Here is a 72089-nt window from a genome sequence, read left to right on the forward strand (position 1 = left end):
TTGTGCTTAATTCGACATTTTTTTTTTGGCAATATAATGAAATGATCATATGTAAGAAATAAATGCTCATTTTATTAAAGGAAAATAAATAAAGAATCTATAAATAGGTCACGAAATCTTGTCGTTGAAGCTCGCCTTTGTTGTTTGCTTTATCATCAGTTGCTCTTCTTGTTAACTGGAGGTATGGGAAGCTTGTTATTATCAATCAAATGTTGGATAGCCTCCTTTAGCTTCCAAAAGTCCTCAGTAGCATGACCCCTACCTTGATGGTACTTGCAGCGCACATTTAGATTCCAAATAGGCACTCTCTTCTCAAGCGGGGGATCTTGAAGTGGTCCAATGGGAGTAATGAGCCCCTTGGCATGGAGTCGATCGAAAGCATCATCGTATCTAATTCAAATAGGGGTAAAATCCCTTTTTGTTTCTTTCAAAATCCTAAGATCTCATTAAGGTCAAAAGTACCAACACTGTTGCTAGAGTAGGTATTTTCGGAAGGAGAAGGATAATCGTTCTTCTTCCCTTTATAGCCACTGTTGTTATTATTGTTAGTAGCTTTTTGTTTTGCGAGGTCATCTTCGATTTCAATTCCGATGTCATAGACGGCCTTGAAAGTATTCAGATTGTGTTGATATTTTAAATGCTTTGAATACTTCTCTTAGAGATTCTTGATAAACATCCTCACAGATTCTTTTTCAGTGGGCACCTCAATCATCTTAGCGGAAGTTTCCCTCCATTTATTAAAGAAAGAAGTAAAGCCTTCATTCTCTTTTTGTCTTAGCATCTCAAGTATTCTATGGTCGGTTTCAACTTGAATATTGCACTTGTACCTATCAATGAAAGCGTTTACTATCGATTCCCAGGTAGAGGTTTTCTCTTTGTCAAGGGAGAAGAACCATTGTTGGCAAACGGTTTCAAGAGATAGTGAGAACAGAGATGGGAAAACCTTCTTATCGATACCCTTAATGTTAATTATAGTTTCGAAAGCTCTTAGATGGAAGTAAGGGTTATCTGTTGCCTTGAATTAAGGGATGTTAGTGGCGTTGAACTTATGCGGAAGAAGTTCCTTGTCCAGCGAGACCCCTTGTGAACTCATGCCCTGAAATTTATAGTCACTAGATAGCTTCCTCAAACTTTCTTGCATGAGGTTCATTCGTTGTTGCTTCACAGGGTCATCAATTTTGAGGGTTAAAGCCTTTAAGACCTCAGTCACGTCATTCAATTAATTCCTAAGTTCATTGACCTCTTCTTGACTTGCCATTATCTTTTTAGCCTTCTTCTTTTGACGAATTGGTTTATCGAAAAGTGAAACTTGAATAAAGAGGTTGTCCTTGATTAATCTCCCTTCTCTCCTCGACCAAGAACTGTGGAAAAGGAATTTGGGGATATTTATTGTTAATTATTTGACTCAAACTTTATTCAACATGCAATGGATGGAGAAAGTGAAGAAAGATTGGAATAGAATGTGAAGAAAAAAATGATGTAGATGGAGGGATATGAAGAATTAGGAATAGAATGTACCCCCAACTCAAATGACGGAAAAGACCGACTCATGCATGAACCTAAGACATGGTCATGGTGATGTGTACTGAAAATGTGTGCTAAGACTAGTGAGCGTAGGTGATATGTTAAGACTCGTGTCATGACCATGTGGCTAGACTATGTGACTAGACTCAATTAATGACTTAACAAAGTGTTATTGACAGCGAAATTTAACCGACTTAATTTGCAAACTGGTTAATTAGACACTAGGTGACAACTTGATCAATAATAAGAACTGTCAGCAAAATGACAGGACTGGCATCGCGCTGTGTAGTGTAGCGCCAGACGACAGAGCTGTCGCAGGCGCCACACTCCACGGAGTGGCGCTATAGTCCAGACTTTGGCGCCAATGCTGGAGCTTCAATCCGAGACTATTTTCGGTGTTATTAATCAACAAGGGTATGCCTAAAGTTGTACTAGGTCAATTCTGATTAACAATATTAGACTTTATTTACTCAAATTAATTAATTAGGCAAAGTTCTTTAAGTCATTAATTTATTTAATCTCAACACAAGTCAAACAAACGGTTAAGAGAAACATAAAATATATGCACAACAATTAATGCACAATTAGTCAAGTAGGCACAATATGATGCAATGAGTTTGCAACCTAACCATGGCTCTAGTTCTCTAAAGTTCGGGATATGGTTTAGTCAATAGAGGGTCCATGGTTAATTGTCCGGATGCACCGCGCAGAAGCCTAACCGTGAAGGGTTGGCGCTAGTGGATGGGACACCGTGAGTTTTAGAAAAAAACTCGCTTCCATGGTTTGGTGAATTCAACATTCTCGGATGTACCCTTTGTTTCTCAGAGCGTTCAATCAGGTAGATGGAGCATGAATTCCCAGAGGGTTATGTCCATATGTAGAACACATATGGGTTTCAGAAAAGTGAGAAAAAATTCAATCAGGAAGTAGGATCGAGAAAACAATGCGAAAAAACTGGTCGAAATTAGAACGCATATTTCTGGCTCGGTATTAGAAGAATTTGGCGCCAACAAACAGAGCTTGGCGCCAGGTTTTAGCTGTAGCGCCTGGCGACAAGCCTGTCGTCTGGCGCTACAGTTAAATGTCTGGCGCCAATGCTCTGGTCGCTGATGTTATTTCCTACATGCCTCAGCAGCTTTCTGTGCTCGATAAAATTTTCCAGTTTTGCGCAGTGTTATTTCGGTCCTAGTTGTGAAAGATATTTCTCAAATTTCCTACGTGTAAAATCCTATGTTTTAACTCATTACGGATGGTCTTTCCAATGAGATCTTTTTTATGCATATGACAATAATGTTAATCAAAATTACGCACATGAAATACTTAGTACGTTTCGAGTCTCATCCACTCATTCTAAATCATTGCCGAAACAAATTCAGGAATTAAAATAGAAATCCTCCCCAGTGGAGTCGCCAAAAAACTGTAGGGAATATTTCAAGCGTTAATCCCCTAGCTTGAACCCCACTATGATCATACACTAAAGTACGGTGGCGTCCAAAAGGGAAGAAGATAGAGCAAAAGAGTCGCCAACAAGTTTTTTAGGAACTTGTAAACCGTTCACGAGGTGAAGGTTACACCCCTTAACGATCCAAGAGATCGTCAACTCCATAAGGTCTTGAACCAAATAGGGTTCGGGGATGAAGGTACGAATCCAACCTAAAAGATATTGAACCTGCCTTAATAATAGGCATGTACTTTATTCTGATCGTATTCATGTGCGCTTTCTAACTAACATGCAATCAATAGATTTACCCTAAACCTGTTTATCTATGTTGGTTGAATATAATGCACAAATAAATCTATTATTGGCGATCACTTGAATTATAATCAAATTAACCCTAAACAAGATTATTAATTATCTTATTAAGCGTGATTACAAGTACCAATTTCCTTTAAACATGCATAAAAGGTGTGATCAAGCAATAAAAATATATATCAAGCAACATAATAATCATAATAATAATAATAATAATCATAAAAATAATTATAATCATGTTAAAGCATAATAATAGCAAGATACTAGGCATGATACTAACAAGATTAATAACAAACCCTAGCATGTCACTAAGCATCAAAAATCAAATCTTTAACCCTAACATGATACTTGGAATCATAAATATTAGGAAGAACATAAAAGGCATCATACTTTTAATCATACTTGATATTAAAATTACCCTAGACATGATACTAGGAATCAAAATAACAATCTAAGCATGATTTCTATATCTTAACATCAATAAAAACATTAAAGTACGTACTTTGATGCCTCGTACCTCTTTCTAATAACAAAATACACACATTAGTAACTTCAAGGAAAATAATAAGCAAAACAATTAAATCAAATAATGGAAAGAGAGATTTGGGACCAAACCCTCGGAAATTAAACCTTTCACGTCTAGGGCGAAGGCAATTTCGAATACGGCTAGGTGTATCTAGATCTAATGAATGCGGAATTTTGTATTTTAAAGAAGCTAGTTTAGAAAAAAAGAGAGAGAGAAATCAAGAAAATCTTAATGAGAGTTGGTGAGAAAGTGTGAGAATTGATGAATGAAAATTGGTTATTGTTGATGAAAACTGGTTATCGAAAACGGAGTTTTTACAACGTTATTTATAAAGAAAATCAGCCAAAAAGATAAAATATCAAAACAGAGTTCTAGCGCAGATAAAACCGAATTAGCGCCAACGCTGGCTACTGGCGCCAGGCGCCAATGCTAGCGCCAGGCGCCAAGCGCTACAGCTGGCGTTTGGCGCTGATTCAGAAATTCACGCGTTTTCTCAAAATTAGATAGAAATTGTCGTACAGGAGAATAAAATCGTATCTTCCTCAAAAAACGTTCTTTGATTTTAATTAAAACTCTGAAAAGTCAACAAAAGTCAATTTATCAATGCTAATTGAATTTGGAATGAAAAGAACCTTCTAGAAGAATCTATAAGACTAAAACCATTCCTAATTGCATTAGGAATGATAAATCTATATTAGGCCCTCCCCTACATCATTGGGCCGCATATAAGGCTCAAACCGGGCTCAGTTCAGTAAATTGGCCATAACTTCCTCAATATTCATCAGAATTGGATTTATAATATATCGTTGGAAAGCTCTTGTCAAGCCCCATCTAACTACACTACTATTGGACCCATATCATGGACCAACCAAACTGGATTGGCTGTTTTCTTAAAATAGGTTTTCAAAAACAGAGAGAAGAGAAAAGAAATTAAAACTATCCGCAACACTAAACTTTCCACACTTTCACTTCATTCGATTATGATTCAACGCGAAAGGTACTCATCACTGGGTTTGTTTTTGGGGAGACACAAATGGGTGTCTACACCGTGTATCCGCATGAACGAGAGAAGTGCATGATTCGCTGTATTATCTACCAAAATATTGATGTGTGGTAAAAGGAAGTCGTCCTTTGGACTTGCCTTTTTTATATCTCAAAACTGGGACGACGTTGGCCACCCATTCGGGATATTTGGATACCCTGATAAAACGTGCAGTTATTTGTTTTTGAACTTCTTCTCTTATTTTAAGAGCTACGTCGGGTTTAATTCGACGCAACTTTTGTTTTACATAGTTCATTCCTGGAATTAGTGGTATGGTGTGTTGAGCTATTTCTCTATTAATGCCTGGCATATCTTTATATGACCAAGCAAATACATCGATAAATTCTTTAAGTAGATTGATTAAATCAGTTCTTTCTTGTTCATCAAGTGTTAATCTGATTTTAACTTTTCTTTTAATGGTTAAATCATTAAAGATATTAATCGTCTCAGTTTCCTCAATTATCGGTGTTTTCTTTTCAAGTGTTTCCATTGCTTTAATAATTTCTTTATCATTTTTATTGTTAGTTAAGCAATTCTTGTCATCTTGGGTTAAAAAAAACACGATGAATAAGAGGAAGAAGACATATTACTAAACTCATAAATCATTACATCGAAAAGAGATATGTCCTTGGGGACTTGATTGCTAACTATTTTAGGGGAAGAGATAGAAAAAGGGGGTGCTACAACTAAGGATTTAGATGACTTTACAGGAAAGGACTCTGACTCTAACCCAGACGACTCTTCAAACATCGGTCCTTGCCATGTCGTAATGGAGATTCTCCTTCCCCTTAGAGTAGTCACCTTGACTGTCTTGTGCCACCCTTGTAGTGATCCTTCCGCTAGAGTGATGAGCTTCGAGGGGTCAAAGTTTTTGCTTTGTTGGACCGTTTGGATGAGAGAGGAGTTATCCTCTATGTACGTCGGCTCATCTTTTTCTCGCCCAAATAGTAATCCCATGACATTAAAGTCAAAGCATGGGGGTGCTTTCTCCTTGAGGATAGGAGTTGGGATTTCATCTAGAAAATAGCAATCTAAGAAAATTTCGAATCCCAGTTTCCTTATGCCATTTACAACAAAGGGTTCGGGAAATTCATAGCATGGATAGTCCTCTCCTTCTTTTATGAATTGTCCATTGAGAGTAAGAGGATATTGATCCATTGAGATTGCTTTCTTTTGGATGCGAGCGTTCCTACGCGCCTTAGACTTTTTCCTGGGCTCGCTTGAGATCTTCCCGATTCGGTTCGAAACCAAGTCCGAAAGTGTTTAACTTAGGGAGGCCAGGTAATTCCATCGATTTTGCTATTCCTTTCTTCTTTCCTAGAGTCATTCCAGGAAAATGCCCTTGTTTCTTCAGAATAGTGTTCAATGTCATATTGGAGTGGGGGTCGTGGCAAAGAGGGGTCCTTTCATCCTCTTTGATTAAGGAGACCTCTTCATTAAAGCCCCACAAGTCTTCATCGTGCTCCACATCAATGATTGGATTTTCTATAGCTTTAATCCTCATGGGTGAAGCATCAATTGTAATAGGAATTCCTCTAACTATGGCTTTTACCTGTTGGTGGAGAGATGAAGGGACGGCCTTTAGGTCATGAAGCCAAGGGCGTCCCAATAGTAAATTGAATGAGGCTTTTATATCCACCACTTGAAACGTAGTAGCGTGTTCTATTGCTCCTGCCGTTATATTCATGGTAATCTTGCCAAGAGCTTGACGAGGAGTGTTGTCATAAGCTCTTATTCCTTGTGTTGACGGGGTTAAGTCTTCATCCCTTATGCCTAGAATCCTCGCAGTTCTGAGTGGACAGACATTAATTGCCGATCCATTATCTATAAGAGTCATAGAAACGTTCATTCTCTTGCAAACTACTATGAGGTTTAGTGCTTTATAATGCTTGCCACCTTCTGGTGGTAAATCCTCGTCAGAAAAGGTGATCAAGTTGATAGGACTAGGGAGATCACTCGTAAGGAAGTTAGTCAACCCCTCATGAGTGGTGTCAGAATCTATCCCTATATTATCCAAGGCATTCATCACTGCCAACCTATGTTCTCGAGATGTTGCTAGAATCTTCCAAACATTCATTTCAACCTTGGGTTTTCTTGAACTGCTTGACAATATCATTGTCTTCTATGATAGGTATGGAAACTTGTTGCGTAGTCGGTATAGGTTGTGTTGAGATGGGAGGTTGCGTTCTCCCAGATCTTGTGAGGACGTCTATAGATGAATCTTCTTTATCCCAAAAATCGCTTATTGGGTATATGACTGAAAGTGGAGGTTCTTCCATATCTTTAAGATAGATGTCTTCATCATCGCTGTCCCAAACCCCATTGATGTTAATATCTTCTTCTTATTGAATTTGGACTAGCTTTTTATCATCAATCATTTTTTGAATTAAATCTTTAAATTTAAAACAATTTTCAATAGTGTGACCTCGTGATTGATGGTATTGACAGTAGAACCTATCCGTCCTTTTTAGCGATTCAAATGGTCTCGGTTCGAGAGGTTTGATCTTGCCACTCTCGGAGAGCATTTTGAACATTTTAGCATAGGAAATCCCAATTAGAGTATAGAGTTTATTACTCTTCTTGGGTTTATCGATTACTTGTAAAGAAAAGGGTTTCTTCTTCGTGGGTGGAACCTTGTCACACTTTATCTGAAGCTCCTCTAATTGTTTCTTTGAGACTTTGAGAGCTTCACGTAGCAAGATTGATCCCTCCCATATGGACAATGTAAGCAACCATACATCCTCTTTGCTTGTTGGTTCAGGAAAATCATCCATGGCATCGAAAAAGATCTCCTCCTCTTCTTCGATAGCATGAATTTCTTCAATAGGTTTGATGAGAGATGAGGGATCTACCTCGTTGTCATCATCAAAGATGGCCAAGGAATGAGCGAGAGGTGCATTGTCAATGCTCGGCTTCTTACTGGCAGGAGGAAATGGCATTTGTTGTTATCGATTAAATCTTGGATAGCTTCCTTAAGCTTCAAACAATTTTCGGTAAGATGGCCCCTACATTGGTGATATTTGCAATGTGCATTGGGGTTCCAGTTAGCTGTGCTCTTCTCAACTGGTGGGTCCCCAAATGGTCCAATAGGAGTTATAAGACCTTTTGCATTTAGTTAGTGAAATTCAGTGTCATAACTCATACCTATAAGAGTAAAGTTCCTCCTAAATGGTTTCTTTTGCCCTTGGTTATTCATAGCAAGGACTTCACTTAAATTAAAGGTGCTAACATTGTTTGAGTGGGTGGTTTTGGAAGAAGAAGGATTGTCGTTCTTCTTGCCTTTCCAGCCACTGTTGGAGATACTGTTAGCGGCTTTCAGCTTAGCCAGGTCGTCTTCAATATTAATTCCAATGTCATAGACGGCCTTGAAGGTATGGAGATTATTTTGGTACTTGAGATGCTTGGAGTACTTCTCTTGAAGGTTCTTGATGAACAACCTCACAGATTCTTTCTCGCTTGGTACTTCAATAATCTTAGCAGAGGTTTCTCTCCATTTGTTGAAGAAAGAAGTGAAACCTTCATTCTCCTTCTGCTTGAGAATTTCAAGTTCCCTATAGTCAGTTTCAACTTGAATGTTGCACTTGTACCTATCACTGAAAGCGTTTACTATGGACTCTCAAGTAGAGGTTCTTTCTTTCTCAAGAGAGAAGAACCATTGTTGGCAAACGGTTTCAAGATATAGAGAAAACAAAGAGGGAAACACCTTCTTGTAAATACCCTTGATGTTCAGTATTGTTTCGAAAGCTCTTAAGTGAAAGTAAGGGTTGTCAGTCGCTTTGAATTTCGGGATGTCGTTGGAATTGAACTTCTGCGAAAGAAGATTCTTGTCCACTGAGACCCCTTGTGAGCTAATGCCTTGAAACTTGTAGTCACTAGACAACTTGCTCAAACTTTCTAGCATGAGGTCCATCTGTTGTTGCTTCACAAAATCATCGATTTTGAGGGTAAAAACCTTCAACGCCTCAGTCACAGTAATCAATTGGTTCTTGAGTTCATTAACTTCCTCTTGAGTTGCCATTATCTTCTTAGCTTTCCTTTTTCGAGCGATTGGTTTTTTGAAAAGTTGAACTTCAATAAAAAGGTTGTCTTTGATCAAACGCCCTTCCTTTCTTGACCACGCGCTATAAATTAAACCATTTTTGTTTTAATGACTTGACTCAAATTGACTTTGACTTTACGAGTTTTGAAAAAAAAAAAAAGCAAAAATAGGGTGCATATTTTTGGCAAAAATAAGGTGTATATTTTTAAGAATTAAGTATAGGGTTAAATCAAGTGGTTTAAATTGGAGGATTAATATCCGACTTACCCCCCTAGAAAAATGACGGAAAAAAACGCGCATACAAGACTCTCTTAGACATGGTCAAAGTGTGCATTAGTGTGTGCATTATATGGCGAGTGCAAGTGACATGCTTTTAACTCTTGTGTAAGACCATGGGACTTAGTGCCTAGATTTGATTAATGACTTGACACGGTATTATCATCAGTAAAAATTAACCGAATTGATTAATATCCGACTTACCCCCCTAAAAAAATGACGGAAAAAAACGCGCATACAAGACTCTCTTAGACATGGTCAAAGTGTGCATTAGTGTGTGCATTATATGGCGAGTGCAAGTGACATGCTTTTAACTCTTGTGAAAGACCATGGGACTTAGTGCCTAGATTTGATTAATGACTTGACACGGTATTATCATCAGTAAAAATTAACCGAATTGGTTAGCAAACTGTTCAATTAGACACAAAGTGATGACTTGAGCAATAAACCGAACTGTCCCAAAACGACAGGATTGGCGCCTCTCTTTGCAGTGTAGCGCCAGACGACAGGACTGTCGCCAGGCGCTACGCTCCACAGAGTGGCGCTGCAGTTTAAATCTCGGCACCATTGCTGGAATGTCGATCTGGAACTGCTTTCGGTATTATTACTCTACAGGGTATGCCTAAAGTCGTACTAAGTCAACTCTGATTAAATTATTAGACTTTAATTACTCAAATTAATTAATTAATTAATTAATTAGGCAAAGTTCTTTTAGTCATTAATCAGTTTATGTAGTCTTAACACAAGTCAAACAAACGGTTAAGCATTACCCCAAACATGAACCCCACTGTGATCATACACTTAAGTACGGTGGCGTCCAAAGGGAAGGAAGATAGAGCAAAAGAGTCGCCAACAAGTTTTAGGAACTTGTAAACCGTTCACAGGGTGAAGGTTACACCCCTTAACGATCCAAGAGATCGTTAAATACAATAGGTCTGGAACCATGAATGGAAGTTCGGGGATGAAGGTACAAATCCAACCTAAAAGAGATTGAACCTACCCTAATAATAGGCCTCTACTTTATTCTGATCGTATCCATATGCGCTTTCTGACTAACATGCAATCAATTGGTTAACCCTAAACCTGTTTAATCTATGTTGGTTGAAAATTAATGCACAAACAAATCAATTATTGGCGATCACTTGAATTATAATCAAATTAACCCTAAACAAGATTATTAATTATCTTATTAAGCGTGATTACAAGTACTAATTCCCTTTAAACGTGCATAAAAGGCGTGATCAAGCAATTAATAATATATCAAGCAACAATAAATAATCATAACAATTATAATAATAATGATCATAATCATGTTCATGTAAATAATAAAGCATAATAATAGCAAGATCCTAGGCATGATACTAACAAGATTAATAACAAACTTTAGCATGTCACTAAGCAATAAAAATAAAAGCTTTAGCACTAACGTGATACTAACATGAATATTAGGAAGAAAAAAGGAAGCATCAAAGAAATCATAATTGTCATATTTGATATTATAACTTTTACCCTAAACATGATACTAGGAATCATTGTTGTCATTCAAAACATCAAATTAAGGAAAGCATCTTTACATGATACTAGGAATCATAATAACAGCCTAGACATGATTTCTATATCATAATATCAATAAAATCAAGTAAAGCACTTACTTGGATGCCTCGTACCTCTTTCTAATAACAAAATACACGCGTTAGTAACTTCAAGGAAAATAATAAACAACAATTAAATTAAATAATTGAAGAGAGATTTGGGACCAAACCCTCAGAAATTAAAACCTTTCACGTCTAGGGGGCGAAGGCAACTTCGAACTTGGCTAGGTGTTTCTTGGTCTTGTGAATGCAGAATTTTGTATGCAAAAGGGTTGGTTTAGAAAAAGAGTTAGAGACCGTAAGCTTTATCTTAGAGAGAGAAGAGAATTAGAAAACTAGAGAGTTGATGATTCTTGATGATATTTGATGATTGAAAACGGAGATTTTAGGAGGCTATTTATAGAGAAAATCAGCCGGACGGGTAGAAAAACAAATCAGAGTTTCGACGAGAATAAAACAGGTTAGCGCCAGACGCTGGACATTAGCGTCAAACGCTAAGGCTAGCGCCAGGCGCCAAGCATTAGCAAAAGGGGCTAATCCCTGTCGTCAGGCGCTAATCATTAATTTCACGCGTTTTCTTAATTTTGATAAAATTTGGATGTACAGAAGGGCAAAATCGTATTTTACCTCAAAACACTCTTTTATTCTGATTAAAACCCCAAAAAGTCAACCAAAGTCAATTTATCAATGCTAATTGAATTAGGAATGAAAAGAACCTTCTAGAAGAATCTAGAAGACTAAAATCAATTCTAATTGCATTAGGAATGATAAATCCATATTAGGCCCTCCTCTTGAACATTGGGCCGCATATAAAGATCAAACCGGGCCCAGTTTAGTAATTTGGCCATAACTTCCTCATTATTCATTGGGAATTGGGCTTATAATATATCGTTGGAAAGCTCTTTTCAAGCCCCATCCATCTATAACATTATTGAACCCTTGCCATGGACCAAACCAAACTGGATTGGCTGTTTTCTTAAAATAGGTTTTCAAAAACAAAGAGAAAGAAAAGAATTAAAAACTATCCGCAACACTAGACTTTCCACACTTTCACTTCATTCGATTATGATTCAACGCGAGAGGTACTCATCACCGGGTTTGGTTTTAGGGAGACACAAATGGGTGTCTACAACGTTTTCAATGTGTCTAACCCAAACCGACGAATACAACACTTTCATAGTATTAATAAGGCACGTAATGTAGGGTTTTTTTCTCTCCAAAAAATAGAAACAATTCCATTCTATTTACAATAAAGTACACCGGGCCTACCTTTCCACACAAACACACACCTTCTTTACAAATCATCTCATCATAGCTCAACCATGTCTTTAACCTCGACAAGAAGTGAACTTAATGTTAGAGTACCATAAAACCACTATATTTCAAACATTAAACAATATTATTATTTTAAATACAAATAAGATAATAAAACAATTTCCCCTTAACAAACACTATTCGAAAATAGAAGATAAATATAACACGGATGGATTATATTTGTACGGGAAACATGCATTTGGAAGCCTTTTCTGAACTCAGATCATTCTCTGTTGTATAAACGCGAAAGTAAAATAACCCCGCTGATGTATAATAGACCTTCAAAATCTTACCGGTAACAATGGCATTATCTGTAACAAATGTATCTCATCCTTCATGAAGAATCATTGGTCGACTAGATAGATCATCAGTCTTTAAAATAGTTACATTCCACGCACGATTGTAATTACCACGCATAACTCTGACGGATCAGAAGTTTGCTTGAGTAACGATCTCCATTTTGCAGGAAGTGCCTATATAATGACAACCATAACATAAGTACATGCAAGTAATCTTTTTATTTGACTCTTAAACGACATGTTAGTGTAGGAATGATTGATATTATAACTTACCAGACTAGGGGTGAGCATAACAAGGTACCTTGTAAAAATTCCAAGAACCGGAACTGGAACCGGAACCTTTTGCAACAGGTTCCTCAAAATGGGAACCGGAACCAGAACCCGTGTTGAACAGGTTCTTGGAAAATTGGGGACCGAAACTAGAATCTACAGGTTCCGGTTTCGATTCAGGGTACCCTTTGTTATAATATACGGCTATTTCACCAAATGCCACTAAGTAATTTAAAAATTCACCAAATGTTATCGGGTTTTCAAAATTCACCAAATGCCACTAACAAACATTATATTGTCATGGCGTGCCATTAATGAGGTATGGCCGTTAACTATCCGTTACTATAATCCTTTGTTCACCAAATGCACTGACTATTTTTTGATTTTTTATGAAATGCCATAATTTTTATACATTATTACACAATATACCTATGATTTAATGAGTTATAACGACTAGTTAGTTTCACCTTTTTTGAATTTTTTTGGGGGTAAAATAGTCGTTACACCCAATTTATTGTATAAATTTGAATGTACAGCTAAATTGTTCTGCCATTCTAGTTTTTGAACATTAGAAGTCAACGGAGTTGAATAATTTAGAGCGATCGAACGACGGAGCAGATTTTCTCAACCTCGCATACGCGCCCAATCAAGTGGTGATGACCTGATCGGGCAGCAGTTCAGTGAGTTTTACCCTCACTCTCGCGTTCGATTGGGTTGCGTTAATGGAGTTTAGTACTCCTTGATTTGCTCATATTACTAGTTTAATTAATTACAACACCATTTTCTAAGCAAATAATTAAACACCATCCAATTTGTCTCAAATACTCTAAATCATTCAACACTGTTGACTTCTAATATTCAAAAACTATGGCATAACAATTTATCCGTGCATTCAAATTTATACAACAAATTGAGTGTAACGGCTATTTTACCCCAAAAAAAATTCAAAAACGGTGAAACTAACTAGGCGTTATAATTCATTAGGCCATAGGTATATTGTGTAATAATTTATATAAATAATGGCATTTCATGAAAAATCAAAAGTAGTCAATGGCATTTAGTGAATTAAGAATTATAGTAACGGATAGCTAACGGCCATACCTCATTAATGACATGTCATGACATTATAATGTTTGTCAGTGGCATTTGGTGAATTTTGAAAAACCCGATGGAATTTGGTGAATTTTTAAAGTACTCAGTGGCATTTGGTGAAATAGTCGTATAATATACTCACTAACTTTTTCGCGGATTTTTTAATAAAAAACTGTTTGGTCACTAATTTATAATGTTTGCAACTTTGATATTCAACCACCACACAGAAACAGTCATAACATCTCCATAGATACCAATGAACTCGAGAAGTAATAAAAAACAAACACACAACACATAGTGTTTTCCTCCAAAGTTAACACAAGCACCTGAAGGTTTAGTTTACAATTACATCGTTAATTGAGAATTATTCCTCCTCCCACCCCTACGATCTTTTAGGACAATGTCCTCTATCTGCTCATGGAGATCATTGTGGGGACTTTACACATAGTGTAGGAACAAACTAACCCTGAGTTGACACACATTATCCTGAGATTGCAAAACACAAGGAACATTGTCATTATTTACTATTGACACCTAAAAATGTCTCCCTAAAACCAAACCTGATGATAAACGACCTTTCACCTCCATCATTGGTCAGGTCTAGTATTTAATCTTGGGAGTGCTTAAATCCATATTCAATCCCATACGTCTCATAAATCAAGCCAATTCTTAGCCTATTTTCCCAAACCATAACTTATTTTCCTCTTTTCGTGTCCACATCACAAAACTGAGCTAAACAGATTTTGTGGCCCTATAATTTTGATACAAATATTTTTTTTAGATAGACCTTGAAATAAACTTTCCAACGGTATATCATAAGCCCAAAACACTAAACTCTGCCCAAAACCAACATCCTTTCACTACAAAGGCCATATCTTAAAATCTATAAAAGATTTTGACCTGATTCTAATTGGGTTGAAAATTAGACTTGATAAGATTTCCAACGATATATTATATTCCTTATACCAAGTTATAAATCAAAAGTTATCATAGTTTTAAAAACATCTAAAAATTGGAATTTACTGCGTCACGTTAGAATTGCCGTGCAACGGCATTTTCTGCAGTGTCACGACAATTTCCAACGTGGCACGACATATTTACCATGACATTGCATTTTTTCTAGGCTTTTCTTTGAAACGCCTTCACTTCTAGGGTTTCGTGCTTCACCCCACGTATTTTCTTTATAAATACGAGACCGATTCTCTCAGTTTTGGGGCACCAAATAATTTTCTCTTCCTCTCTTACACTAGTGGAAAAAAGGCCATCCGTAACAGGCAAAAACTGCTCATCCGTAACGGGCAGCCGTTACGTATGCGGCCGTTACGGATGGCCTTTATTATTTGAAACGGGCACCTGAAAAGCCCGTTACGAATAACGGGTTATTCGTAACGGGCTTTTCAGGTGCCCGTTACGAATAACTCCGTTATTTGTAACGGGCTTTTCAAGTGCCCGTTACGAATAACTCCGTTATCCGTAACGGGACATGGTTTGCCCGTTACAAATACTATATAATCATATTTTTAAAAAAATCCAGCAAAATGCTGGATTTTGCACACCATTTTATCATTTAATGAGAGATGTATATATTTTTATACAAATATAGTATACAACTAATATTTCTTTCAAAAAAAATATACAATTAATATTAATAAACTAATAACTAAAACTTTAAAAGAACAACTAAATTAAACCAAATCTCAAGTACACTTTTACAGGTTGAACCAGAGAAGACCTCGTCTCCAGGATTCTTAGTGACAAGAAGAGATTCTCTAGTGAGAGCAGATTGATCAATCTTCAAAGGATCACCCTCAAGAAGACGAACATCTGCAGGGACTATGTCTCCTAACTTGATGCTAATTTTTCTCCTGGGACTAGAATTGATGCCTCCATTTCACCCCATCGTCCATCTTGAAGAACCTGTATTGAAGAGTTAGTATTATTTTTATAAATCTTATATCTGCAACTGTGAAACACTTGAGCCTTTTTTTGTTAGTGACTTACTTTGGTTTTAGGAGCAAGGTTAGCCATAAGCGCTGCTGCTGCATTACCAGCATTATTTTCTTCTATGAAACTAATAGTAGAGTTGATCACCAAAAGCAACATGATACCCACAAAATCCTGCCAATCTGGATGCTTATTGTCACCATTTGCCAATACAATAGCCATTAAAGCATCTTCTTCCATAACCCATGACAATGGATTCCACATAAAGCCAAGAAACTTCAAGAGTTTGCTCTCCTGTTAATTCTAGATCAACGGTATCAGATGTGAAAAAAGCTTGATTAGATCGACTGGAAGTTAATGAACACGGTTAATACTTAATTTTCATCAAGAGTGAAAGAACAATGGATAAACCTTTTTTCTTCTAGCTTGTTATGTCCAAAAATGTGAAGACGGTTGGTTGCATCGTCTAAAGTCAGACCTTCTCTTGAGCATCTCAAACTCTCAAACACCTCCTCAATAGGAATTTTCTCCTGCAAAGCACACATGTTTAATCATTGAAAACATGAGCCCATCATAAATCATTGTTAGATAGTATCAAAACCATTTTTTTACAGAACGAATTAGCATAAGTTTAAAAAGCAAAGAGGGGATAAATCAATAAAGTATCCAAAAGATCAATTCTCTATTTTGCACCAGGCTAGTGCTCCACAATGGACTCTCTCTACCTCATACTTAATGATATAAACTGACAGTTTTAAGGCATATAGAATTTTATCTTTCATTGGAACCCACACCATCTTATCCCATAACACGAGCCAGGCAACTTTTATAAATAGGTTTTGAACTTAAAATTAAAAACTCATCACAACATTGCAGAACCTACATCACAATAAGCAAGAAATGGAATCCATAGTCCATATTCATGAGACAAGACCCTCTAATTAGTAACTATTGCAGTAATGCTTATGTATTTATATTATTAAGGTACTTAATTCTGCCTGTCTTCAAAGCCTTGACTGAAGTACTATCATAACGGTGTTCTTCCTAAAGGCTATTTAGCAGCAAAATTTGACCGCGAATTATATCCTTCCTTTGACCTTCAAGCACCCCAAAGCAGGAACTAGCTATTACTCTATTAGCCTTCATCAATGAAGGCATCTCAATAGCTTGTTTTATTCCCAAAATCACGTAATTCATGCAATATCAACCTCACATAGTAGGAGGGGGATTGCTGCTGGCCATTATGACCTGTAAAGCCAGAACAAATCGATTGGTGAAATTGATTCCTATTATTTTTCACCAATTCATCGAATAAGGGTGAGTAACAAAAGCAAACACTCATTATCTTAGAGAAAAAAGGCATTGACTAATGTCACCCAAAAAATATGCAACCAAAGACTTCCTGATTTCATAGCTCTGTATATATACTAGTTGCTTGAAATGACTAATGATACTAGGCTCTAAAAGCAAACAAGTCCCTTACTATAATTTCACAAATTTCAACTGTTTAAACAATTAGTTTACCAAACAATCTCTACACAACCAAGTTCACTTATATATTTTTCCGTGCTTTTCGATCATATTGCCTACCACAAAACATTTAGGTTTCAAAATTGAGAAATCTACAGTGGCATGTCCAACAAGTACCACTAATGTTTACTGTAAAAATTAACTTTTAAATACAAATACGACGAAAGTATAGTACGGAAGTCATATAAGATGGAGGAATCGAGAATTCTAGAAACAACAAAACAAGTGCAGATACCCCTAAATACATCATTCTCTCTAGACTCCAATAAAAATAACAAAACAATTACAAGCTCAAGATCTCTTGACAGAATTTTCATCATAAAACAATCACAATCACAACAATGTCCCTTCTACTGTTGAGGAGCAATACCCTAAATCGATTATACTGACAACGAAATCAACGATATTGTCAAACTAAACCCTAGATTGTGAAATTGATATTCTTTTTTTTTTTTTTTTGGTAAGTAATCAAGTATATTACTATAAAAAAAACTGTATAAATGTACAAATTTTACAAGCCTAACATAGGCAACTCCAAAACTACACAAGACCTAAAACAAAGGCCACCCCCACCTCAAGCTTTAAACTCCTTAGTTGCCACCTTCTAGGAAGGGTTCAACTAAGAGAGAGTAAAGCAAAACCTGATCATAAGCAGTCTGCTGCCTTCTAGGAAGGACACAGACCACACCTGAAAAGGACTAAAACATAAAACAACAAAACACAGCAACACTCAAAGCAGAAACTAGTTTGGGATGCTGTTGCACAACTCCTGAATCCACTTGCACTGCAATCTACTCCATTTCTTGTTTTAAGCTGCTTGACTCTATCCATGCTCACCCTACCAATACCCTTACACAGGTTTGAAGGGTGAATAACAGCTTTCTGCCAGAAAGCAGTATTCCTAGCAAACCAGATATGATAGACAACACAAGCTAGAACTTCTAGAATAACCTTCTGCTGCACCTTATCTTTCACTGCTTTGAGCCAATTCTTCCATACCTCATCAATGCAGAAGTTTTGAATTGGAATATGGAGCCAATGAGAAATTCTCAGCATACACTCTTGACTGTATCTACAATTAAAGAACAGATGTTGTCTATCCTCAATAGCAGCACCACACAGCAGACAACTATCTTCAGCACAGACGTCATATTTCCAGAGCTTCTCTCTTGTTCTGAGTCTATCATGCATAGCAAGCCATAGTATAAACGAATGCTTGGGAATATTGAACTTATTCCATACCCATTTACACCAATCCACCTTTGTTCCAGCTCCCTGCAGCCACTTATAGCACTCAGATATTCTATAAGTACCATTCAACCAACTGTTTTGCTCAAAACCTTCTTTTAGCTGGTCCTTGACTGCACATAATCTCCTCCAAGCCGATCTTGCAGATCTCTTAGGACTATAAGTCCACCAGTCTTGTTCTTTAATGCACACAGCATGAACCCATTTCACCCAAAGAGAATCCTCTTTCTTAGTTATTTTCCACACATACTTCCCCAAAGCTGCCCTGTTCCACATCCCACAGTCTCTAATTCCTAAGCCACCCTCAGCTTTGCTTTTGCAAACCCAATCCCAAGCAATTGGGGGAGCCTTAGACAAAACAGAATCTCCACACCAAAGAAAAGCTCTGCACAGCTGAGTAATCCTCAAGATGACTGACTTAGGTAACAGCACACACTGAGCCCAATAAGTGTGCAAACTAATCAATACAGAGTTCACCAGCACAACTCTTGCAATATAAGACAAGTTTCTGCTAGACCAACAGGTTATTCTAGTCAGCATCTTATCAACTATAGCATCAAAGTCTGAGACTCTCAAATATTTAGCATTCAAAGGGATGCCAAGATATTTGAAAGGAGTTTCTCCTATTACAAAACCAGACTCAGTCACAATTTCCTGCTTCATTTCAGGCTGCACACTCCCAAAATAGATAGCAGATTTATCAGCATTAGCCTGTAGACCAGAGCAACCCTCAAAAGCTTTCAAAGCCCTTACTAGAAGGGAGACAGACCTCTTATCAGCATAGGAAAATAACATCAAATCATCAGCAAAAATTAGGTGATTTAACCTCAAAGACTTGCATCTTTGATGGAATCTAAAGCCTATCTTTGCACCCACTTTTTTAAGCAGTCTTGATAGGTACTCCATCACAATGACAAACACCAATGGTGACATAGGATCACCTTGCCTGATCCCTTTCTTGCCCTTAAAAAAGCCATTCAGACCACCATTAATCATAATAGAGAAAGAAGGGGAAGTAACACACTCCATGACCCAAGATATGAATTTACTTGGGAAGTTCAAAACCTACAACATATCATGAATAAAAGACCAGTGCACAGAATCATAAGCTTTCCTCAAATCCACCTTAATAGTACATCTAGGAGACTTTCTCTTATTATTGTACTCTTTTAACATATCCTGGCACACTAGGATGTTGTCCAAAATAGATCTTCCAGCAATAAAAGCACTTTGATTCTCACTAATCAAACCAGGCAGCACCTCTTTGAACCTTTCACACAACATCTTAGAAATGATCTTGTACAGCACATTACAGCATGCAATTGGCCTAAACTGAGTAACTCTAGTAGCATTGTCTAATTTAGGTACCAGAGTCAAAGTAGTTGCACTCACCTGTTTTAGTAGCTGACCATGCTCAAAGAATCCCAAAACTGCCTTACACACCTCATTCTTCACCACTCCCCAAGCATTCTTGAAAAATTTGCTGGAGAAACCATCAGGACCAGGTGCCTTGTCATCCTCAATACTCAAAACAGCATTTCTCACATCTTCCTCAGTTAAATCTCTGCAAATACTCAGATGTTGCTCATCATTCACAATAGGGCCAGCAGCTATAACAGCTTGATGGACTTGTCTAGAAGGGGTCCCACCAGTGCCTAATAGCTCTTTATAGAAACTAATAAAAGCTTCTGCAATTTTATCAAGGTCCTGAATGATATCACCATTCTCAAGCTGGATGCAGTACACATTATTATGAATTCTTCTCTTCCTAATACAGGCATGAAAGTAGGAAGAGTTAACATCACCTTCTTTCATCCAATGCAACTTGTCTTTCTGCTTCAAAAACTTCAATTTTGCAGTATGAGCAGCTAAGAACCTTTCCCTGACATCACTTTCCAATTGAATCAACTCCAAATTCTGAGGATCATTGTTCAGTTGACACTGCACCCTTGCTAACTCAGCATCAGCACTGGCATCTGCACTCTCCACTGAGGAGAAATTAGTCAGGTTTAACACCTTGATAGCTTCTTTCACCTTTTGCAGCTTTTTCACCACAATAAACATATCAGTTCCTCTCACATCACTATTCCAAGCCTGTTGTACAGCTTCCTGGTAGCCTGGAGCATCAATCCACATATTTAAAAACCTGAAAGGTTTCTTAACATTCCCATTACACCCAAACAGTCTCATAATACAAGGGCAATGATCCATTAATCCCTCAGGCAATAAATCAGCTCTAAACTCCCTGCAGTTTTCAGTCCACAGCTCATTAACCAAGATCCTATCAATCTTTGTGCACACTCTATCACTCCCTTGCTGCTTATTATTCCAAGTATAGAACAACCCCCCAGCTTTAAAATCAATTAGTACATTTTGCCTAACACATTGTCTGAACTTTTCAATCTCAGCAAAGGTAACTGGGGAACCAATTCTGTCCTCAGTATTCAGGACATTATTGAAATCACCCCCCAAGACCCATGGACCAAGAATGTCCTTTTTTATCTCCCCAATCTGATGCCACAGCACCTCCCTTTCATCTGCAGTATTCAGCCCATAAACAATAGTATACCAGAACACAAACTTAGAAGCCTTGTGAACAACTTTCACATTGATTAACTGAGCTTCTACTCTATCAATCTCTACCTAAAAGATATCAGGTAGCCAAAAAATCCAAATTCTCCCTCCATGATGCTTACTGTAGTTTGCAGTCACAGACCACTTGCCACCAAAACCAGTGAAGACCTTACCAAAATTACCAGCCTTCACTTTAGTCTCCAGGAGCCCAAACAAACCAATTCCTTGGTTTTTCATAAACCAAAGAACATCACAAATTTTATTCAGTTTGTTAAGGCCCCTGACATTCCAAAAGCCCCAATTATCCACCAAATACGACTATATAATTAACAGACAGCATGCTATAATATATCAAACACATAAAATAGAAGCTATCCTATAATATCATGTATCAATAAAACACATAAAAGCTATCCTATAATATTCTATAATATCATGTATCAATCAAACACATAAAATCTGGATTACCACAACTACTACTTTGAGCCATAAAATCCTCTTCAAGGTCATCTACTCCATTACCTAATAATTAAAATTAACCCACATAACAAAGTTCTAATTAACACCAATCTGTTTTAAAAACTAAATAAATCATCTCAGTAGAACCCTAGTTTCACCATTAAAACAAACAAACAAACAAACAAACAAAGACACAGAACTATTCAAAGAAATAAAAAAAAAATTACTTGGGGAAAAGTAGGCCAAAGATTGAATATGGGAATGACCGAATGAAGGTGAAGAAGATGAGAATGATTCAATTTATAAATCTCATTGCAGTGACCCAGAAGCTCTTCAAATGACACAGCTCCCAATGACATTGATTCCAGCAAATTGAAATCCCCTGTTAAATCCGAAACCCTACAATTTAGGGATTGCATAAAAGTGGTGGACGCCGAATCTGATCAACACCCACAAAAATTAAACATCAAAAACTAAGAATTACACCATAATTAAGCAATTTGAGCATAAAATCAACACTTAATCTTAAGAAATTAGGGGTAAAAGTAAAACCAGTAGAAAGAGGAGAGAGAAAGTGGGTATCATACCGAGAGGAATTGGACGACGATCAAGGTATTGTTTGAAAGCACTAGAAGTAGATTGAAGATTATTGCAGAATTTCGCTAAATTTTTGTTGAAATTGTTGATGCTTTCCTCCATTTTACCGAATCTTCGAGAGCAGTTCACAATTTGGACGGCAACCACCACCGAAGCTCAAACACCTTCAATCGGGAGGAGATTGAGTGGATAAAAATGGAGAAGATTGAGTGAAATGAGATCGAGAGGAGAGAGGAGAGAGAGGGGTGGCGGCTTGAGGGCTGAGGTGAGTGAAACCCTAGTTATAAGAATGAGCTTTTTTATCAGCTGGGCCAAATGCAAACATATGTAACGGGCACTATCTTGTCAGTTACAAATAAATAATATTCGTAACGGGCACTATCTTGCCCGTTACAAATAAATAATATTCGTAACGAGCACTATCTTGTCTGTTACAAATAAATAATATTCGTAACGGGCATTATCTTGCCCGTTACAAAAAACATAATTTCTGTAACGGGCACCATGTTTCCCGTTACGAATAATATGTATTTGTAACGGACTATTATTTTGACCATTACAAATATGTTTACTATAACGGGCACAGCTTTGCCCGTTACAAATAACCCGTTACGAATGACAATTTTTCCACTAGTGTTAGCCACAAAAAATCATTCTCTCTTCCTCTCTTATACACCAAAAAATCATTTTCTCTTCTCTCTCATATTCTAAGTGTTAAATCTATTTTTCTAATTACAATATTCCTTCCCTTAAACACTCTAAGGAGTCCATACAACACCCGAAGTTCTATACTTAAACCAAGGCGTGAAAAGTAAAACCGACTAAGAGTTTGACCCCAAATAAATTCTACTTTTATTTAACTTAATTTCTATTTGATTAACATATTTATTGAAGTTACTAACAAATTTTTCATAAGGTAGAGATTTAAAGAAACGTAGAACGTGAGTAATTTATTCACTTTATTATTCTTATTTTTATTCTTTATTGCTAGTATCATAACTAGGTTTATTATTATAATTTGATTTTACTAACGATATTATTGTTAAATTGCTTCCAATGTTGATGTTTATTATTGATCACTATATTGCATGTTTAAAGGAAATATGTAATTAAAAATCATGCCTAATAAGATAATTTGGACAATCGGTTTAGGTTCCTCTTTAATCTTGTTATTAATTAAAGTGATCACTAATATTTTAGAATTATGTGTTGCCTTAATATTCAACCAATTTAGCCTAATATTAGTTTACAACAAATTGAATCTTTGTTTGCATGCCATTGAGGTCGCAGGGAATACTTTTCTCTATAAGAATTGAGTAGAGGTCAATACGGGCGAGACTCCATGACTCACTTTGTACCATCATCCTCGATTCTGCTTTCGTGGTTCCGAACCAGTAATCTCATGGATTATGAATGGGGTGTAACCTTCACGGGTCAATCGTTGTTGCCTATCGTTGTCTCTTATCGTGGTTGCCTTATAATGATCCGTGAATGGTTTACAAGTTCCTTAAAAACTTGTTGTCTCTTATCGTGGTTGCCTTATAATGATTCGTGAATGGTTTACAAGTTCCCTAATTTCCTTGTCCCTAATCTTATATGTCAACGCCACTAGTAAGAACGACGTCATAAATTCCTCATGGTCCTCCTCTGACTAAAGCTTCATCAGATTGCATGAACTATCAACTGGACAAAGGGCTTTTGAAGCTTCAACCAAAGATATAGTCCCCTTGTTTGACCCAATTCCGTACCTATTAATAATCATATTCACCTTCTTTGACTCTTTAACACAATCCATGTCCACCCCTCTAGGAACCGTCATTTTCTCCATTGGTATTCCAAGGATTGAATACACTTGGTTCGGACCCAACGGAAAAACTCCACCATCACCAAACGTTAGGGTCCCATCACTCCTCACTCTAGTCATCAGCCAGTAACAAAACTGGCGAGGAGTGTTCTTCATATCCAAACTCAACAAACTTTCAAACCCCATCCTTTTCACCAAGTTCATCCAACGAGTGTTCTTATGATTTTGGCACCTTCCTCCTTTTGGATTCTCTTGCCTGACCTGCACCCATCTTCCCACTAGTAGGAAAATAGTTATTCGTAAAGGGAAAAAAAAGGCTTATCCGTAACGGGCAGCGGGCGTTACGTATGCCACCGTTACGAATAGCTAGTGTTATTTGTAACGAGAAGTGTCCATTACGAATAACAGGTTATCCATAACGGGCATTTCAAGTTGGGTTGGTAATTCGTGAGATCCTTCCAGCAACGAAGGATGAGGAGGGGATACCGTTTGTTCCAGAGACAGTTGAGTCGGTATGTTCCCTATGCATAAGTATTTATATATATTTTTTCATATACATTTTTGCTAACTGTCCTTGTCTTTTGGAACAGGTTCCGCGAGAAACCGTGAACGGTATGGTGAGGACTTTGCGCGCTTTGTGAGCTGCTTATCAGAGAGTTCTCCTTACTTTGTCATGTCGTGATCATCGGATGGTCGCGGTAAGTTTTTTTTTTCTTTTAACGAAGTTATCACACGTTTTATGTATTAATCTTCGTTTGGATTTTGCAGGATGTACAACAGCCGTCTGGGAGTCGCCGACCATCCTAACTTCCTTTGTACACACATTTTTTATATTAGGAAACAAATGTATATATTTTTTTGTTGTACATATGACACGTTTTTTGTATATATGTCATTTTCTTTGGTTTCCATGTGTACATTTTCTATTTTATTTTTTTTATTTTCTACCTTTATATCTTTTTTTTATTATATAAAAAAAATTTGCAAAAATTTTCCGAGGGAGGGAAAGGTTCCTGACTTAACCCCCCTTGAAAAAAAAAGTAAACAAGGGAATAGAAAAGAGAAAGGAAAAAAGGAAAAAAGAAAAAGAAAGTAAAGGAAAATAAAAAAGAAAATATGAAAAATAAGAAAATAGTAAGGAAAAGGACACAAAGGTCAGTAAAAGGTAAGCGTATGATTTGTGTTAAGATCTCGTGGGATTATGTCATTATGTAGTCTAAAATACGGAAATAATCCTAACTCACATGTTGAGACACAGCAGACGCGCGCAACTGTAGGAGTTGTACGCGGCTGTCGCGCGCATGTGAATTGGTTGCGCGCGACACTTGCTGGTGAACTTTCCTTCGAGCGAAAATTGCCAAAATTTTGCCCCTTTTGGGTCTATTTAAACGCGATTTCGTATAGGCTTTTAAGTATCTCGCATTCATTTGCTTAGTAATAAGAATCTAAAAAATTAATCTCTCTAAATTCTCTCTCTCTTTTTTTTTTTATTTGAACAATGGTGAAAACCTTTGAACAACGCTTGAAGCAATGGGTCACCTCCCTCTCAACCGAGGATAAACTAGCTTTCAAGATTTACCACCTAGACCCTTTATTGAACTATATGCAACTAGTGATTAATTTTGATTTTCTTCATGCAGCAGTCAACCATTAGGACTCTAACCATCATCTTTTCTTGTTTAAAGGGGACGAGATTGTCCCACTTCCCGGCAAGTTTGAGGCCTTGCTAGGCTTCCCTACAAACACTCTCCTTATGACCTATGCGCCTACCTTGTCGGATTCCAAACCTATATTCCAAAGATTTTTTGGTTTGTCTAACAATGATATGACTAACATTGGAAGTGAAGAAGGCGGGAATTTGATCCAATTTATTAAACACTTCGTCGCCCCTCGTGACAACATGACTAACAACACTTTAAAATTGGTTCTTTATGTTATTGTCTTGTTGTTAATTGTTTACTTAGGACAGGAAAAGAGTATGGAGATTATTCCATGGTGTCCATAGTAGAGCAAATAGAGGGATGTCATTCACCCGCTCCTTTGGCTTTAGCGGAAACCGTTCTATGCTTAAATCGCCTTAGAGGAGACCCTAACAAAAACGGTTTCACGGGAAGTCCACTCCTATTACACGTACGGTTTTTTTTTTTTACGTCGTATTCCAGCGCAAGTCATGAAGTGGCGCTGGTAATACCAGCGCAATCTTCTACGATGCGCGCGGTTGGCACGCGCAACTGATTTTGATGCGCGCGCAACCTGCTTATGTAAATCGCAAACTAATTTTTTTCTTTTTTTTTTTTAGATTTGGCTCATGCAGCGTTTGCGAATTGTTGATCAGCCACAAAATCTTGAACCTAATGGAGTAAGGACATTCCCTGGACGTCAAATTCTTTACAAGCATAAGAATGAAGAAGAATGGACGTCATTTTTCTGTCAAGGGGTTCCCAACATACGCTTTGTGATTCCTTGGTGGAACATAAGTAGTATGGTAGGAAATAGTTTTAATTACCCTTATATTAGACTTCTAAGCCTATCTAGTACCACTTATATTTTTACTTGTAGGGTAATGAGACAATACGGGATGAAACAAATCATTCCCCCACATGATTGTGATGCCCTAAAGATGTGATTTTTAAACCCAAAAGAATTCCTCGTTGGATGGAGTATTGGTCAAGTCTTCCAGGTGGGTAGTACAAAATCCTACAGCGAGTATTGTATTATCTTTCTTTTACAAAGCTTGGATGAATGCGGCGGATAAGGGTGAATTAAACAAGGCTCGATCTCAACTTAAAGCCACCACCGCTCGTAATCCACCTAAGCCTTTGATGAACACTACTACTCCTCCTAGTGGCCAAAACAAAGGAGTGAGACCAATTGTTTTTGTACTTCTTCTTTTATTTTTAATACAACATCAGGTTTCAATCGCCGAAGTTTCTGTTTTACTGGTTTTAAGGTAGGGTTTAAGGGAATGGTATGTTCCGCAATTTCCCTATTATTCCAGGCATATCCTGTATGACCAAGTGAACACGGCTTCGAATTCTTTGAGCGTCGATATGAGGGTCGATCGCTCTTCCGGATTTAGAGTTAAGCCAATTTTGACTTCTCTTTTGCTTTCATTGGTTCCTATATTAAATATTTCAGTTTCTTCAATGATAGGGTCCTTTTGTTCTCGTTCATTCATTAGTTCAACCAATTTATTAATGTCATCATCTTTATTAGATTGATTGTTATAGCATTCAAAAGATTCAAGAGAAGGCATATACTCGGAAATAGAGCTCATATTATCAAATTCAAAAGAGAGTACATCAAGAGAAGAATCCTTTTTGGGATCCTTATCCTTAGAACTAGAAAATAAAGATTCAGTAATGGCCACTAGACCTAAATTTTCAGCTTCCCTAGAGTCTATACTAGATTCATCGTCTGATTCTTCAAACATCTTCCTTACGCCTGTGATGATCTCCAATAGCCTTTGTGATTGGTCCATTTAAAGGATTTCCTCCATCCATGCTCAAAGGTTTCATTAGAAGGGGTAATCAACGAGGTTGGGTCAAAAGCTTCATCTTAGATGACATTCTGATTGGTCAATGTAGTGACATGATTTTGCTCTAGTCCAAATAGCAAGTTAAATGCTTGCCAATCATAGCACCTTGGAATTGGGTGTTTTGATTCAATGATTTTAAGATCAGTCAAGAAGTAGCAATCGTGGAATATTTCGAATCCAGGCTTCTTGATTCCTTCCAAGACTAATGGTTTTGGAAAGTCGTAGCATGGGTAATCTTCTCCCTCCCTGATGAATTGTCCATTAAGGGAGTAAAGTGACTATCCCTTTCTTGTTGTTGTCCCTACGTGTTTTGTTTTTTGCATCGTGAGACTCTAATTCTTCTTTGGTTGGTTTATATCCCAATCCAAAGGACAAGCTTTTCTTTGGGATAGGAAGTAAGAGGGATTTCTTCATTCCCATTCCCAAATGCATCCTAAGAAAGTAACTACTCTTAAATAAGATGTTGTTTACTATCTTGGTAGAATATGGATCAAGCATGAATGATTCTTCAAGGCTTTCTTCCATTTCGATTGTGTAGATTGGCTCTACGCCAAATCCCCACATGTCCTCTTCATCATTATCATGGTTTATTTCCAAAAGTGATTGGTCATTTATGGCTATTTTGAGTGGAGAAGCATGTATAGTCATAGGAAGCCCTTGATAGTTCAACCTAATCATTTGATGAAGTGAGGATGGTATTGCACCAAGCTCATGTATCCAAGGACGTTTAAGTAGAAGGTTAAATGTAGGTTTAATGTCCATAACATGGAATTCAACCATATTTTGAATTGGGCCTATGGTAATTGGTAGCTTAACAGTTCCACACACCGATCTTCTCGAGTTGTCGTAGGCCCTAATACTTTGTGTTGTTGATTGAAAGTCTTTTTCAGGATTAAGGCCTAAATATTTCGCAGTTTGCAATAGGCATACGTTTACAGCTGACCCATTATCTACCAAAGTAAGAGGGATGTTGTATCCCTTGCACCCCACAGTTAAGTATAATGCATTGTTGTGGGTAGTGTCTTTTGAAGGCAAATCATCAATAGTAAAAATGATTGATTTGTCGGATTTTTCGCTAGTAAGCAAGCTAACGAGATCCTGAGGGGCCGTGTCTGTGCTTACAGACAAGGCCTTTAGAGCATTCATAAGAGAATTCCTATGTTCTTTAGAAGTACTTAAGAGTTCCCAAATGCTAACATTCGCCTTGGAATGGCGAAGTTATTTAACCAATGGATCTTCTACCTCAAGTGGAGGTGGTATTGTGTTTTGCATTTGACCTTGAGTTTGATTTTGTGTGGTCGAAGATCCATTTGGTGGTGGTGGTTCTTGATAAACTCGCCCAGAACGAGTTAGATGATCTACCTCATTTGGATTAGTCGTAGGACTCACAAACCAACTTTCTTTTAGAGGCTTTGGATGTGCCTCCATTTCAAGATGTTCCATGAGTTGTGCTTGATGCCATTGTTCATCCAAGGAGAGATTTGATAGGTTTTGTGACTTCCCCAAGAAATGATCCCAATCAAACGCTCCATTTGTCTCATTTTGTAAACAAGATGGAGGTGGGACAGCGGCATACTTAGAGACATATAAGTCTTGAAAGTCGTCGCCCCATAATCCACATACTTTGTTAGTTGCCCCTATGAGTATTGTGGCTAGAGGTTTTTCTATAGGTGTGATATAGTCCAAAGGATTGAACGTACCACTTCCCATATAATCCTCATCAATATGAAACACCCCTAATGGGGATGCATTATTGTTAGGTTTAGGCGTGGGAATTCTACCATCGTCTACTAAATCTTGTATTTTGTGCTTTAAGGCGTTGGAACGTTCAGTATCGTGCCCAACGCCCCTATGATAAGCACAATAAGCATTACCATCCCATTGAGGAAACCTTCTTTCTAGTGGAGTGGGTGGTGTTGGCCCTGTTGGCGCAAGTAAGCCTTTTTTGCTTAATTTTTCTAATAACTCTTTATAGCTTACAGGAAATGGTGTAAATTTTCTTTCTTTTGTCCACCTCCTTCTAGGATCATTATTATTGTATTGTTTGGTATTATATTATTGCGTGGTGGTCACAAATACATCAATAGAGGATGATGTATTATCATTCCCCTTTTTGTAGTTATTCTTAGGTTGATGATGATAATGGGGTTTATTTGCTTTTTCTTTAGCAAGATCATCTTCAATCCTAGTACCCACAGAATAGACCTTTTGAAAAGTGTCTAGACCAAGGTAGTGTAGATGTTTGTTGTACTTTTCATGACAGTTGTCGATGAATTTTTGTACCAACTCGAGTTTAGGTGGCCTTTGGGCAAGGTGGGCCGCCTTTTCTCGCCATCTACCAAAGAAAGCAAGGAAACCTTCATCGTCGCCTTGCTTAAGCATTTCAAGCTCACGTAGATTCGATTTGAAATCTACGTTACTCTCATATTGGGTAATGAAAGCCGAAACTACATCTTCCCATGTTGTTTTAAATTTTGGATCCAACCCATAGTACCATTCTCTCGCGGTTGGGTCTAAAGATAAAGAGAAAGTCAAAGTATAAAGCTTAGGATTAACTCCCTTTAATGCCATGGTGTCAGTAAAACACATTAAGTGGTTTTGTGGACTATTGGTCAGCAAGTCCGTAGCTACAAACTTTTCTGGCAAAGCAAGTCCTGAGGGAGGAGAAAACTTTTCTGCGTCAAAGTACTTGTTCCCCATGGTGAAACGAAGAACAAGCTTCTGTAACGACTTTTATTTGACGGATAATTGTTCCATCTTTTGTTGCAAGGCTAGAGCCTCAGCATTTTTCTTTTCGGCTTTTTCAAGTTTCTTAATTCTTCTTTCCTCGGCCTCTTGAGCCTTTTCTTCTCTTAATCAAGCAATCTCTTCTTGGAGTTGTTCGATAGTCGACATTGTTGTTGGACTAGGACTAGTTGTCGAGGGGATCGGAAGTGGTTTGAAAGAGGTGGGTTACTTGATGATAAACGTAGAATACGAGCGCCCGAGAGTCTTCATTCCCAAGCTTGAGAACCGGCCCTAAAGGAAGTACAAGAGTATAAGTGAATCGATACGCTTGTTTAAAAGATAAAAAAAAAAAAAAAAAGAAATAACGCAAAATATATTTGAACGAATAACATCACCCTTAAACAATTCTCCGATAAAGGTATTGTTTGAACGAGTCGACTTGTTTTTTGAGAAATCTAATCGACTCGTAATAGTGGGCGCGCGCAAGAGATTGAGTTCCGCGCGGATGTCGCGCGCAACCAAATCTGTTGCGCTGGTTGGGGTCGCACAACTTATTAGGTTGCGCGCGCCACCTACTCGTAAATTTTTTTTTTAATTCGAGCGCTTCTTTTTTTTTGTTTTTTCATCGTTTTTTTTTTGTTTTTTTATGTTACCCTTCGAATATGACTCAAAATTACGAAGAGACTACTTCGTAATTGGGAATCTAGACCGAAAAAAGGAAAAAAAAAAAAAGAAGAAGACTATCCTAACACGTTGCACATAGTCACATAAGCAGTACATAAAACATATCATAAGCTAAGATTAACGTATTGCCATTCTAAGGTCAAAGAGGCTTGGGTGTCCAAAGGTACCATATCTTAAGAAACGATGGACAAATCAATCACTCAACGTGTTGACTCTTGACATCGTCCTCCCAACATTTTGTTGGTGATATGGGTGGGATGATTGTTATTGATTTTGGGATAGAAGCCTAGTGTTGGCGACCCCTAATCAATGAGCCAATCCCTAATTGTTAAACTGTGCTATACTTATGCATGATGCAATGTTGCTTGTTTGGTTTTTACTTTTGCGCAAAAGGAAGATATTATGTGTTCGAGTCTCGCTTTCTAGCTAGAGATTATCCAAGTTAATTCTCGTTACAACCCATAGGCAACCTAGTGTTGGAAACCTTGGACCATAACTAAGAACTAATCATGTAACCTCTAAGTCCCCAGTGGAGTCGCCACTGTAAGGAGGGTGATCCCATCGTAGGGGGTCCTTCCTTAGATGCCCATGGCCACTTAAAAGTCTAGGACTTTACACTTGTTAGGGTGTATTAGGATTTGAATTCCTAACTGTTTAGGAGACCTTAAATTAGAAATGATACTCTCATCACGCTTTTTTGTAAGAAACAAGTAGGAGTCGCCAATGAGTTTTAAGAAAACTCATAAACCTCGTTCATGCCTTTCTTCCATGTGGAGTTCATGGAATAATTAGCACAAATCATATGTTTACCCATGGCCAAATTGGTCTCTATAAATCAGAAATGAGTTCGGGAGCGAAGGTACTAAAATAATGTTCCTTTTAGAGAGGAATCACTATTCTAGCCCTAGTACAGTCTCTACTAGCTTTTCCTCTTTTTTTTCAATTTCATTACCAAACAATATATGCAACGCGATACCTAAAACTAAGTTAGTTGATTTTATTTACACACGTTAATTCACGTAGGAATTACATTGCAACGTCGTTATTCTTTATTTAATCAAATTCGTGAAAAGAACAAGAAAATAAACAACATTCGCCTTGGCTTAAGTTATCAACCAACAATTAATTATCCAATTCTAATCTTTATTTAACGCAAGATACTATGTGAAAATAATTAATTAGCCCTTTAAAGATGATCAAACAATACTAATTAATTAATTAAGGTTCCTTTAAAGAAGAAAATAAATGTGATTTATCTAAGTGCTCGAGAATTTACCACTTCTCTTTGCTAGATCTCCGTTTAGAACACTTATGGACACCTTCTTCTTGGGGAACCTCCACCGTAGTAACAAAAGATCAAGGGGTGAGTGTTTAGGACAAGAGGGTTTAGGTAGCACAAGTTCACAAGTATTTCGCCAGAGTTTTAGGTTATTTTCTATGTGTTTAAGCCTCGGATTAAGCCTCTATTTATAGGGAATGAGTAGGTTTAGGGTTTTGAAAATTCTGCCGCAGCAGGTGTCGCGCGCATCTGGATGAGTTGCGCGCGGCATCCCAGTGCAAGTGATTTAGTTGCACTGCTATGGGCAGCGCAACTGATTTTCTTGCGAGCAGCATTATGGTAAGATTCGATTTTATATTTTTATAAAATTCTGAATATTCCAAGAACGCATCTTTGGAGGTTGGGCTGAGTGTCGCGCGCAACTGAATTAGTTGCGCGCGCCTACCTAGTGCGACTGATTAAGATGCGCGCGGATTTTCCTGCGGTAGCATTAAAATTTAACCTAGGCGCTCCTAAATCCGTCCTTATTGGGTTTTAAGCACGGGCTTAAGCCTAATTTTGATCAGATTTAGTTAATTGGACCACGTTTTAGCTTTGTTTATTTAGTTTGGGCTAGTTTTTGTGTTTTGTGGCTTAACCAGTTATCCATAAGCATTCTCCACTTCAATCTAACACGAAGATGGTTTTATTTATCGTCATTGCACTTCCTGTCGGGACGGGAGGCCAAAAGTAGATGTCTATAACAACTAGAGTGGCCAATGTTTCTCCAGTAATATCCTTAGCAATAATAAGCAAAGGTGCTCTCATTTGAGTGGTCATTTCCAATAATGGGATAATATCTTTAATTGCATATATCTTCTGGTCAGTTATCAAGACTCTAGCATTTTTAAATTCAACAATTGATTTTTCAGGATTGGTAACAAACTGTGGAGATATATACCCTCTATCAATCTGCAATATAGAGAACAACCCACATGATATGAGGACCATTTCGTATAAACTTACATTTTGCAAGCACATTAATTGCTAGTATACAAGCCACAAACCTCCATTCCTTGTTCCACTTCGACAGTTGTCTCAAACGAAGATGGCGACTCAATGGATAAAACACCATCTGGGCCAACTTTGTCAATAGCGTCAGCAATCATGGTTCCGATCAATTCATCATTTCCAGCAGAAATAGTGGCAATAGCTGAAAACAAACGCATGATCAATTACTATAAATATGCTTTTACACTTCATAATAACTCAACACCATCTAGCAGTAGTCAGAAAAAGTAGTACCTTTATCCTCGCGGCCATTGATTGGCCTGGCTCTCTTTTCAAGTTCCTTTATTAATCCTTGGATGGTTTTATCAATTCCTCTTTTCAAAGACACAGGGTTAGCACCTGAGGTAACACTGAGTAGACCTTGTCTGATAAACTCGCGTGCAAGAACAGAAGCAGTTGTAGTTCCATCAGCAGCTGAGTCATTTGTTTTACTGGCAACCTATATCACCAACGCTATCCTATCACATATAGAAACTATTAACCGTGACAACAAAGTTTACAACACTAAATTCTTATCCTCCAAGACAAGCGTAACGTTCGTTAAATGAAACAACAGTCATACACTTATACATGGAAAATCCATACCTCCCTAATCAAGGCAGCACCAGCATTCTCCATAGGATAAGCAAGCTCAATAGCTCGAGCAATAGTAACTCCATCATTACTACCCTTGGGTTACCGAATTCATCCAAAACAACATTTCTCCCTGCAAAAAGAAATTCAATTATATGCCATTATACAGCACTAAGAACAACAACTCAGCAAAAAAATCCAGTAAAATGAAAGCATCAACATATAGTGTCAGGAGTTACACATGATAAACACGCTTAATTAATACTTCGTATAAAATTATCAATGTTTAATTGAAAATTCCAAGCAAGTAACGGTGGTACTGCTTTTCCTAGGCAAACATACGTCAAATTTACACATTTTTGTCTTTCGGGGATTATAAGATACCTCTTGGACCAAGGGTAAGTCCAACAACATCAGCAAGTTTATCAATGCCAACCTGAAGGGCTGCCTTGGAATCCTGGTCAAAGGCAATTTGCTTCGCAGAAGCTCTCACGACAAGCCGCCTGCTTGATGGTTTGTAATGCACCTTCTATGCCCGCTGAGGAATTGCTTTCCTCAAGCTTCCCTAAACCCATGGTACAACAGGTCATATAATAAACACATTAAGGCAAATATAGCTTTCCACTAAGAGAGAACAACACATAAACAAAAAATCCATTATTCCTTATCCTTCATACTTATGCATAACCCAGGAAATGATTTCTTATCACATTCGAAAATCGAAAACATGTCGAATTCACAATCAATTACTAATATGAAAAGTAACGAATACACAAATCTAAACAGTGGCAACAAAACAACTAAAACCCACGAACCATTAACAGAATAAGCAACCTAATTCATCAATTCAAAAATTCAATCCAATCATATTCAGATAAATATTTGGGGGTGGGGGGTGGGCGTCAATAAATATTGCAGTTTTGCCTGTTTCTGATATGTCATTGTCTATTTTAGATTTTAAAAGAGGGTTTAGAAGGACCAATGACATTGAATCTAGGACAAAAAGGATTGAAGTATGTGCCTCTAGAGAAGAAATTTACAACTTTAGGCCATCGTATGAAGACAATATCAACAAATGACACTGTCAAAATTGTAGAGGGACCCATCAAGGTTCTGTTCTATCTATAACAGATAAAATCTTAATTCTACACTAATTAGCCTAATTATCAGATTAAAACACCAAAGAATGTAGAAAGAAAGAACCTTGCATAGAGAATCAATAACCAATACCCAAATTCTCACTTCAACAAACCGATTTATAGAGATTATATACCAATAACCCATAAATTACCACTAAAATGAACGAATTGGGGTTAGATTGATCGATTTCGGTAAACAACTCGAAGAACCCTAGAATTAATCAACATGCCATATCGGGTTTCTTAATTCTCTCTATAAACAAAAAAAAAATTACAAAAAAATTCACCAATCAGGTATTAATTGACAAATATGAACTAAAACCATTACTGATTGCATGTATTACTCGTTTCAATTGAAGAACATATTTTTCTTAGATTTATTATTCATTTTTAGACATACAAAGGATAATCGAACCATATAAATGCCAAAAATAAATCAAATACAAATTGCATGTAGAAAAAAATAAAGCAAATTAGAATTCACTAGAACAAATTCAAGAATTTAAACAATTAGATGCCCAGAAATCAATTCAAGAAGAGGAAAAAACAATTGAAGGACTTCTTACCTCACGATCTAAAATCGTTGAAATTTTCGGCAAAGATATCCCAAATTATCAAGAATCGTTTTAGTAGTTAGGTTTAGAGACCTTCACTTGTTGTTAAGGGGAAGATTGATGGAGGAGAGGAGAGAGGGCCTGAGTTTGAAATGAGAGAAAGAGAGTAAATGACGGGAAGGAGAGGAGAGGAGAGAGAGAGAGAGGGAGTGAGGGACTAATGAGAGAGAAAGAGGTGAATGACGGCTATTAGGTGAAACCCTAAAAAGCCAAGTACTGGGCTCCTCTCGTCAGTTGGGCCAAGTTTGGCAATTTGTATGTTACGTGTAATATAGTATTTGTAACAGGCAAAATAGTGTCCGTTACGGATACTTATTTAGTCGTAACAAGCACTAATTTGTTCGTTACAAATACATAAGTATTCGTAACGGACATTATTTTTCCCGTTACGAATAAATAAGTATTCGTAACGTACTCTATTTTGCCCGTTACGAATATCTTAATTGTAACGGGCAAAGCTTTGCCCGTTACAAATACCTTTCACAAATGAGATTTTTTCCACTAGTGTCCTCTTACTCCTACTCATAAAATACCGCTTCAGCATATTCTCTAATGTCCCCAAGCTAGATTCAACTTGATCTTCGTACTCCAATTGTGTCGAACTAGAACTAGATTCATAATCACGTACCACCGTCCTCAACAATCATTTTCTTTTTAGGTAATCTATGATTGCTATTTGCCTCAGCTGCAGGGGCACCAGGGGCTTTCAACTCAACTTTCACAACTTTCGAACTTTCGGCATTCTTCGAAGAACTCTACCAAATAGCAAACTCTAATATAAGCTTATATGCTCATGTTGTTAACCAACAATTAAAAATAAGAATCACCTAAATACAAACTCTCATTCTCATCTTTTTCCAAAAGAAATCCCGCATATGCAACCTGTTCTTCATCGTTTATGGTCAACTGTTATACTGAAAAAAATTACTTTTCAATTTATATAGAACACTAACACTACACATAATCTCATGCTGATACAAAAACTAAAACACTTATGAGAATTTCATTTCTATATACCATGGAAACAACAATCATGTATGACAGATAGCCAAAGCCATAAAATCAATCCCTTAAATCATCTTCACATTTATAAAAAAAGGTCTTTCAACTAGTAAGAAAATTTTAGGAACAACACCATACAAGTGGTTAATTCAAAAGGACCAACCGTCTTGAGACATGTCATGAATACAACAAAGATAATGCATCTTAAAACCTCACCATAACACCATAACGGGTAGTGAATGAGACCTGGCTACCTCCACCACCCCAGTCCCTCTAGCTTTACTTTCACACTAAAACTAAATAAGAATGATGAATTCACTGTAACCAACAAGAAGAAATTAAATCCAACAAACAATTTTCACACTAAAACTGGATAAGAATGCTGAATTCACCATAACAACTAAGAAGAAATTAAATCCAACAAACAATTTTCAGATTAAAGCTGAATAAGAATGCTTAATTCACCATAAGGTTTCTTTTAAAAGATAAACAAGGCATCAAATAAACTCACAACACCAAAATCAAACATCAAATAATCCATAATCATCTCCCAAATTCATTTTCATAGTTATAAAAAAGGGCTTTCAAATAGTAAAATTTTTTTAAGAGCAACACCATACAAGTGGTTAATTCAAAAGGACCAAGCATCTTTGAGGCATGTCATGAATACAGCAAAGATAATGCATCTTAAAGCCTCACAATAACAAGTAGTGAATTAGACATGGCTACCCCACCAAAAATCAAACTCAAACATCGAATAATCCATAATCATCTCCCAAATTCATCTTCATAGTTATTAAAAAGGGCTTTCAACTAGTAAGAATATTTTAAGAGCAACACCATACAGGTGGTTAATTCAAAAGGACCAACCATCTTGAGGCATGTCATGAATACAACAAAGATAATGCATCTTAAAGCCTCACCATAACAGGTAGTGAATTAGACGACATGGCTACCCCCACCACCCCAGTCCCTCTGGCTTTACTTTCACACTAAAACTAAATAAGAATGCCGACTTCACCATAACCAACAAGAAGAAATTAAATCCAACAAACAATTTTCACACTAAAATTGAATAAGAATGTTGATCGAATTCACCATAAGGTTTCTTTTAAAAGATAAAAAGGCATTAAATAAACTCATAACATCAAACTCAAACATAAAATAATCAAGAAACCCCACATGAGATAAACTATTAAAAAAAATCTACAGCTTCAAATTAGGGTGTTTCAATTTATAGAGCAACACCATAACAAATCTACACAAGTTAAAGAGTAACACTAATTTAAAGATCAACCCAATTTTAAGAGGAAGACCATAACAAATCCACAAAAGTTATAACAGTCAACAAATAAAGAAAAAACCCCACAACTTCAATTGAAGCCTAAATCATCCCCTTTGATCGAACCCAGACTTCATCCTATCTTCAATAAATTGATCCCCCTTTACACGAACCCAAAAGTCAATTAATTTTGTTAATACAAACCCAAACTCAAAAGATTTCATTCCATTAGAACAACCCTAACTAGATTCACCCCCTTTACAAAAACTCTAACTCAATTCATCCCATTTACATTAGAACACCGACTACAAAAACTCTAACTCACTTCGCCATACATAACAATGAAATCAACAACTTACCCACATCCCAAAACCCCCAACTGCAATCAAATCAACTTCTTACCTCAATAAATTCATTCGCTTTACAAATACCCCAATTCAATTAGTGCCATTTACACAAATCCTAACTCACTATCAAATCAACATCCTACCCCCGTCCCGCAACCCCCTAGTTCAATTTAAACACATATATTGACCACCTACCTACGAACTCTAACAAAAATCGCGAGTGTTTACAAACAATCAACAAAAAGCTCACATCTTGGAAACCTAGTGTAAACAAACTACATTTCAACCCAGAACTCTAATTCTTTGCATAACTTAAAACCATTAAATACATAAATTTCGTAACAAAGAAATTTAAGTACTTACTTCTCGCCCTTTTTTGTGCAGGAATGCGTATTTGTTCACCAAAAAACCACCAAAATTGAAAAGGGCAGTAATGGTGTGGATCTTGGAAGGATTGAGCGAAGAGAGAGCAACAGAGTAAGTGAGAGAAATAGAGATAGAGAAAGAGTAAAGTGTGGGATTTAAAAGGCCATTGTGTAGTAGAATACAAAATTTAAGAGTACAACACACAACCCACTTACGACATATGAGAGAAAATACACTAATACATCTCCAACGGGCTGACCAAAAGTTAAACGAGTGTTGATGTAGAATTCCACTCACCTGATCAAACACCCAGCGAAATTACGCCCTTGCCCCTTGTCTACACTTCTTCATGCATAACGAAAGTCCATTAAGACAAGCTCGATCGATTGACCCTTTATAGTCTTATACGAAGTATGTAGTTATGTCTCAACTTCTTATAAATTTTTTTATTTATTAATAGTTTGAGGGCTGTTTAAAAGTAGTTTTAGAGAAATTGAAAATGGGGGTGAATGAAAACTACCGACGGCTAAGCTAAGTTATCGATACTTATCAATGTTATCATGCATGTGAGCACAGAGATAGCTCTACCAATCACTATAATGTGATCAGCTGCAAATCTGCAATATTTCACAACATTAATATTCAAAAGATCTACCCTTTTCTTCTTCAATTCCATTACAAACCCTCTTTCAATTCAAAAATTCGATCTGTTCTTCAAATCAATTTAAATTGCTCTTTCATTTCTGAGATCTTTGATTTCTTTATTCTTACTACCCTTTTACATCACATTCCTAAATTTTCTGCTTGCCCCATCAAATTAGTAATTCAGTGAAACAATTTTTTACTAGATTTTCTCAAATTTCCCAACTTTTTATTTAGTGTAATTAGATAATGAGGCGGAGAAACACCAGCTTTGGGCGGCAGAATAGGCGGCGGTACTCGAATCTCATATGGTTGGTGTTGTGTGGATTGGTTGTTTTGTTGTTTTTCATTGTTCTTCTCAGCAAAGATAATCAACCCATGTCAAAACCTGCTTTGGCAAAGGTAAATTTTCTGATTTTTTTTTTGGTTGATTTTTCTTGGTGGGTTTGATTTTGCTGACATTTTGGAGTTTCTTAGTATTCTGGGTTTTTTTTGTATTGTTAGATTATCTTATGTTTCAATTGTTGGTCTAATTAATCTCTATTATTGTATAGTATACCTGGGCCTTCTATGAAATGATTTGAATTGTGGAGTTTTTATATGGGTATGTTGATTTGTTGGTTTTGTTAGACAGCAAAATGTACCTTTCTAGGTGGGTCTATAAAGAACATATGACAGTGATGTAGATGGATTTCGATCCTGGGTTTTGGGTAATAACTGTCAAAGACTCTACCAACTAAGTTAAAGGCATTTGTTATTAATGGTGATGATTGGAAGAATGTTTGGTAGGTTAGACATAGTTGAGTGCGTGACAGGATTAGTTGAGTTTAGGAATTACTGCATATCTGTTTGGGATGCTGGGAAATGGTTCAGGGCTTTGTGAGGAAGTTGAGGAAGTAGTGTGTATGATAGGATTACTTGTTGAATGTATTAATCGAAACACTGAAATTTTTGCTCTGAAGTTGGTTTAGATCTGCATATTTTGTGCTGGACATAAATATGTTTGCTCAGAAGTTGGCAGTGGTTCTTCATCATCTATAAAGTAGATCTATATTCTTTTGTTTCTATGAACTGAGCTGAGCTCTGTATCGGGTGCTTTTATGTCCCTTAGGAGAGTTAAGGCTCGAAAACTGGATCCGACAAAGGCGCCTGTACCTGCAAAATGAACGGAGCTCCGAATGGTCGGAGGTCCGCCTCCAAAGATTAAGTTAGTATAGATTCGGAGTAAAAAGTGCGGAAAGTAGGTATCTTCTCGGATTTCGAGATCAGGTGTTCTCTATTTTCGAGAGCAATAAATGTCTTAATGATTTAGACGTTAAGTTTCAAGGTGCCCCAATAATTGGGGGAATCTCCCTATTTATAGAGTCCTAGAAAAGTGTGCCCTTTCCTAGCGTTTGATGACCTAGGAGTTAGGGCAGCGCCGTTTTTCGGCTACGTTGGGATTTGGGCCGCCATTTCTCAGGTGCCATATCTGCATGACATGTCAGCAGGGAGTCCATTTGGACGCCTCTTGGAGTGACACGTGTCACATGCTCATTGGGCCACTTGGTAGGGTATAAATACCCAAATCAAGCTCAGTAGTGGGCATTTAATGGTAGTAGTAGGAATTGATTAAAGGACACTTGTTATAGGCGGGTGTACTTGTATAATATATGATCCCTTTTACGTGATACCTTTGATTCAGGGGTTATTTTGTATGGGTAGCAAATGTAGAGGTATCTATCATAGTCATCCGGTCATTGATTTTCTTGGAGTGCTGCAACCTTATATGATTTATTTATGAACGATTAAAACAAACAAGTTTATGGTTATGCTGCACCTTTGGATTTCCAATTTTCCATAATGAATACTGTCATCTACTCATCTTGCTTATTATGGTTGGACATTGTGGTTTGAGTCCTTGAGGCTTGGTGGATGTATGCAACTACTGCATGATAAATAATATTGTCACTTTGTTCTTTCATCATCTAGCAGTGGAGTTTAAGTATATTTTATCTTACTGCAAGTCCGTAAGTGCTAAATTTGGGTTATTATTGGTAGACTTGTTTAGTACGGAGTACCAAATAATTACAAACTAAGCTTTTTAGTTGAGACCAATCTCTCTAGTGTTTATAAACATAGTAAATAATTGAAACCTGAACAAATAAGCAATGTGGCTATTGGAATTCATAGATCTGAATGAAAAAAAAAAAGTGAAATTAAATGAAAGTACAAGTATTAAAAGCAATCAGCAAGTGAATAACCATGCCATTAAATCAAAACCTTGGATTCAAGCAATGGCCACATTGTTCAATTATTGACAAATACTTAACCAAATCAAGTTTTTGTTGTTACTTTGGAGGATCCTGATCCAATTTTAGCTTCTAGGCCTCTTCAGTCTTAAAAGTGTATTTAGCTCAATTGCTTTTCTACGTTCATGTCAGTTTGAATTGGCCAATAAGATCTTTGCATAGTGCAATTGAATCCTATGAACTGTTTCCTAATTATTTTATTATTGATGTTCCTCATATCTTATTTCGTAACTTCATCTCTCGACTTTCTTATCTTCATCAAGCAATCCAAGTTCATACTTAAACTGCATCAGATTAATAATAAAAACACGTATCTGCATAAAATAAGTAATCAAAAAATATATCTGTAAGAATACTTAAACTGCATCAAATTAATAATCAAAACAAGAGTACCGACATAATTAAAAGTATAAAACACACTTAAATTGCATCAAATTAATAATCTAAATACTTATCTGTTATTTTGATCAAGTATAGCCTATAGTTACTCTGTTGGGCTTCGTCCAAACAAGGGTAGAGGTCTAGTCACGTATGCTGCAACAACTGAATTTAATCATGACCTACATCATTTTTCATCTTAATTATCTTTAAAAAAATCAATAACGAAGTTTAATAAAGAAGCCATTGAACCTTTCATGAGTATTTGATATCTATGTTACTTGAATATTTAGTTACACCTTAAGTACTAGTTTCGAATTCTCTACACTTCGACAATTCATTTTGGGTAAAAAACATTAATTACTTTTTTCCACAAAACAGCCAAATTGAACACTTTGACATGCACACGAGTCGGGCATGAGCATCGGGGGTGGTTCTGAGCAGGGTGGTCGATCGCACAGGCTCCTAAGTAAAACTACTATCGAAGGATTCTAGTTTTTGAAATTTACTTATACAAAGTAAAGAGAACTTTTTAATCAATAATCTGTTCTTCAATTTTATCACAAAACTTATAATTTCGTAATTATTTTTCATCAAAGAAATGATTTTAGGGCCCAATTTAACAAAATTGCACTGGGCCATTTCCCGTGTTAGCATTTGTAGCCCGCCTCTGGTGACCCAAGTCAATGCTAGAACCCTTAAAAATAATGCCAGTGTTTTTCCTCTCTTTCTCTCTAAAACCTACTTTGTTTGACTAAAATCTTCATTGTTGTCCTTGTGAGTTGCTTGGTTTTATAATCAACTGACATAACCAACTCAAAACCTAAAATTTTTTCAAAGGGTACATCCATGCAAAAGTGCACTTGTAGGTCATGGTTTGAAGCTTTGAACATTGAAATCTTGAATACAGGTGTGATAACAGTCGTGAAACGACTTTCACCTGCAATTTAGATAGTTTGCGGTCATCCCAGTCTAATATCATGGTGTATAAAGTTCAAGAACCTCTACAATTCGATGGATGTGGCCAAGATATAATACCATGATGTATGTTGTACACTTTAATGTGAATATAAGGCTAAAATAAGGAGTGTATGAGAAGGCTGGTAGGGCACATATGTAAGTTAGACTCCGAATGACCTTTACCCTATCCATACTAATCACCAACAATGAGAACAATTGTTTGAGAGCTGAAATTTATGTCTCATAGAGTCTTAGTAGAATCTTCTTCTATTGATATGTAGTTTTCGATCTGTAGCTCTGAAATTTATTGCATTTTTCTTTCTTTACTTCATCTTGTCACCTTTTCTTCATTATTTATTTATTTTTCATGAAAGTATCCATGAATGATACATATAAAAAAAAAAAAAAAAAAAAAAAAAAACTGGGAAATAGCGATGTGATTCTCAATCAAGAGAAAAAGGTAAGGAGTGTTGAAGGTGTCTAAGACTCAAAATAGTGGATAAAGTTAACATAAATAACATTGGTGAGAGAGCAAACCAGAAAAATGAGGTGAAAATCATGTATACCGCATATATGGAATTCTAGAACATTGGGGATTGCAATTTTCTTTTTAGGCTTCTTATGATGAACTATGCGACTCAAACATGGGTTGCATCAAGTGTTAGACATGTCAGGGCTCAACATTTTTGGAACAAGGATATTGGTTCCAAAATTGGATAGTAGTGACTGCATATATGTAGATAATTTTTGGTAAATACCTTTTGCTTTTATTTTATTTTATTTTATTCAAAAATAATATAAATAGGCTTTTGTACACATTTCAAAGTTACTTGTTATCAAGACAGCAAAGCCTTGCTAGGATTCTGATTTCAAGCCCATCTATGAGCATATATCATATATAAGTCTCTCTTCTATTTCCTTCTAAATTTACATATTGCGCAACAACAAATTGAAGAATTGTGTAGAGATTTCATGTATGTGCGCTCATGAAGAAAAGATGGATCATAGATTTGTAAATTGAATATTATGTTTGTTGAGGCTAGCTGAGCACAATGGATAAAATGCTCACTTTTTTTGGCAGAATGCTTTCCTGATTAAGAGTCCAGATCCATCTCCTCTTTTGTTCTTGTCCTGCCATTCTGCCAATTTTCCAAATTGTACCTGAAGCCTAGGTTTTAGTGCCATATCAGCCAAAGACTTGCGGCATTCCCATTATTTTTTATGAATGGGTAGTCATGTATATTATGAGATGATTAAATGTTTTTTTGAAATTATGTTATGTATATGGCGCTGTCAAACCAGATTTTACAGATATGAATTTGCTGAAGTGCTCATCGGGTGGCTGGCACTAGTTTTGGCTAAAAACTGTATACTATTTGAGAGTTGGGAAGGTGGATGTAATCTTTAGTTGGTTTTGAACATTTAGAATGTTGGTTAGGGTCAGATAAAGAGGCAACTCTAGCTACTTGTCAGGACTCAGGAATCCTCATACTGGGATTTATCTCTAAATTATATATGTGGCTAATCAGTTTCTATTATAATTCACTTGAATATTCTCTGTAAGTTTTTCTTTGCTCTTATTGCTTGTCAAATACTGGATACTCTTCGTCTCTGGATTTTCAAATGCATTATCAACTTTGTATCTGCTGTGAAGTCATCTATGTTCCATCAGTGATTTGACCATTGTTTATGAATTGTGCTTCTGGCATCCAATTGAAGGAGTATAGCAACTTATTCAGGGTAATTTGTATTAACTTTGTTATTGTTCTTATATTATGTCTGTCATTGGTTTGTAACTCAAGTCCTATCATTGGGATTGGTATATGTGGAAAGAGAGGTGCAGACATCAGAAATTCAGAATATTATCAAGTTATACTCTTTCAGTAAAATACAAGTTCTGCTGAGTCTTACACAATTTCTGCTGAGTCTTACACAACTTCTGCTGAGTAATTTCTCGAGTCTGCAGGGGCATTCCTTATAACATATGGTTTTAGTTCCTCTCTATTTTTTTTACCTCTTTGTAACTCATATTGGTGGGAAATGCTGGATTCATCAGAAGGACCCGACATAGATTTGTCAGGTTCTCTTAAATTCTGCTGTTTGTTTGAGGTTCACACTTCTTCACACACAAGATTTATGTTTATTATTCGGTGACATGAAATTGGTGGAGCAATTGAACGGTTGAGTAATGGGGTTTGTTCTAATGTTGGATAAATGTTATTGAGTCTGCCATGAAATATTCCAAGGTTCCCTCCATATAGTTTATACTGAGAATTAATTTGTGGCACAATATAGCTTAAAGTAATGTCATGAGATACCATGGGTGTTTTATAGGAAAATCCCGAGCTTAACTAGATTTTTTCAATAAGCATATTATACAAAAAACCAGATTCCCCCTTCTCCATGTTAAGGTCTTTCTTTTGGAGATCTCTTATCGCTAAGAGGATGGGGATTGTTGCTCAAGTAATAAAGTATTCCTAGGTTTCTCCGGCTCCAAGACAATAAAATTTCTTGTATTTGGATAATGTTCAGCTTTCTTGTATCGAGGAGAAAATATGTAACTCATGGTCTATGTCTGTGCTTGAAGTTGTGCCTGCATATTGAAAGTAAAAAAATTGATTATGTAAAAGTTTATACAAATTCGCTGAGGTGCCTGAGGAAGCTTCTGTAATCTTTGTAGTTTAATATGTTTACAATGTGGCGTTCAACACTTGCTTTGTAGTGTTCGGTAGTTATAATCTGTGGATGGAATCAATGCTCTCAGCCTCCCATTATAAATATCAAAGCTGCAATGAGCAATTTTGAATGCAGGTTGACTAGCCAACTGTTCTTGATTGATGCAGTAGTTAGCTTATTTGAGTTGTACAATATGTCCTGTTTTGTCCTTCCTCTATTGCATACTTTGTTTGTACCTTGTGTAATGAAATAAATTGATGTAAGATATTCTACAAATAGAGAAGGTTAGGGATTGGAACATTGTCACTAATCTGTCCAGTAACATCATTTGAAAAACACAAGCATTCGAGAGGCTTGTATTCTCTCAAAATACGAAATAAAAATTGAAGAGAGCTCTTATCAATATTCCTCATGAATTCCCTTTCCCTAATCTTCTCTTTAGTAAAAAGTTCTCGCTAACCCTAACTTATTCCCCAAGCTACCCTTAATAAAGCTACAAAGGTACTGCTTAAAGTGCCCCTTACCTTTACATCAATTCATTGCATGTTTCTTCTATTTCGTACATCTCTTGTGAAAATAAACTATTTATTGATTGATGGACTACTTGGCAATTTGACATATTGATTTGTGTTTTATGTCCAAATTTTTTTTTAAAAAAAAAAAACAAATCCTTTTATTGCTGGCTTTGTTTGTGCCTTCTGCTTCTTCTGTTCCTCCATAACTGTCTTTTTTGAAATCCAAGCTTCTTTAATGTTATTCTGACTTCTTTCTGTGTGATGCAGAGGTCTTTCAGGCAAGATAGAATTTTAGAAGGCCTTAATGTTACGGAGGAGATGTTGAGTCCAACTTCATTAACAAGGCAGCTGAGTGATCAAATTGCTTTAGCTAAATCACTTGTTGTGATAGCTAAGGAAAGCAATAACCTACAATTTGCCTGGGAGCTAAGTGCTCAGATTCGCAACTCACAGATCCTACTTTCTAATGCTGCCACAAGACGAAGCCCGTTGACAATCAGAGAGTCTGAAACTGCTATTAAGGACATGGCACTTCTGCTTTATCAAGCTCAGCAACTTCATTATGACAGTGCTACCATGATAATGAGATTAAAGGCTAAAATCCAGTCTCTTGAAGAACAAATGAGTACTGTCAGTGATAAAAGTTCAAAATATGGGCAAATAGCTGCTGAGGAAGTCCCAAAAAGCCTCTATTGTCTTGGTGTTAGGCTTGCAAGTGAATGGTTTAGAAATCAGAATGCACAGAGAAGGCTTGCTGAAAAAAAATTGAGTGCCTTGAAACTTGAAGATAACAGCCTTTATCATTTCTGTATTTTCTCTGACAACATCCTTGCAACATCAGTTGTTATAAACTCCACTGCTTTGAACTCAGAACATCCGGAAAAGGTTGTTTTCCACCTTGTAACTGATGAGGTTAACTATGCTCCTATGAAGGCTTGGTTTATAATGAACGACTTCCGTGGAGTCACCGTTGAGGTTCAAAAGATTGAGGATTTCAGTTGGCTTAATGCTTCCTATGTTCCAGTCCTTAAGCAGCTCCAGGATTCAGACACTAAAAACTATTACTTTTCAGGCAACAATGATGACAACAAAACACCAATAAAGTTCCGGAACCCTAAGTATCTTTCAATGCTGAATCATCTCCGGTTTTATATCCCAGAAGTTTATCCAGCATTGAAGAAGGTAGTTTTCCTCGATGATGATGTTGTTGTCCAAAAGGATCTCTCTTCTCTATTCTCCATTGATCTGAATGGTAATGTGAACGGGGCAGTCGAAACATGTATGGAAACATTTCATCGGTATCACAAGTACTTGAATTATTCTCATCCTCTGATACGATCACATTTTGACCCTGATGCATGTGGGTGGGCATTTGGCATGAACATCTTTGACTTGGTAGAATGGAGGAATAGAAATGTCACGGGAATCTATCACTATTGGCAGGAAAAGAACATAGACCGCACTCTGTGGAAATTGGGCACTCTTCCACCCGGGTTGCTGACTTTCTATGGGTTGACGGAGCCATTAGATCCCTCATGGCATGTTTTGGGATTGGGATACACGACTGTTGACCCAAAGTTGATTTCAAAGGGGGCTGTACTGCACTACAACGGGAACTCAAAGCCGTGGTTGAAGATTGGAATTGAAAAGTACAAACCGCTTTGGGAAAAATATGTTAATTACGATCATCCTATACTCCAACATTGTAATGTCCACTGATCAGAAAAAAAGTGGTGGTTTTCTTGATCTTCCTTCCTACTCCAGCCTCAGATGTACACGAGCCCTGAGATTTTGTAAACAGGAGGTGCTTGCTAGGTTCATTTCACATTAGCGGGCTGAGTTGTTTTAGTAGCGACGACCATCTAGTCCATTGTTCTTGTAGCCTCTAGCATTGGCTATGCATGTATACACATTTTTTGGACAGTATAACTCTTAGACATTGTTTTTTAAGCCTCAGGCTAAATTATGTAACTACTTCGTCTTCTTGTATTTGTACTTCAGTCTAGATTTCTATTTCTCGCTTGTTCTAATTTTTTTTGCTAATATTGTTCACCTCGTGGGGAATCATGTGTGTTTTCATAGCTCAGTTGTTACTATTTTCATCAAGATTATTAGATTACTCACCTCTGTCAAGTTCTTTTTTTAACTCTTGAAATACATAGTACGTAAACTATGAAAATAAATATGACCGTTGAAAAAAAGAAAAAATTAAATGTAATATATCATATCATATCATATAACTAATATATAAAGTTAAACTTTTAGCCAGGTCACAAAATAGTGACACTTAGCATTCTAACTTTTCGCCAAGTGTCGCGCCACCTTGGATAGATTTAAATAGATTCATAAGATAAAAAAAAAAAATAGTTAGTTAAAAATTCATTTTTCAATCAAATTAGGATAGAATTTTAGAATACGATGGTTAGTTTAGAATTTTATGTTCGATAAAATACCAAATAATAAACTTATCATAGGCCACAAGACAACATCGTATAGCATTTTAACTTTTCACCAAATGTCGTACCACGCTGGATAAATATAGATAGACTTTGTAGAAAAAAAAAAGTTAATTTAGAATTCTATTTTCAATCAATTAAATTGAATTATAATATAATTTTATCTTAAAATTCCATAAACAACTCGGGCATCGCACGGGGCACAAAACTAGTACTACCTCTGGTCTACATTTGTTGCAACTTTTGCCATTTTGGGGTGGTCCATATTAGTTGCAACTTTCCCAAATGTTGCCTTATTTAGTAAAATTTTATAGGTAAAATTACAATTTTACCCTTACTTTATATTTTAACCACATATATTAAACAACTAACCTAATCTATTTACACTTCCTAACTGATTAATTAGGTTAATCTCTCCCACCAAAAAAAATCCCCAACTGTTTAAATTCTTCATCATCCCAACCAACGCAATTGAATGCTCCTACATTCAATTGATCTGATGAATATGGTTGAGTACATTTATTCTGGAGAATTCTCCGGAATAAACCCCCCAAACCCTGGTTCTTCTTTTTCTCACTCCTCACTATTCGCCGAATTTGATCTCCTCTCTCTCTCTCTAGATCGCACTCTGTGTCTCTCTCATCTCCATCTCTACTTTCTCCCTTCTTCAATCTTTGTTGTTTTTGTTGAGTCCCAGTATGTCTTCTTCGAATGACAAAGATCTGGATCTTTTTTGCCATGAGACCCTTGAAACGAGTGGAAGTAAGTGGCGATCTGGCCGTGTGACGTACAAGCCCCAACGAGGAACGGGTAACATGAAACCCGTTCGTCGTGATGCTGTTATTGCTAGGAGGAAGATCCATGGTGCTAAATTGGCTGAATTTGTGAGCGATGAGGAGGAGAAGGTTGTCCCTGTGTCTACGGCTAAACAGGAACCACCACCAGTTGAGGTGGTTCCTCTGGCTGTGGTGGTGCCTGGGTGGCGGCTGAAGTTGTTGAGGCTGAGCTTTCCGCCGCTGGATCTAGTACTAGGGAGTCTAACCCAGTAGAGGTGGAGGTGGCTGAGGTGGCTAAGCCACCTGAGTCCCTGGAAGAAGGTGAAGGGCCTTCCACCGGTGCTAAGCGGATCAGATCTGGTCCACCTGGAGGGATGACGAGGGAGTAGGTGACCGAGGCGTACCTGCAGATCTACTACCCTCAATTCAACCCTCCTTCTAAGTGATTCAGCAGCATAAACTCTATAAACCCTAATTTTTTTTCCTTAATCTGTTGTTTGTTTGTTCTGTAATCTTGTTGATTGTGTTGTTGGTATATTGTTTCATCTGTTGTTTGGTATAGACCCTAATTTTGTTATTTGTTGTGGTATGTGGTATAAACCCTAAATTTTTGAGTCCTCTGTTTTGTTGGTTTAAACCCTACTTTGTATGCGATTGGATATGGTTGTTGATGTGAATGTAATGTTGGATGTTGGGATAAGATGATTGTTTGTTGGTGAGAATTTATGCGGGGTTGTATGCTGTGTGTTTTCGGTTCTGTGTTTAGTGGAATGTATCTATGTTAGTTATTGTTGGTAATTGGTGGAACTAAGTTGTGGTAGTATCCCTGATGCATAGTACTCATGCCATCAGTTGCAAGTCCCCTGTTTGTTAATGTTGAAGTTGGTGTTCCTATGCATTTGAGTCCCTTACTTGCAATGAGCCCCCCTTATGTTGGTGTGAAGTGTATGTTTAATTTCCATATGATGATGGGACTCACCTGATAGCTACTTGGGTGGTCTGGATGCTCCTGATACCTCTTTTAGAGGTTTGATGTTGAGGTACCAACACTCACTAAAGCTTTGACTGAATAAACACCCATTCTGATGGAAATACTAGTTAATGATATAAATGTAATTGTTGTGATATTACATGTGTGGTTAGACAAAAGGTGTACCCTAGACTAATTACATGACTGCCTACCACATATGTCAATTAATATTTACCAAAATGACACATAACCTAGACATAAACTCACTCAAAAAGTTGTTTGAATATTAAAAGGTTATGTGTGGCAGTTATATCTTGAGTTCTTCTTCCATTTGCATTCTTGTGTTTGTGTGCTTCAGTCTGCATCCACTTCCATGTGTCCATGATCATCTACTATATCTGTGACTGAGTCTAAAAATTGAACAACTTCACCAATCAGATTCCTATCAACTTGTAATAATTGTGGTAGTAGACCTTGACTGTCCAAACTTCTCTTCTTCATGTGAGGGGGAGAGAAGTTGTTCCCGCCTTGCTTCTCTAGTATCTTTATCAATCATGATTGTAGTGTAATCCATGTGTACTTGTTCAAAACTGGATCAAACTCTTCAAAAGCTCTTGTAACTTCTTGTATGAGCTCATCTAGATTCCTTGGGAATGATTGGTATTGTAGTGATTGAATGACACTAAACAAACCCAAATCAAGAACATTTGTTTCTGGTGATTGAGCTGGTTGAAAAATGAATTGAATGTTGAATCCATGTGCATTACATGCAGCCTGAAATTCTTCATCTCTTGGAACTTGGTGAGGTCTTGCATTATCCCATTGGATGATGATGTCCTTTGGTAGTTGTTCTGGCCAATTCTCATAGATTGTTGGAATGACATGTGTGAGTAGCATATCCCTGATGCATTCTTTAGTGACACTTTGAAGTGCCTTAGTCTCTAGAGTCCCTGCATCTCTGTTTTTTTTTTTTTTTTTTTTTTTTTTTTTTGCCATTTCATACTTTACAAAAGGAAAAAGCCCATATTTTCCATCACGTACCATGTTGTTGCGCTCATCAAATAAGGGCTTCCCAATCATTCCCATGAACATTGCTTTGATCTTGAATCTCCTTGATTGTTGTGCCCTGTATGGATCATCCTCTGTGGGCAGCAAATAAAATGTCCTTGTCTCTGGATTAATGTAGAACCATTTTTCATCCAAATGTATCCATTGCTGCATGTCTCTGAATTTTGGGTCCCCTTGTGCTGGAATTGGATCAATGTGACTTAGTACCCATTTAAGTCTTGATATTTTATGCTTCTCTGTTAGAGTTGGATGATTTGTGCTGGTGTGTGTCCTGAGTCTCCCTTGTTGCCTTAGTCTGTGCAGTGTTGTTTTGGGAATTTTAAGGGCTGCAACATATCCTCTTTCATTCCCTCTCTTGTAGAGTGGAACTGAAGTTATAAATTCATCTGTGTACACCTTTGGTTTGGGTCCTGTCCTACCCAATTTTTTGTTTTCAACAACAACTGGAATACCTTGAGCTAGAGATTGCTTGATAAATTTGAAATATCTTGTTGTTGTGGATTTGTGCACTGAATGTTTTCTAGCCAAATTGGCTAAGAAACCTCTTGGCAGTGAGTCCCCCTCCATGTGCAACATTATCTCATCAACAAGATTTCTTTTTTGTTCCACAGTCAATTCCTTGTTTACTCTGTTTTGTGGTTGTGCCTCATCAATGTTTGCATCATCATCTCCTTCATACCCATCACCATTGCCTTGCTGTTCTTGGTGTTCTTCACCATCTGAATCGTACCACCATGGATATTCTTCTGGGAAGAATTCACCTTCTATGAACTCATCATCCAATGCATGCTGAGATTGAATGTACTCATCCATAACTTCACCTATGAACTCTGCCATGAGTCCCGTTCTGTTTTTTATTTCAGGATGGCTTTTTGGTGATGAAGTGGTGGCTGGTTTTTTTTTGGACGGTCTTCAACGGAGCCTATTCCTGTAATTACAAAAGCTGCAACTACTAACCCAGCTGTAGGAATTAGGTTAATGCTAATTTTGGATTAGAATGATGTAATTTGGTAGGGCTGCCTGTTATTTTGAACTAACAATACTTAATTTGTGACCTTTTTGTTCAAAAAAACCTTTTAAATTTTTTTTGGCCAAGAGAAACCTATTTATATTTTTTTTTGTTCAAGACAGCCAACTCACACTTTCCGGCGTTGACTGAACTTTTTCCGGTGTTGACCACTTGTTTACCCCTTTGTGCGTGGCACATGACCCCTAATTCCCTAATTACACCTCATTTTCCTAATTTCACACCCTTTTCCCTCCAATTACACACTCTCTCTCCTACTCTCTCTCTCTTACTCTCTGTGAACACATCGAGGCCATTAAAGGTGGTTGCGACTTTGGGGGTAGTTGCGGAGGCCGAGGCAAAACTTTTAAGGGGTTGATTAGAAAAATTAAGGTAAAGTAATTAGGGTAGTAATATGGAGGGAATAAAAGTGGTCCCTTTATTTGACTTTTTTGGACCACTTAAACATTTTGATTTTTAGTGGGAATTTCCCACCAAGACAGTCTGGCAGCTTAAACAAAAGTGGGAAAAATGTTTCCCACTTTGTTTTCCTCCCAAATTTTCACCCCAAATTCAAACATTTTCCAACTTCCCCCAAAATTCAAATTTTTCATAGACATTCAATCAAAATGCCCCTTATAAAATGAAGGCATCCTTTCCGAAACCCCTTATCAAAAGCACAATATTAGGGGAATTGGGGAGGGGTTTGGGAGGGGGGGGGGGTTAATAGAGTAGTTAGGTTACATCACCACAAATTAAGTATTGTTAGTTCAAAATAACAGGCAGCCCTACCAAATTACATCATTCTAATCCAAAATTAGCATTAACCTTATTCCTACAGTTGGGTTAGTAGTTGCAGCTTTTGTAATTACAGGAATAGGCTCCGTTGAAGACCGTCCAAAAAAAAAACCAGCCACCACTTCATCACCAAAAAGCCATCCTGAAATAAAAAACGGAAAGGGACTCATGGTAGAGTTCATAGATGAAGTTATGAATGAGTACATTCAATCTCAGCATGCATTGGATGATGAGTTCATAGAAGGTGAGTTCTTCCCAGAAGAATATCCATGGTGGTACGATTCAGATGGTGAAGAACACCAAGAACAGCAAGGCAATGGTGATGGGTATGAAGGAGATGATGATACAAACATTGATGAGGCACAATCACAAAACAGAGTAAACAAGGAATTGACTGTGGAACAAAAAAGAAATCTTATCGATGAGATAATGTTGCGCATGGAGGGGGACTCACTGCCAAGAGGTTTCTTAGACAATTTGGCTAGAAAACATTCAGTGCACAAATCCACAACAACAAGATATTTCAAATTTATCAAGCAATCTCTAGCTCAAGGTATTCCAGTTGTTGTTGAAAACAAAATTTGGGTAGGACAGGACCCAAACCAAAGGTGTACACAGATGAATTTCTAACTTCAGTTCCACTCTACAAGAGAGGGACTAAAAAAGGATATGCTGCAGCCCTTAAAATTCCCAAAACAGCACTGCACAGACTAAGGCAACAAGGGAGACTCAGGACACACACCAGCACAAATCATCCAGCTCTAATAGAGAAGCATAAAATATCAAGACTTAAATGGGTACTAAGTCATATTGATCCAATTCCAGCACAAGGGGACCCAAAATTCAGAGACATGCAACAATGGATACATTTGGATGAAAAATGGTTCTACATTAATCCAGAGACAAGGACATTTTATTTGCTGCCCACAGAGGATGATCCATACAGGGCACAACAATCAAGGAGATTCAAGATCAAAGCAATGTTCATGGGAATGATTGGGAAGCCCTTATTTGATGAGCACAACAACATGGTACATGATGGAAAATATGGACTTTTTCCTTTTGTAAAGTATGAAATGGCAAAAAAAAAAAAAAAAAAAAAAAAAAAAAAACAGAGATGCAGGGACTCTAGAGACTAAGGCACTTCAAAGTGTCACTAAAGAATGCATCAGGGATATGCTACTCACACATGTCATTCCAACAATCTATGAGAAGTGGCCAGAACAACTACCAAAGGACATCATCATCCAATGGGATAATGCAAGACCTCACCAAGTTCCAAGAGATGAAGAATTTCAGGCAGCATGTAATGCACATGGATTCAACATTCAATTCATTTTTCAACCAGCTCAATCACCAGAAACAAATGTTCTTGATTTGGGTTTGTTTAGTGTCATTCAATCACTACAATACCAATCATTCCCAAGGAATCTAGATGAGCTCATACAAGAAGTTACAAGAGCTTTTGAAGAGTTTGATCCATTTTTGAACAAGTACACATGGATTACACTACAATCATGCTCGATAAAGATACTAGAGAAGCAAGGTGGGAACAACTTCTCTCCCCCTCACATGAAGAAGAGAAGTTTAGACAGTCAAGGTCTACTACCACAATTATTACAAGCTGATAAGAATCTGATTGGTGAAGTTGTTCAATTTTTAGACTCAGTCACAGATATAGTAGATGATCATGGACACATGGAAGTGGATGCAGACTGAAGCACACAAACACAAGAATGCAAATGGAAGAAGGACTCAAGATATGACTGCCACACATAACCTTTTAATATTCAAACAACTTTTTGAGTGGGTTTATGTCTAGGTTATGTGTCATTTTGGTAAATATTAATTGACATATGTTGTAGGCAGTCATGTAATTAGTCTAGGGTACACCTTTTGTCAAACCACACATGTAATATCACAACAATTACATTTATATCATTAACTAGTATTTCCATCAGAATGGGTGTTTATTCAGTCAAAGCTTTAGTGAGTGTTGGTACCTCAACATCAAACCTCTAAAAGAGGTATTAGGAGGATCCACACCACCCATGTAGCTATCAGGTGAGTCCCATCATCATATGGAAATAAAACATGCACTTCACACCAACATAGGGGGGACTCATTGCAAGTAAGGGACTCAAATGCATAGGAACACCAACTTCAACATTAACAAATAGGGGACTTGCAACTGATGGCATGAGTACTATGCATCAGGGATACTACCACAACTTAGTTCCACCAATTACCAACAACAACTAACAAAGATACATTCCACTAAACACAGAACCGAAAACACACAGCATACAACCCCGCATAAATTCTCACCAACAAACAGTCATCTTATCCCAACAACATCCAACATTACATTCACATCAACAACCATATCCAATCGCATACAAATTAGGGTTTAAACCAACAAAACAGAGGACTCAAAAATTTAGGGTTTATACCACATACCACAATAAACAACAAAATTAGGGTCTATACCAAACAACAGATGAAACAATATACCAACAACACAATCAACAAGATTACAGAACAAACAAAAAACAGATTAAGGAAAAAAAATTAGGGTTTATAGAGTTTATGCTGCTGAATCAGTTAGGAGGAGGGTTGAATTGAGGGTAGTAGATCTGCAGGTACGCCTCGGTCACGTCCTCCCTCGTCATCCCTCCAGGTGGACCAAATATGATCCGCTTAGCACCAGTGGAAGGCCCTTCACCTTCTTCATGGGACTCAGGTGGCTTAGCCACCTCAGACACCTCCACCTCTACTAGGTTAGAATCCCTAGTACCAGATCCAGCGGCGGAAATCTCGGCCTCAACAACTTCAGCCGCCACCTCAGGCACCACCACAGCCAGAGGAACCCCTCAACTGGTGGTTCATGTTTAGGCGTAGACACAGGGACAACCTTCTCCTCCTCATCGCTCACATATTCAGCCAATTTAGCACCATGGATCTTCCTCCTAGCAATAACAGCAGCACGACGATCGGGTTTCATGTTACCCGTTCTTCGTTGGGGCTTGTACGTCACACGGCCAGATCGCCGCTTACTTCCACTTGTTTCAAGGGTCTCATGGAAAAGAAGATCCAGATCTTTGTCATTCGAAGAAGACATACTGGGACTCAACAAAAACAACAAAGATTGAAGAAGGGAGAAAGTAAAGATGGAGATGAGAGAGACACAGAGTACGATCTAGAGAGAGAGGAGATCAAATTCGGCGAATAATGAGGAGTGAGAAAAAGAAGAACTAGGGTTTGGGGGGGTTTTATTCTGGAGAACTCTCCAGAATAAATGTACTCAACCATATTCATCAGATCAATTGAATGTATGAGCATTCAATTGCGTTGGTTGGGATGATGAAGAATTTAAACAGTTGGGGAATTTTTTTGGTGGGAGAGATTAACCTAATTAATCAGTTAGGAAGTGTAAATAGATTAGGTTAGTTGTTTAATATATGTGGTAAAATATAAAGTAAGGGTAAAATTGTAATTTTACCTATAAAATTTTACTAAATAAGGCAACATTTGGGAAAGTTGCAACTAATATGGACCACCCCAAAATGGAAAAAGTTGCAACAAATGTGGAGCAGAGGTAGTCTATATATATATATATATATATGGAAAATTTGTCAGAAACAACTTTTTAAAGTGACCTTTTTGTTCAAAAAAACCTTTTAAATTTTTTTTGGCCAAGAGAAACCTATTTATAATTTTTTTTGTTCAAGACAGCCAACTCACACTTTTCGACATTGACTGAACTTTTTCAGGCGTTGACCACGTGTTTACCCCTATGTGCGTTGCACATGACCCCTAATTCCCTAATTGCACCCCTTTTTTCCTAATTTCACACCCTTTTCCCACCAATTACACATTCTCTCTCTCTCTCTCTCTCTTACTCTCTGTAGTTTATCTTGCCTGTTTCTCTGATCTGTGGTTTCAAATTCTCACCCCATTGTTGGAGTGCAGCAAAATCAAAGCAATAGAAGGCTTTCCCACCAATTTTCGACTACAGGTAAGTGATTAATTTGTGTAACTCAGAGTTTTTCGATTTTTGATTGAAAATTAGGGTTTTTTTCCCCTTTTTAAATTTTCTCAATTATGCAGCAAATATGGGCCGAGGAGGTGTTATGAGGTGTGTTGGTGGTTTTCCTGTTGCGAAGAGGACTTCATGGACCGATTTTTAATTCAAAACTTATTGTTTTTGGGTTTGGTGAGAAATCAATGTAGCTTCAGCTCCTCATTGATGATGTCGCAACAATGGTAGAGAAGATTAATGGCCTCGATGTGTTCACAGAGAGTAAGAGAGAGAGAGAGAGTGTGTAATTGGAGGGAAAAGGGTGTGTAATTAGGAAAATGAGGTGTAATTAGGGAATTAGGGGTCATATGCCACACACAAAGGGGTAAACACGTGGTCAATGCTGGAAAGTGGGAGTTGCCTGTCTTGAACAAAAAAAATATATAAAATAGGTTTCTCTTAAAGGTTTTTCAAAACAAAAATTTCACTTTAAAAGGTTGGTCCTGACAAATTTTCATATATATATATATAAAAAGTTGGAATGCCAAATGTCACTATTTCGTGACCTGGCGAAACTTTTGTGCCCCGTGCGATGCCCGGGTTGTTTATCGAAGTTTAAATAATTTTTTTTCTTATCTAAAATACATTTTCTATTTGAATTTTTTTACTCATGGATTAATAATCACATGTTCGTTTATGGTTATCAATGATGTACAAACAAAAAGAACGGTCATCTATAGGCTAAAGTTGTGATCTCTTTTCATTCTCCGAATATCTAAGAAAAGGTAGGTTGCATGTTAAGACTTAAGAGAATGATTATATGTAGAATATGTTGGAAGTTCTTGAGTGAAACAAAAAGAAAGATGAGAGAAAGTGAAAGAGAGAGTCTCACTATGATAATTTACCAAAAGCTTTGTGTCGTTTATTTTTTTGGAGTGGTTTTGTACTACTTGTTTGAGAAGCGGTAAGTGGGTTATGGGCATCTTATCTTTTGATACCCGTTATTCTTTAACGGTTTATTGTTATTTGAATATTGTTTCTATTACAATATTCATGGTCTGTTCGTTAGAATTAAGTCATTGAGAATGCCATTGATAATTCGGGGGTAACGCTCATTCACAGTCGATTATAAATGCCTAGCCGTTGCCTCCTTGATTACTCATTTTATTAGTTGGTCAATAACACTTAATACTCCACTTGTTAAGGTTGGTCGTTGCCTTCTCTACATACATATATTTAAGCTTCCTTGGGTTCTGACAGGGTAAAGTCGTATCCCCTAATCAAAAATAAATACCTAAATCTCTAACTAAAGTAGATAGGGAAGTAGGGTCGAACTCCACGGGGAAACAAGTCTTTTTAGTCCTAATTTATTATTATAATCTAAATTATTTAAGTAACCAATATTTATAATTAAGTAAGAAACTAAACTACTAAGGTTGAGAATAAGAAGATAACAATATATGAAAGGATCTAGGGCATAGGTTCACCAATAAATAATACTCTAGGGTAAAACATAGTAATCAATCATTGACATTGCATAAATAACATGATTAACAGGCTCTCGCAATTTATTAATCAACATAGATCTAACAGGCTCTCGCAATTTACTAGATCTAAGTTCTTATTGAAAATAGCCTTTAATATCAAATTAACATCTGCTCGATTCATCAATTTAATATTGCTATACTTTTACAAGTCGCAATCGTAAAACATTAAAACAATCCAATAAGAAATTATCATGCAATACCAATAATCAATAATAGTCAATCATCAATGCATCAATTAACCAGATTGTAAAGGGCTCTCGCTACGTATTACAATCACACAATTAATTTACCGGTATTAAATCTCATCTCTCGAATCTTGACTTAACCATTTATAAATTAACTTGCCTATTGAAACTAGACCTAAACATTAATTCTCATCTCTCGATTCTTGAATCAATATTGTCAAACTCATGCATAAAAGATAGGCCTAATCTAGTCAAAGAGCATTAAATCAATCAATAGGAAATTAATCTAGCATTGATAATGAACAACAATAATTTACCCCTTCATATTATTTATTAGATCCCCATAAACCCTAGAAATTAAACTACTCACACATGATAAAAACTAAACTAATCAAAGTAATAAAATAAATCATGATGAAAGGAATAAAGTAAATAACTAAGATTAAAGGAAAAGAAATCGTTACCAAAATAAATCTGGAATTAAGAACAAAGGTTTAGAGAGAGTTTAAGAGAGAGAGAATACTAAGTAGAGAGAGAAAGTCTAAGAAAGAAGGGTAAGTCAAATTAATCGTCCTCAAACATACTTAAACAAAACTAAAACAACTTCCTAATTAGAAACTAATTGCTCGACAAAAGAGTTCTTCCAGAAACACGCGCCCGATCGGGCGCGCCTTTTTCTCGCACTGCTCTTCTCACAGCCGCGCCTGATCGAGCTAGTAGCTCACCCGATCGGGCGCGCCTTTGGCCACGCACCAGCACACTCTTGCGCGCCTTTCCCGATCGAGCTAAGCTGCCCGATCGGGCCCTTGCTTCACCTCGAGGCTCGGAGCTTCGATTGGGCTTATTTCTTCGGCCCAATTCGGATATCCACTTAGGGTCTTGATCACCCGGTCCATATACCTCGGTATCCCGATTACCGAGCCCTTAATCACCGGCTCTCACCGGTCTTGGGCTCCAAAAGTGGTCGTGTCCTTCTAGGTTCCGTAGTCGATCCAATAAAGCCCGGGAAAATGCTCCAAGAGTGCAATTTCCTGTAAAATACAACTAAGACTATGAAAACACTAGAACACACAAATTAGTAATAAAAGTGGCCCGAAAGAGCCAAAAACACTACTAATAACGACTGAGGGACGGGGATAAAACACTATATAAAATGGACATATCAAACTCCCCCAAGCCAAACCTTTGCTTGTCCCTAAGCAAAGAGCTCATCAATGAACATATAAATCATACTTCACCCCAATAATCAAATCAAAAACCAACGATTCAAGGCAAATCTAATGAACATGCTTCAACGTCAATCAATCTTATTCATCTAATCACCCTTCCTCCTTAACAATTGTCAAATAGAGCAAACCACAAGAGCATATAGAATTCAAGACTAGTGCTCACACACTCAACTCTCATTTATGTGGCGAGTAAAGAATGTACTTGATCGCTCTCCAACCAACCCCTTTAATGTGAACAATTCCCTCCCACTCACACTCTCGTGTGTATAAAAACATTGAACGCTCCTCCTACTAGTCGACTCGAAATATGCCAAGTCATAACTTGCATTGATAAACAACACTTTCATATTTACATAACTTCTATGCACAAGGTCGGAAGGTCTTTTAAGCTTGTAATGTAAGGCTAGGGTAAAGGTAGGATAAATTTGGGATATGTGAGAGAAAAGCTATGCAAAAGGGAGCCAAATCCTAAAAAAAACCCCTGATCAAAATAAATAATGATCACACACATCTCCAACATAACAAACTCCAAACATCAATCCACCAAATATACTCCAAATAATATAAACAATCCCAACACTTACAATTTCACTCATAAGAATATAATAATATGGAGTAGAGTGAATTGAAACAAACTTTGAACCACTTATTCTTTTTCTTTCTTTTCTTTTGATTAACCTTCACTTAGAACATTTGAACATCAAACATTTTTTCTTTTGCTCTTTTTTTTTCTTTTTAACTCATATTGGAAATTTCAACTTTGAAACACAACATCAATATTTCCAATCAAAAATCAAAGAACAATAACTCTTCTTTTATTCCCACATTGTGCAAATAATATGCACACCACAACTCCCTCACCTCACCAACTAATAGCTCCCCCAAGCCAAGCTTGGGACTAGTAACCAATGGGGCTCATATAGGCTTGTAATGTGGCTAAATAAACAAAAAAAGGGCACAAGCAACAACATGGGTAACAAGAAGGGAACAAATGTATCTAATACTCTGAAGGCTACCTAAAAGAATGAACGCCTTCGTCCTCCTCATGTGCATAATAATAAGTCATGAAACACTACTCATAGTTGCAAATCAATACTCAAATTCATTGACATACCAGGAATTATGGAACTATCACACATTTCTTAACCAAATCAACTAGTCAAGCACTATATTCACAAGTAGTTGGGCAAAATTGACGCATGTTTAGGAATCCAAACAATTAAACTTCAAATCATGACCAACAAATCCACAATGCTCATTATCAATAACCAAGAATCAAAACAATTTTTCTCAAGTACGGGGCACAGGGAAGCATGATTTACAGTTCATTGGAACGTATTTTTGAATTTTTTAATTTTTCAATTTTTTTTGTATTTTTCATATATAAGAAAGCAATAAAAACTACACTAGGAAAGCAAATAAAAACTATACTAGAAAGCAAATAAAGAGGGAAAAGAAAGAGAATTACCAAGTGAAAGAACACCCCCCCAAGCCAAATCAAGCAATGCCCTCATTGACTTGGGAGAGTAGCCTACTCCTCATCCTCATCCATCCTCGAATAGCCCCCGTCGTGGCTAGAACCGGCTCCTCCATGGCTAGAGCCACCACCTCCATACCCCGAACCACCTGCAAAGTAGTTAGGGTCCATATTCCCCCCAAGCCCACCAAAAGGTACATCGGTCCCATAACCATGGACCGATGAGTAGTCGACGTAGGTACCAAAGGCACTTGGGTTCGTATATCCACCCTGCGGATATTGGAACCAATCAGGGACAAGTGAATCGGGGGGAATAGCCCCCCGACGGGCGTAGTCATCATACATGGGGTATAAACCCCTTCCTAGGTTCCTCTCCACATGGCCTACCCTTCTATCTAGAGACCCTACTCTAGCATCCAAATCCCTAACCAAACCCTCAACTCTCCCTTTCCCCGTCTCAATCCTATCCAATTGGCTCCTAAAAGCCGAGAAATCATAAGGGACGTTAGGGTCTATGTTGTAGTTGGTAGAGGAAGTGGGGATATCGTATGTGAAGGGTTGAGGTGGTGGATAGTGTGGTGAATGGTGAGGAGGTGAGTGGTCAATTGGTGATTGATGGGGTTGGGGTGAAGGGTGAGGTGGTTGCACCTCACCTTGACCGTCAAGCGCAAAAGTGTAAGAAGGCTTCCCCTTCTCAAATTTGGTCAAGGTGGGGTGGGGTAAAGTGAAAGCATTATCCCTCCTACCCGATTCTCGTTGAATCACCCACCAAGTATCCCCTCCTATGACATTAACCCAATTAAGGCTACCTAGATAGGGTAGGTCCATAAGATTTGGGCCAACTACCTTACCATCATCGTTAGGGACAAAGCTAAGGTGTTTGACCGTTATATGTGTAACTAGGCCACCAAAGTAAATGGGTACCCTAGACCTACCCGCCTCGGCCGCATTGGCCACCCGTTGGAAGTGGTTGGCCATTTTGTGGACTATATTGAGCTTTTCACTCCTAGGGACCATGTATGAGCCTAGTAATTCAAGCTCATCCCGCCTAACATTGGCGGGTTCATGCCTACCAAAAATGGTAAGGCCAACAAACCGTTGCCAAATCTTTGGCACGGGTTGTTGTATCCAAGTACCTTTAGCATGTTGGAGGTTCAAGTTAGGATCCCCCGTAAGGGATTGATAGACAACGGCAATGTTGTCTTGGGGTGGTTCAAGAGGCCTATCCGATTTCAACTCAAAAATTTTACCAAACTCTTTCAAAGTCAATCTAATATCATTATTGAATAACCGAAATTGAACATGAGAAATTAAGGCATTTGATTTTATGACATTAAAACTAGAAACGAATTCTAAGGTTAAATAATCATAAGTATCGTAATGCAAGTCAAAGAAACCGCCCATGCCAACTCCTTTAAATAATTTTTCTACATGCTTATCAATACCTAGTCTAATAAGAGTAGGGTGATGAATGAAACGAGTGGGAATTACCTGCCTCGTAATGAGGTTAAGCATCCTCTGTTTTTGCTCTTGGGTGGTGATCACCACCCTCTCCCATCCCGGAATTTGTAAGTCCGGGTCAATTCTCGCCTCTTGGTTCCTTGAGCCTTCGCCCCTCACCGTTCTTGACCTCTTGAAAGCCATTGATGGTGTAAAGAATAGGAATTGAGTGGTTTCTCTCTCTTAGGTTTTAGAAAAAGTTGAGAGAGAATGGTAGAAATTGGGTTTAGATTGCAGAGAAAGATGAAAGGATTAGAAATATGTAAAACATTTTGAGTTTTGATGGAAGAATTGAAGAGGATCTTGAAGAATAAGTGGTTTGAAGGTATAAAGATGGAGGTTTTAGAGAGAGAAAGTAAAGTAGAAGAAGATGAAGTAAGGAGGAAATGAGGAAAGAAAGGAGAAGAAAAATATAGGGGACGACCAAAATTAGGGCGCCCGATCGGTCAAGCCTCGCCCGATCGGGCGGATAATTGTTATTCCGGAATCTCAGTTGCGCGCCCGATCGGGCGCGAACACGAACGAAAAATTTGCCCTATGGTTCGCCCGATCGGGCGTGCTTCGCCCGACATATCTTTTCCTTCACTCGATTTGCGCCCGATCGGGCGAGATTTGCTCGAGTTTGTGACTGAACTTGCACGCCCGATCGGGCGAAAAAAAGCTCGTTTCCAGCTCTCCTCTCGCGCCCGATCGGGCGAATTAAAGGCTGGATAAAACTTTCTCTTGCGCGCCCGATCGGGCAAGCCTCGCCCGATCAGGCCCGTGCCCAGTCGTTTTCTTAGCTCTTCTTCGTCTTCAAATTTTTTTCTAAGTCTTTCGATCTCTTTAACCTATACCTGTACAAAAACACTTATAAACGGTAAAATTACACTCTCCTCGCCTCTCAAAAAGAAAATAAATAAAAGGGAAAAACTACCTTAGAAAGCATGAAATACGGGTTGCCTCCCGCAAAGCGCTGGTTTTTCTAGGTCTCGCACGACCCTCTTACCAAGTACAATTGCTAGGACCCTTGGCCTAACGCTTGATCGGATGGTTTCTCACCCGTTCTAGCGATGTTTAGGCTACGATGCGGCTTCCTGACGTAACCTGTGGGACGCCAAGTCGCCTTATCTGGTGGATCCTCCTTGACTTGGACTGGGGGATCTTCAATGCTACGCACTAAAAACCCTTCTTCGATCGAATGTTGCTTCAAATTTTCATTGCGTTCAACACTTGCAACTCGATCTGGCGGAACACTTACCGTAGGCTCGATTCGCACAACTTGCTCGATCGGTTCCACTTGTTCATCCTCGAAACCAAGACCAACATTGTAGAGTGCTCTTTCTATTGCATCGACTTCCTTCTGCCATTTTTCTATCTCGCCTGAAAAGGATGCAACACAAGATACCGCCTCCAAGGGATCTTTTTCAAGAGCTTGGGGCTTGTTAGAATAATTTACAACCACATTAACACTGAAACATTTCTCCTCAGTCATGGAGCATTTAGGAGCATTATTCAGATTAAAAACCATTTTATCATCCCCTACTGATAGTGTTAACTTACCACTTCTTACATCTATGACTGCTCTTGCAGTGTTAAGGAATGGTCTACCCAAAATAATTGGGGTTTGCATATCCTCAGCCATATCAAGAACAACAAAATCCACAGGTATATAAAATTTACCTACTCTAACGGGGACATCCTCTAAAACACCTAAGGGGTATTTGAAAGAACGGTCGGCCATTTGTAGAGTTATATTGGTAGCTTTTAACTTACCCATATTCAACTTGGAACACACAGATAATGGCATGACGCTAACACTAGCACCCAAATCACATAATGCATTATCAATCAAGAGATTGCCAATATGACAAGGGATAGAAAAACAAGCCGGATCTTTTAATTTAGGTGGAGACTTATTTTGAAGTACGGCACTACACTCTACAGTGAAAGCTACTGTCTCTACCTCACTAATAGACCTTTTTCTCGTCAAAATTTCTTTCATAAATTTTGCATTTGAGAGGATTTGTGTGATCAATTCAGTAAAGGGAACTGTTACCTTCAAATCTTTAACCACCTCCAGGAACTTACCAAACTGTTTATCCAAGTTTGTCTTCAATTGACGATTGGGGAAAGGAAGTTTAATGATTGGCTTTGGAGCATTCTTATTCTTGTCTGGAGTAGCCACCTTCTCTGGAGTTGTACCCTGCAATGTAGAATTAGATATGTTAGTATTATCTTTTAGCCTTGCAGGGCTATCAACTACATTGTTTGGTTTAATGGAATCAAGATTAGCATTATTTGATAAAACAGGTTCATCAACTCTGGGCATAGAGGGCCCTTCATAGTTTGAACCACTCCTTAGAGTAATTGAAAATGCTTGATCCGTAGGCCTAGTCGGCTGTGCCGGCAGGGCTCCCTGTTGGCGGGCTTGTAGAGTGGCGGAGAGTTGCGCAATTTGATTATCTACAGTTTTATTATGCGCTAGAATTTGATCAATTGTCGCATCTCTGCTCTCCATGTGCTTTTGCATATTGACCAACATTGCTCTAATTTCCGCCAGAGAAGGGTCGGAAGATGAGGGGGGTTGTTGTGGTTGATTCTTCTGGCTAGCATTGGGATGATAATATTTCTACTGCTGTTGCTGTGGCGCCTGTAGTTCTTGTGGTGGTGGATTTTGAACATTAGTGCTCCGGTAGGAAAGGTATGGATGATTCCGATACCCAGGATTGTAAGTGTTGGAGTATGGGTTATTCTGCCTATAAGCTTGGAAGGCATTAACTTGCTCCACGGAACTCCTGCAATCCTGCTCTTAGTGGCCTACAATACCACAATTTTCATAGAAAGCCTCATTAGAATTATTATTAATTGCAGAAACATTGACTACATTAGCAGTACTCAGATTATCTAATTTTTGGCAAATAGAGGTCAGTTGAGCTTGCAAAAAGGATACAGAGTCGACACTATGCTTCCCCTTGTTAGCAAATCCTCTGGGATTCCCATATTGGGAATTGTGTATCGCCATATCTTCAATAACCTGACCTGCATCATCAACATTAAGATTCATAAATCTCCCACTAGCTGCAGAGTCTAAGATTATTCTAGAGGAATTTCCAATGCCGTTATAAAAGGCTTGGATTAACTGCCATTGTGCTAAATTATGGTGAGGGCATTCTCTTTGTAAGTCCTTGAACCTCTCCCAAGCCTCATATAAAGACTCATCGGCTTCTTGGGCAAAGTTCTGAACCGCACTCCGTAGTACTGCTGTTCTCTCTGCAGGATAATACTTGTTATAGAAATTTAAAACAAGAGTTTCCCAGTCAGTTATACCAAGTGTAGTTCTATTTAAGCCATTAAACCACAATTTAGCTTTTCCAGTTAAAGAGAAGGGAAAGAGAATCTCCCTGATTTGGTCTTGAGTGACCCCAGCTTGCCTGATGGTGTTACAATATTGACAATAGTCGGCAATGTGAAGATTCGGGTCTTCACCCTTGGCTCCACTGAATTGCTTCCTCTCTATCATCGTTATAAATTGAGGTTTGATTTCGAATTGAACCCCATCAAGGGCCAGATTAGGGGTGAGATGTGGAAAATCCGTAAGCTTTGGTTGTGAATAATCACTAAGCTTCTTTGGAGCCGTCATCTCTGATTCTGCGTCTGATGATGCCTCTAAATCGCTAGAATCAGTTGGAGGATCGCGGTGATTATTGTTATTATCACCAGAATCCGCCAGGATTTGCTTGTAGAAGTTTTTCTGTCTATGGAAGGAACGTTCGATCTCAGGATCGAATGGGATATAACCTGATCTGGAACACCTGGGCATAAACAAAAACTAGAAGCAAATATGAGATTTGTCTCTGAGAACTAACGCTCTCTGAGACAAAAAGGGAAATAATCTAGACTACAAAATCAATCAGAAATAAAAATAAAACCGTTTCCCTGGCAACGGCGCCAAATTTTGACAGGGTAAAGTCGTATCCCCTAATCAAAAATAAATACCTAAATCTCTAACTAAAGTAGATAGGGAAGTAGGGTCGAACTCCACGGGGAAACAAGTCTTTTTAGTCCTAATTTATTATTATAATCTAAATTATTTAAGTAACCAATATTTATAATTAAGTAAGAAACTAAACTACTAAGGTTGAGAATAAGAAGATAACAATATATGAAAGGATCTAGGGCATAGGTTCACCAATAAATAATACTCCAGGGTAAAACATAGTAATCAATCATTGACATTGCATAAATAACATGATTAACAGGCTCTCGCAATTTACTAATCAACATAGATCTAACAGGCTCTCGCAATTTACTAGATCTAAGTTCTTATTGAAAATAGCCTTTAATATCAAATTAACATCTGCTCGATTCATCAATTTAATATTGCTATACTTTTACAAGCCGCAATTGTAAAACATTAAAACAATCCAATAAGAAATTATCATGCAATACCAATAATCAATAATAGTCAATCATCAATGCATCAATTAACCAGATTGTAAAGGGCACTCGCTACGTATTACAATCACACAATTAATTTACCGGTATTAAATCTCATCTCTCGAATCTTGACTTAACCATTTATAAATTAACTTGCCTATTGAAACTAGACCTAAACATTAATTCTCATCTCTCGATTCTTGAATCAATATTGTCAAACTCATGCATAAAAGATAGGCCTAATCTAGTCAAAGAGCATTAAATCAATCAATAGGAAATTAATCTAGCATTGATAATGAACAACAATAATTTACCCCTTCATATTATTTATTAGATCCCCATAAACCCTAGAAATTAAACTACTCACACATGATAAAAACTAAACTAATCAAAGTAATAAAATAAATCATGATGAAAGGAATAAAGTAAATAACTAAGATTAAAGGAAGAGAAATCGTTACCAAAATAAATCTGGAATTAAGAACAAAGGTTTAGAGAGAGTTTAAGAGAGAGAGAATACTAAGTAGAGAGAGAAAGTCTAAGAAAGAAGGGTAAGTCAAATTAATCGTCCTCAAACATACTTAAACAAAACTAAAACAACTTCCTAATTAGAAACTAATCGCTCGACAAAAGAGTTCTTCCAGAAACACGCGCCCGATCGGGCTAGAGGCCGCCCGATCGGGCGCGCCTTTTTCTCGCACTGCTCTTCTCACAGCCGCGCCCGATCGAGCTAGCAGCTCACCCGATCGGGCGCGCCTTTGGCCACGCACCAGCACACTCTTGCGCGCCTTTCCCGATCGAGCTAAGCTGCCCGATCGGGCCCTTGCTTCACCTCGAGGCTCGGAGCTTCGATTGGGCTTATTTCTTCGGCCCAATCCGGATATCCACTTAGGGTCTTGATCACCCGGTCCATATACCTCGGTATCCCGATTACCGAGCCCTTAATCACCGGCTCTCACCGGTCTTGGGCTCCAAAAGTGGTCGTGTCCTTCTAGCTTCCGTAGTCGATCTAATAAAGCCCGGAAAAATGATCCAAGAGTTCAATTTCCTGTAAAATACAACTAAGACTACGAAAACACTAGAACACACAAATTAGTAATAAAAGTGGCCCGAAAGAGCCAAAAACACTACTAATAACGACCAAGGGACGGGGATAAAACACTATATAAAATGGACATATCAGGTTCCATAAGATACACACAAAAAATCAAACATTCTCTTATTCTTTTTAAAAAATACTCCTTTGATTTAGAGCAAGTATTTTGAGTTCCAGTCGGGTTTGTGAGTGCACACAAATTCTGGCGCCGTGCTTATCCGGGAGGGCGGCCGCTTCTAGTCTACTGCACCGGGAGGTAGCGCGGAATCGTCTTTTAGGTCAGTGGTTCTCCACGACGCGACAATTATCAATTTGGTCTACACAACGTTGAGATAAGTATTTATCGTTTTATATTTGCTTATTTACTAACAGAATATTGGTATTTTTTTGAAAATAAAATTCTAAACCAAAAGTTTTATTGAAAACAAAACTCTAAAATAACTTTTTATCCTATTAATCTATCCAAATTTTATTGAAAGTAAAACTCTTAAACAACTTTTTTATTCTGCGGAATCTATCCAACTTTTTTTTTTATCCTATTTTATAAACAATATATTCTAATAAATCCTACGTTTACTTTTAATATTTAATTGTCGCCTACGTGGCGTGACACTTGGCGAAAAAATTGGGACGCCAAGTGTCGATGTCTCGTATCCTGGCTAAAAGTTTAGCTTTATATATTAGTTATTATATATATAGGGGAGGGATCCGGTAAGAACCCCTCCTTATATAAGAACCCTAGTTATATAAGAACCAAAATCAATCGTAGGATTATATTGAGATGAGCGGTCAGGATTAAGACAAAATATAAACCAATTTAATATTTCAAAAAAAAAAAAAAAAAGCAACCCAGTTTTTTCTGTTAGATTAACGTTCATGACTTTCTCTCTCTTCAAACTCCCAAAAATCACCATATGAAGCTGCAATTTGAAAGATTTTCAACTTTTTTCCTTCAATTTTTGGCATTAATTCAACAACAAGGATCATAAAAACAAGTCAAATTATTCAAGAAAAGTACAAATTTTTGCAATAAAACCCTAGATTTCGCAATTTTCAAATGCAGGTACATATTCCTTCGATTTCGTTAGATATTCCTTTGATTTAGTCAGAAATCATTGTTTTTGTCTACATTTTTTAGATTTCTTCGTTTTTTATTTTCGATTTGTTTGTTTTTTATGGTTTGATTTTTGTGAGATTTTTTTTTTTCGGCGATTTATGTGCGGTTTTTTCGGGCGATTTATGTGTGATTTGTTTTATTGATGGTGTCGTTGTTGTGTGGGAATTATTGTTGTTTTGCGGCTGCTATGGTGGTGTGAATTTTGTGGTGGTTGTGGGCTGTGATTGGTGGCAGAGGAATGAGAAGGATGGTGATGTTGGTAGTTTGGTAGAGGTGGAGGGTTTTGCGTGAAGGAGCAATAGGGGTAGGCTAGTGAGGGGTGTGGATTGGAGATGCAGTGTAGGATAAGAGAGGGAGTATGTAGTAAAGGTTGAGTGTGCTATTTGAAATGATGTGAGGAAAACTCTTTGGAAGAGCCTATACAATCTTAGTTAGTACGATATGAAAATTTTATGCTAATCCTTAATTCACATAGTCTAATCATCCTTACTTCATTAATTAGTGGAGTATATAAAGAAGGGGAATGGGAACTTAAGGTAGAATTGCTAAGGTTGTTTTAGATCAATAGAGAATACTAGAGAGCAAAAACTCAAAAAGGCCATCTTTTAACCTTTTCACAGAGATTGAATTGATTTATTAAAATCTAACTACCTTTTATTTGGTATACATGTAGGCCAGCTTATGTATTGTTATGTATGGGCTTCTTGCCTTCTTCATAAATTGGGGGAATGTTTGTCATATTGGGTGTTTAATCATTGACATATTCACATTAATTTTCTAAATTACATGTATTTTTCTTTGACAAATTATTACATATTTATGTTCTAAATTACACACTGTTTTTTTCAATTTGAACTTCGATAGTCGCTTCTTATCATTGTTTTTGGCTTATTTTTTGTTTTCATTATGTTACTTGAAATGCAATTTTTTTCTAATATAAAAAAAAATTGTAAAAAAAGTAGATTGTATTAGAGAATAAGAAAAAATTTAGAACATAAGCATAAAATTTAAGAACATAGGGAAAAAATATTATAACATAAGTAGAAAAAAAATTAAAAAATCAAGAACTTAGGGAAACAAATTTAGAACTTAAGAAAAGGTGTAGAACATAGGAAAAATAATTTAGAACATAAATGAAAATTTAAAACATAGGGTGAAAAAGTTTAGAACATATGAAAATAATTTAGAACATATATTTAGAGCTTAGACCGAAAATTTAAAAAATAGATGGAAAAAATAAGGTTCAGAACATAGTCAAAAAGTTTAGAACATAGGAAAAAAGTTTAGAATATAAGGTGAAAAAATTTAGTACATAGGAAAAAAGTTAAGAACATAGGGAAAAAGTTTAGAACATAGGAAAAAAGTTTAGAACATAGGGTGAAAAACTTTAGAACTTAGGGAAAAAAGTTTAAAACATAGGGTGAAAAAATTTAGAACATAGGAAAAAAAGTTTAGAACATAGGGTGAAAAAATTTAGAACATAGGGAAAAAAGTTTAGAACATAGGGTGAAAAAATTTAGAAGTGAGAAATTTTAAGATTATAGATAGAAAAAATTTAGAATATAGGGTGAAAATTTTCAGAAATATACGAAAAATTCAAAGCATAGACGGAAAAATTTAAAGTAATGGATGAAATAGATGATAGGAAAAATAATTTAGAACATATAAAAAGGCGTAGGTATATGGGAAAAAAAAACATATGCTAAAACCTTTTAGCTCAATTGGTAGAGCACTATGCAAATGCATAGAGGATGTAGGTTCGATTCGTACATAGGTTACCTTTCGAAAGTAAACCATAATAACTTAAGTGTAAAACATGAAAAATAAATCAAATTATTTTTTCAACTTATGTTCTAAATTTTTGTTTGCTTATGTTCTAAATTTTTGCTTATGTTCTAATTTTTTTTCTATGTTCTAAATTTTTTCTGCTTATATTCTAAATTTTTTCAGCTTATTGTAGACACCCATTTGTGTCTCCCCAAAACCAAACCCAGTGATGAGTACCTTTCGCGTCGAACCATAATCGAATGAAGTGAAAGTGTGGAAAGTCTAGTGTTGCGAATAGTTTTAATTCTTTTCTCTTCTCTCTGTTTTTGAAAACTTATTTTAAGAAAACAGCCAATCCAGTTTGGTTGGTCCATGATATGGGTCCAATAGTAGTGTAGTTGAATGGGGCTTGACAAGAGCTTTCCAACGATATATTATAAGCCCAATTCCGATGAATATTGAGGAAGTTATGGCCAATTTACTAAACTAGGCCCGGTTTGAGCCTTATATACGGCCCAATGATCTATAGGAGGGCCTAATATGATTTATCATTCCTAATGCAATTAGGAATTGTTTTAGTCTTCTAGATTCTTCTAGAAGGTTCTTTTCATTCCTAATTCAATTAGCATTGATAAATTGACTTTTGTTGACTTTTCAGAGTTTTAATTAAAATCAAAGAACGATTTTTGAGGAAAAATGCGATTTTATCTT

At 37.2% G+C, this 72089-nt stretch overlaps 4 protein-coding genes, 1 non-coding gene and 1 pseudogene across 6 annotated transcripts; 3 read left to right on the forward strand and 3 right to left on the reverse strand.

The window, feature by feature from the left end:
- Positions 1-15283: 15283 nt before the first annotated feature.
- Positions 15284-23082, reverse strand: LOC145558510 (uncharacterized). 2 transcript variants are annotated; one of them, XM_081619784.1, is made up of 5 exons: positions 22070-23082; positions 21710-21921; positions 16083-16201; positions 15729-15965; positions 15284-15644 (listed from the first exon to the last, which is right to left on the reverse strand). In XM_081619784.1, exons 1-4 carry the CDS (start codon positions 22179-22181, stop codon positions 15950-15952), a joined length of 459 nt encoding a protein of 152 aa, XP_081475910.1. In that variant the 5' UTR covers positions 22182-23082; the 3' UTR covers positions 15284-15644; positions 15729-15949. The 2 variants fall into 2 exon arrangements, with proteins under 2 accessions (XP_081475910.1, XP_081475909.1); XM_081619783.1 differs by having other exon boundaries at positions 15729-15974; positions 22070-23074.
- A 9692-nt stretch (positions 23083-32774) lies between these two features.
- On the reverse strand, positions 32775-36380 carry LOC145557616 (ruBisCO large subunit-binding protein subunit alpha, chloroplastic-like; annotated as a pseudogene).
- A 2536-nt stretch (positions 36381-38916) lies between these two features.
- LOC145558511 (putative galacturonosyltransferase 10) lies at positions 38917-48027 on the forward strand. The gene is made up of 2 exons (XM_081619785.1): positions 38917-39528; positions 46214-48027. Exons 1-2 carry the CDS (start codon positions 39376-39378, stop codon positions 47663-47665), a joined length of 1605 nt encoding a protein of 534 aa, XP_081475911.1. The 5' UTR covers positions 38917-39375; the 3' UTR covers positions 47666-48027.
- A 2673-nt stretch (positions 48028-50700) lies between these two features.
- On the reverse strand, positions 50701-52053 carry LOC145557617 (uncharacterized). Its single transcript, XM_081618790.1, has one exon. The coding sequence runs from the start codon at positions 52051-52053 to the stop codon at positions 50701-50703; it is 1353 nt and encodes a 450-aa protein (XP_081474916.1).
- Positions 52054-53188: 1135 nt separating this feature from the next.
- Positions 53189-54739, forward strand: LOC145557619 (uncharacterized). Its single transcript, XM_081618791.1, has 3 exons — positions 53189-53573; positions 53615-54089; positions 54193-54739. Exons 1-3 carry the CDS (start codon positions 53189-53191, stop codon positions 54737-54739), a joined length of 1407 nt encoding a protein of 468 aa, XP_081474917.1.
- An 11374-nt stretch (positions 54740-66113) lies between these two features.
- Positions 66114-66220, forward strand: LOC145561074 (small nucleolar RNA R71). Its single transcript, XR_014093659.1, has one exon. It is a non-coding gene; the product is annotated as a small nucleolar RNA R71 (small nucleolar RNA).
- Positions 66221-72089: the final 5869 nt, after the last annotated feature.

Source organism: Chenopodium album, chromosome 9 (assembly GCF_948465745.1).
Source record: "Chenopodium album chromosome 9, dcCheAlbu1.1, whole genome shotgun sequence".
Classification (NCBI taxonomy): Eukaryota; Viridiplantae; Streptophyta; class Magnoliopsida; order Caryophyllales; family Amaranthaceae; genus Chenopodium; species Chenopodium album.

Bases quoted from the DNA above. Each gene is read 5' to 3' on its own strand.
- LOC145558511 (XM_081619785.1), top strand. From the start codon at position 39,376: ATGAGGCGGAGAAACACCAGCTTTGGGCGGCAGAATAGGCGGCGGTAC. The intron at 39,529-46,213 runs GTAAATTTTCTG...TGTGTGATGCAG, and splicing joins CAAAACCTGCTTTGGCAAAG to AGGTCTTTCAGGCAAGATAG.
- LOC145557619 (XM_081618791.1), top strand. From the start codon at position 53,189: ATGGTAGAGTTCATAGATGAAGTTATGAATGAGTACATTCAATCTCAG. The intron at 53,574-53,614 runs GTATTCCAGTTG...TGGGTAGGACAG, and splicing joins CAAGCAATCTCTAGCTCAAG to GACCCAAACCAAAGGTGTAC. The intron at 54,090-54,192 runs GTATGAAATGGC...AGAATGCATCAG, and splicing joins GGACTTTTTCCTTTTGTAAA to GGATATGCTACTCACACATG.
- LOC145557617 (XM_081618790.1), bottom strand. From the start codon at position 52,053: ATGGCAGAGTTCATAGGTGAAGTTATGGATGAGTACATTCAATCTCAG.
- LOC145558510 (XM_081619783.1), bottom strand. From the start codon at position 22,181: ATGGAGGAAAGCATCAACAATTTCAACAAAAATTTAGCGAAATTCTGC. The intron at 16,202-21,709 runs GTAATTTTTTTT...TGTGCTTTGCAG, and splicing joins TTTGGCCTACTTTTCCCCAA to GAGAAAATTCCTATTGAGGA. The intron at 15,975-16,082 runs GTTTATCCATTG...CCGTTGATCTAG, and splicing joins AACAAGCTAGAAGAAAAAAG to AATTAACAGGAGAGCAAACT.